The sequence below is a fragment of the Vicia villosa genome, unplaced genomic scaffold (genome assembly GCF_029867415.1).
Source record: "Vicia villosa cultivar HV-30 ecotype Madison, WI unplaced genomic scaffold, Vvil1.0 ctg.002312F_1_1, whole genome shotgun sequence".
NCBI lineage: Eukaryota > Viridiplantae > Streptophyta > Magnoliopsida > Fabales > Fabaceae > Vicia > Vicia villosa.
Genome location: NW_026705891.1, coordinates 219,175 through 291,263, shown reverse-complemented (window position 1 = coordinate 291,263; position 72,089 = coordinate 219,175). Strand labels below are relative to the sequence as shown.

The window sequence follows — 72,089 nt, the reverse complement described above, 5'->3', positions numbered from 1 at the left end:
AACTTATTAAACTAACTAATTAATTAAATAAAAAAGTTTAACTTACAATTTAATTAAAAAAAGAAAAGAAAAATAAATCCTACAAGTATTTTAAAAAAGAAAAGAAAAAGAAATAAACAAACAAAGAAAAATTAAAATTTATTAAAAAACCTGGACGCAGCAATCCTGTGTGTGACGGCTCTTGAGGGAGTATGGTAGGGCAGCGTGTTTTGGAGCGTCTGATTGGCTGGTTGGTGAATCTGGTGGTGGATCGTGAGGGTGTATGGTGAGTCTATGCGAGGAAAGGAGCGTTAGATCTACAGAAAATAAAGAAGCAACAAATAACATAAAAATATGGAGTACACGCTGGGTTCGAACCCATGTCTTTGAAGTCACATGTATCCACCTGTTGCCAATCATGCTGCGCCTTTTTAATCGTTAGCGATTTAAGTGACAAACAATAAATATAAAAATAACTCTTAAATGAAAAGTTCAAAGATCAAGTCAATGTGGGGCCCATGGATCCTGCGCAGGCAAATCGAAAGAGGAGAGAGAGGATTAATTGCTTTGACTGGCCAATAACGTCCCACCAAATAGCCACGTATTAAAGTCAAGGGGTCAAAAAAGCTGTTCATCGTCTTCTTCCCTACACCTGCGGAAATACCTGCGAGCGTAGCTGTGGAATTACCTGCGGATTTTCTGCAGGTTTTCTTTCTAATTTTCTGACCTTCGAAACAACCATGGATGACGTTGCAGGGATCCCAATCTCGCCCAGATCCACTAACCTTGACCTTCTGAATTCAATGAAGGTGGTTTGGAGATCTGGATTGATCTGGAAACATGGATCCGAATGAGTTCTCCTTCAAGCCCTAAACATGGCGTTTTGCGTTCTATGCTCCAAAGCTCCAGTGTATGAGTCCCAAGCTGTCCTAAACATTCACATGAACTCATACAAGGGGTTAGTTTCGATTAAAATACAGTAAAACTTGGTATACGAATAGCACAAGAATGCATAAACAATATTAACGTGATGTGACCATCCCTGGTGTCATGTGTAACAGCCCGTTTTTATGATATTTATTTTTATTATAATATTTTATACTTTAGTGTGTTAATTAATTATTTAACTATTATGAGATTTAATTATTAATTTAATTAATTAAACTTGAGTACAACTGTGTTTAATAGAATTAATTAAGTTATTAGAGAGTTAGATTAATTGGGCCTATTTATTGGAGTGATAAGCAATTAGGGGGTGTTATTAATTTTAAAGCCCAATATAATAAATAAAGATAGTAAGAGAGGAAATAAGGGGTAGAGGCATCATTTTTCATTTTTTGGTTTTCAAGAATAGAAGTGGAGGAGAGGAACAAGAAGAGGAAAGCTAGGGATTTGGAGGAGAAATCAAGAGGTAAGGGGGAGAATCCCTAATCATTGTGGGTTAGTATAATGGGGGTAATTGTTAGACTTACATTTTATAATTGTTCATAGTTAAATCTGGTAAAGTATGTGTTTAATTTCTGTTTGGTATACTGAAATCTGTGGAAAGTTTAGAGTTGAAAACAAGATTAATACTGAAACAAATAATCTGTGTTCATATATATTTTTTTAAAAGAAACGAAAATGGAAATGGAGTAGTGAAAGATGTCACCGAAACATGACTGCAGGGCGGACAATAGTGTATACGATATGAAAGAAGTCCATGTAAAGCCTTCATATTTTCGCTACAGTAATTAGCCTAGTAATTAATAATGTGCCATGTTCCTTCTTTTATTTTCTTATGTATATTAAATGGCTGCTAGTGTATGTTTGGGTAAATTCCAATTGAGTTACTATCATATTTAATGGTTGGACAATGTTGTAGCTCTTTTGACTATCAAAAAAATCTATAAATCCTCTGGTGAATAGAACAGAAACGTGGTTCACTTCTATTCCTCTAGCTAACCGCCACAGTGACCACTCCCCTTGGCCAATAGAAATGTGTCCTAATTCTTTTCATTGTTTTTCTTTTATTTTGCTACTTAGCTAGTAAATGTTAGCCTACTAAAAGACCATATGTAAAATACTTTTTCATACTTCATTGGTAGTAGCAACTAGTAGTAGTACACTTGGTGATTAGAAAGATCATTTATTGCTAGCTTTACTCACATGCCAACTTGAACCAACAATTTATTAAATTTATTAAATGTTTAGGCTGCTATGATGTACCATGGAGCATCCACAAAACATGAATTCACTGCTATTGGACAAACCAAAAACGTGAAAAGCTACTTAAGAATAGAAATGGCCACTGTTCATTGCTTTTGGCCAAATTGAAGAAACCGAAAAATGAACACCACTTGCTTTGATGAACATGCTAATACTACTCACTTGGCTAGTACCTTCCTTAATGTCACGTTTTGGTCTTATTAGAAAACAAGTCCATGATGCTACATACTGTAGCGCCTTACTTTTGTTTAGAAACAAGTGTGTGAGGTACACTGTAGCGATACCATAATAGTTAGATGAAATTGGTTCTATGTTAAAACAGTATATTTATAATAGATATAATATAGGAATGTGCTTATATTTTGGTAAAAAAATAAATCTCATGAATAACTAAATGGCAAAAGAAATCCTAATGATATGTTAGTTTAATAGGAAGTGAGTAAATTACATAAAATTGACACATTGTGAGTTAGCTTATGATAGTGTTAATTACTAGTGTTAATTGGAATGGTGGATTAGAATTGTGTGTTGACTATTATATGTGAATAATGCTTATGTGATGAGAATGTGGTGTACAATATTGTGGATAATTCATAGAGTGGATTATTGTGATATGCTAAATATTAAGATGATAGAGATGATCTTAATTGCATATGTTTGTTAACATTGTACATACATTCATATCGTGGTGTGCCTTGAAACAAAGGTGGTTTGCTTTGAAACAAAAGCGAGGCTTAGATTCTAAAGTGAATCGGAAGCGGTAAACTTTATGTTTACGTTGGGTGGGCTTTGGTCTTGTCCGGATCGGAAGCGTGGCTTGAATTCTAGATATTGAATCGGAGAGCGGTGAAACCTTGGGTTCACAATTCCGTACCACATGCATAGCGTCACATATCTTGCATCGAGTCACATTAATATTATGCGATAATTGAGTATGTGAAATTGATGTAGTTGTGATATGTGTATGAGTTTGAATAATTGAAATGAGTGAAGTTGGACACATACTTGATAAAATGTGTGAATATGTTATAACTATGACTGTGCACTTAATTGAGAATATAATGGTAGAATGGAAATATTATACTAATTCGGCTTGTTGTATACTCGATAACATGTGAAATATGGATGGATTACTATTATCTATATGGTTATACGTAGTATGAATAATTACTTGAAGTGTTAATTTAACCATTGTATTCTGTTATACTTTCTTCATAATGGTTCGTATTCTCTCCCTTCTGCTTTAATGTTGCCCTCGTTTGGCGACATGCAGGTTCTGGAGTTTAGTAGCCACGTGTGACCTAGCTGGAGGTTCTTCCTTGGTTATTGGAGACTAGGTAGTGAGTCGATGCTCTGGTCATATAACACTGGGTAGACTAGGTGTATTGAACTCATGTTATATTTGCGTATGTATTATGCTATGACTTGTGAACTTATTTATTGGTTACATGTCTTTTGAGAGGCTTACAAGCCAAACCCTTTGATTATGTTTTATGTTGAATTGAGACTATTAGTCGATGTATGATCATGGTATGGGACATGAATCATTATAAATCACATGAGTATCATATTTTCCGCTGTGAATGCATATCCAGGTTAAATTGTGATTTTATATTGAGTGTTATTAAAATGACCAGGAGTATTGTGCTGAGTAGATAAATGCTGTCAGTTTTTTTTTTGGTTTTTAGTTCTTCTAAAAGCATCGATGTGACGCCCTTTTGATTTATATGCATGCTATTCTCTGATTATATGTTAAATATTTTGGGGTATAAAAAGGGATGTTACATCATGGAGCCTTATTGATGATTCAGTATTGTCCTATACCACTCTGTGAAGAGATTGAGATAATGGTTTGGACTTGAGAATGTCTGGAAATCGTTGTTGCAAATTGCCCTAGAACTTGAAATATTTGGAAGCTTTGGAACCCTATTTCCTCTCCAATTTTTCGTCCCCTAATGTCTGATAATGTTAGGCTTATATAGAGGAAGGATTGGGGTTAACATATATGGAGAGAATCCAATCAAATATTGTACTTTGATAAATAAGAAAAATTGATTGAAATTTTGCACATAAACCTTCCCTTTTAGTCTCATTCTATTTCCAGCCCCTTTTCCACGTACCATGGTTATTGAATATTGATTTTAGGCTGATCAAATATTTGGAGGATTATTCAAAGAATCGTTTCCCATTTAATTATGATTTTTCTTTTGATTTAATTTGAATTAAAATAATTAAATTCAAAATTAAAAGAATAAAAATCATAAAATAAAAGAAAATTGATTTATGGGCCTTTTATGAGCTAGCATTCATGTGGGAGATCCAAAAATATGGGCCCAATATTTAAAAGTTTGAATTTAGCCAAATAGGATTTCAAGCTTTTCTTGAAAATCGACCAATTTGTGCAAGCCATAACTCATTCAATTTTTGTCATGTGAAGATGTTCTAGGACTTTTTAGAAAGCTTAAAGAGTCCTCTCAAAGCTCCTTTTGGCTTCATCTCAATTGAGTCTACCATGTTCAAGTTATGAGCTTTGATAAAAAAAAGACTTTTTGCGATCCTTTAGAAGGACCTGTGAAGTTTTGGCTTATATCTCCCCAATGGTGCATTTCTGGCCTTGGCTTGTGAGAGAAAAAATTATAGAGAATTAAATTTCCTTCAAAATGAGCTTTGGATGGGAAATTTCTGATTTTTCGTGTGGAAGTTATGGCTGGTCAAAGTTGGGTTGACTTTCTCCTTAAAAACCCTAATTTAGAAACTTAGGTTTTGATGATTTTGGAGCTTTCCTTGATGAATCATGATCAATCATTGATCAAATGATGAATGATACTTCATAATGAGGATGTTGACCAAAAATCAGAAGTTTTGACTGTGGTTTGACCATAGTTTGACCTTTAGGTCAACCAGTCAATTATTGATCGTTCGGGCCATTGGGTGAGCAATCTTTTGAACCAGAGCTTGAAAACTTGAGGTGAGGGTCCTTTGAATCATATGAGAGGTCATGGAGTCCACTTGCGATATCAGAAGTTGATTTCTCTTTGAGAATGTCAAAACCATAGTTCAAAGGCATTCGTTTAGGAGATAGGTAGCTTTGAGTAATTGGAGATCTTTGAGCATTTGAAAGTCAGATGGACTGAAATATGATGGGTAAATTTTGGGGTATGACACTCAAGACAAGGTTAAATGAAACAGATCTAGCATGAAATTCAAATCCCTCTTGTTTGCATATTCCAAATAATTATTTGGTTGGAGAAAGTAGTGATCATACAAAACAATCTTGAAAAAAATTCAAACATTCAACAACAACAAAATTAAGGAGAAAACTTGTGTTTTTCTGTGTGAAATGACGATGATATTAAAGATGAGTATAAAGACTCTCAAAATGCCACAATAAGATTTTTTTTGTTAGAAAAGCCAATACACAAAAAACTTGCTAATGTCTAAATTGGAAAAAAAATGGTCTGATCAAGTCAGTCTCAAAATAACAAAAATGGAATAAGCATCTATCACATCACCAGGGAATTTCCTAGAGACGTCAAAAGTATTCTCAAAGGTAACCCATGGATTTTTCTCAACACATGGCTCGTGGTTAAGCCTTGGACGCAAGACACTCTACTTTAACAACTTGACTTCAACACATTTCATACTTGGATTCAAATTCCTCTGGATCTTACGATGTTAGGATTTCTCTTGGATTTTTTGAGGTAGCTCTTCCCAGGTTCTTATATGCTCTACATTCTCAAATCCCTTGAACTTTGTTGGAGGCGCATGGATGCATTTTTGAAGAAGATCTTGCCTACCTTTGGATCCTCTCTAATACTAGTAAGAATGAGCTACTTTCCTAGAACGTCTACCATGCTCACTATAATATTTTTTTGATGACCTTGGTCACCACCGGCAAAAGGGTGATCTTTGCTCCAGGCATTATCTCTAAGGAGAAGAAAGAATGGAAGAGAAAGGGTGAATCTTCCATCTGTGAGTATACTCCTCTTAGAAAAAAGGCGGCCAAGCTTCAGGGAGAGCTGGATGAGACCAAGAAAATAGCAAAAGATTGGAAAAATGAGGCTGAGAAAATTTATGATCTAAAATGAGGAGGTGGAAGCTTATAGTGCCCCTAAATTTGGCCGCCCGAATCAACAATCTTCAGGGGACCCTCGTTGAAAAGAGAAAGCCTTGGAGGATGAAAAGTCTTCTGAGAGGGTATTATCTTCTCAACATTTGGCGGCTAAAGAGGCCTTTAAGCGGTGAAAGGAATCCCACCAGAAGTAGGTTGAAAAAAATAGGAAGTAAGTAAGACAATGTCGTTAACGAAGGTATAAAAAGTAACATGGATGCCTTCAATGGGATATTGAACATATTAAAGTCATTTGTTCGAGAATCGAGGTTCCATGGGAAAATATGGGTTTCCTAAAGAAATTTGTCGATGGAGAGGTCGTCAATGATGACGAGGAAGCAAGTGAAATCAGTAAGCAGACATGGGAAGACGAGGGGCCTGAACATGAGATGTGATATTTGTAATTTCTTTAAATAATCTTGCAGTCGTTGCGGCCCCTTGCACTTGTGTAATTCAAACAATGTTTTTCCTTAAATTTTATTTCAACGTTTTATTTGCCTGCAATTTTGTTTCATTGCTTTAATCGCCCACGATTTTGTTTCATTGTTTTAGCCGCCTACAATTTTATTTCATTGCTTTAATCGTCTGTGATTTTTTTCATCAATTTAATTGTTCACTTGTGTACAACCAGAAAATATATTATGGGTGATACACTAAGACGCCTCAACTTAAGCTCTCTGCCCCGCCACACCTCACGCTTGGGGGGCTATGTACATTCGGGAAAATAGTTTATGTATGGGTGAGGAAAATGACTTTGCCGCCCCGTACACACTAAAACCAAGGATCTCAGCGTGATTACCTGACCTAGCCACCCAAAAGGATCCCCATGGGATCGCTCATACTTAGGCCGAGTACTAATCCTCCAATAATGTACTGAGTCAGTCGTACTCCAGCCTGACAAAGGATACCGCCCTTTAATAGACATTATGATCACATTGTAGCGATAATTGAATGGGGCGATTGTTCAGGGGAAAAAGGGAAATATAAAAATCGTGGCCATAAAACAGAAGAATAATACCATAATGGGAATGACTTATAAATAGACCCACCTTGTAATACGGTGAACTGACTCTTATCGAAATGTCGCGGTTAAGCATGAGTCGCCACCGACTTTTATTTTATCCAAATTAATTAGAAAGGCTAAAAGAACAGGAAAAACCTTTTAAATAAAATAGGGTTCGGGGGGTAATTTATGCAAAGGGAAGGTGTGTAAATGTCGAATCTGTGATTGATAATGTGATTCGCTTTTGATTGACCGTTGTGCTTCAGTTGCACATTGCTGAAGAAGTTTCTGTTGCAGGTTGAAAGTGTTGAGTGGTTCCGCCGTTGTGATTGGAATCTGAAGGAGTGTTGCTCCTAATCGTGGGCTTGCTCATTCTCCCGTTTCGGACTTCATCCGAATTGAGGGATTGTATAGCTTTTCCTGCCGTTACAAGAAATAAACCCACAAAGTGATATAGCTAAAAATAAATATAATTTACTGATTACGATCAACACTCCACACAAAAATTACTTCTTTCAAATATCTACATTGAAAAAGATGTTATCATGTATGCTAAAGAAGAGGTAATAACAACAAAAAACAAATTAGTTAGATGTACAATGAGGTAAACTCTATATAATACAAAATGAAAATATTCAAACAAAACAATTTTTAAATGTAAAATTGTGTGAGAAGGTTATTGTAGGTTCCAAACTATTGATGATGATGAACATGTGCACGATGCTTTTTTACACTGTGAGCAGGATTGGTCTATGAATGAAAGTTGGCCTCTTTTTATCAACGGAAAAAAAACAAGGTTAGTGTGGAATCTGTATGTACGTGAAAGTGGTCGTTAAAATAGTTTTGTACATAGACTAGCAATAGGGATTTAGGTTAGGATTGATGTCCCCATTGCCCAAATAATTGTTATTGTAGTTATATTTATAGAAAAAAAATTAGGTTAAAATGACAATGGACTTGTATCAACTTGAGCTCACTGGGCCTTTAATGAGTTGAAATAGACCTCATCCTTATTATTTGCACCTATAAAACAAAAGGAAATAATACAAATAACACAATATTATAAATAAATAAATAAAAAAATGATTTACTAATTTTAATTCTAAATTGAATTAAAATTAAAATTGTAAACCAAAAAGGATTAGTAAAATAAAAAATGTTATTAAATCGTAAAACGACCACAATGCGCAAAGATGAACATGTAATGCATGTTTTTTTTTCTTTCTAAATGACTGTTAATGCAAATGGTGCAAATGATTGTGAAGCGATAATTCAGATAAAAAGGAGGGCAAATTTTGGGGTATGACAACTGCCCCTGTTCAATTTTCTTAAACCTGAAGATGTAGAGTAGTTTGTATACCAGTCGATATCTGAAGGTGGAAGAGGATTGAAACTAGAATACCCAGAAATTTGTACCATCGGGGGATGGGCTTAGAGATGCCATCCAGGTGAGCATTAAGATAAGTTTATGTATACGAACTTGAAGCAGTAGTTGTTTGAATGTTGATCGTGTCATTACTGTTCGTGGTAGATGAATTAGATCTTTGAGAATTGGTCGTGTCAGCACCGTTCGTAGCAACTGAATTAGATCTTTGGAAATGATCGTGTCACCACCGTTCGTGGTAAATGAATTAGATCTTCGAGCGTTGACCGTTACGGAACCGTCAGAGGTTACCGCTTTTAGATTTTGAAAGTTGATTGTTATGGAACCGTCCGAGGTGTCCGCTTTATATTTTAAATGCTAATCATTACGGAACCGTCAGAGGTTTCCGCTTTAGATTTTGAAAAGTTGATTGTTTAAGGAACCGTCTGAGGTATCGACTTAAATCTGAAGGTAGATTGTTTAAGGAACCGTCCGAGGTATCGACTTAAATCTGAGGGTAGATTGTTTAAGGAACCGTCTGAGGTATCAACTTAGATCCGAAGGTAGATCATTAAGGAACCGTCCAAGGTATCGACTTAGATCCAAAGGTAGATCATTAAGGAACCGTCCAAGGTATCGACTTAGATCCAAAGGTAGATCATTAAGGAACCGTCCAAGGTATCGACTTAAATCTGAGGTAGATCATTAAGGAACCGTCCAAGGTATCGACTTAAATCTGCGGTAGATCATTAAGGAACCGTCCAAGGTATCGACTTAAATCCGAGGTAGATCATTAAGGAACCGTCCAAGGTATCGACTTAAATCCGAAGGTAGATCATTAAGGAACCGTCCAAGGTATCGACTTAAATCTGCGGTAGATCATTAAGGAACCGTCCAAGGTATCGACTTAAATCTGAGGTAGATCATTAAGGAACCGTCCAAGGTATCGACTTAGATCCAAAGGTTTTGAAGTTGTGTATTTTGACTGCAGCTGTAACCTGAAAAAAAAACAAAGTTAGTTTTTTATGCCATGTCATGATGCATGTAATGCGTTTATGTGACGGGATTCTCAAAATAAATGAGAACCTTGCATGTTATGTACGCATTTGTCGCGATGCATTATGTATTATGTATGAACATGTATGCAATTGTATGAATATGTTTATGATTTATGACGTATGACTATGATTTATGCTATTTGACACATCTTGATTGAGAAGGTGGATCTCCATGTCATTGTAATTTTGATGTTTGATCTTATCTTGAAGATGCTCAGCCGGGGATTTATGATTTCTGCTTGGGGACGATCAGTAACTTGATGTACCCTGATTGGGGATTAGAGATATTAATACACCATGTTGGAGAAGAGCAAAGTGTTGGAGACCCGGTAGTGTTGAAGATGTAAACTCTGCTGGGGAGTCATGTCTTTGTCGGGACGAGTATGTTTGAAGATATCTTCTTGAGAATTGCTCTGTGGGGATATGATCTTGTGAAATCGGAGCTGTGGGAAGGCATGGATGCCCTGAACATTGCCCCCAGTATTATAGTAACTACCATTCCTGGATTTAATTAGGACACACTGCTGAGTATTGATCAAGATGTTAAACTGGACTTGCATGGATTTGCCCCCGCTAGTAGAGACTTTGAAAAGATTCGCCTCGCGAGGACTTTATGAGACGCGCACTATGGGCAACATGCCCCTAGTAATCATAGGCCAAAGACAATATCCCATGTTAGTTGGGAAGTAGCTTCAGATCTATTTGGATGCATGCCCCTGATTGTTTTGGCGCCCTTGAGAGATTCTTCGAATCTTGACTTGATTGCCCCAGATTGATTCGGGCAAAGCGTGCCATGCCCCTTGTATACGTAGGAGACATTGCTTCTCGGAGTAATCTTGTCTGTCGGGATAACTTCCAATCATTAGTTGTACCCTGCGCAAGTTCTTTCTGATGCTAACATTTGAAATTATGTAGCAGAATATGTTTAATAATGAATTCATGAGATGCAATGCATACGTTTGTCTTGAGTTTTTTTGAAAAAACATTAAAGCAAGAGATGTAAAATCATGATATTTGTAAAAACATGCTATTTTTGTAGAAGCGAAATATCGACTCAGCATTTTAGTAAGCCTTAAGGAGTCGGGATACCTTTTTGGTGACAGTATGCTTTCGAACTAACCATGCTTCAGTTAGGACTTTCAAGGGTTGTAACGTGGCTTGGTTCACGGTTTAAGAAACAAAGGATAAAGGCTCAAAGTTTATTTGTACCCACCCCTCTTCGTGATGATCTTCGGTCCTAAGTTCAGTTAATTCAACTTATGCATTCAGGTTCCAAGAAACTTTTGGATTTGCACCTTTGATAATAATGATAGTTCACAAGCAAAGAGAACTTTTGAGATGGCAGTCAATTCTTCCTTTTGGGTAGTCACAACATTGTGTTGTTCAGGAATTTATTGACTTCTCTCTTTTCATCTTTTTGATATCCCTAACTTTTGCCTGAACTGTCTATTTTGGAGCTTACAGTCAGCGGGATGCCTTGATTTTTGCCTAAGTCATCTTTTGATTTTTGACTTAGCAGGCTTTTCTTTGTATATATGTTTTTTCATTTCATTTTTTCTTTAAAAGATATTGACTGCCTTGCTTGATGATTGATGAAACATCGTTGGCTTTTGATTGACATCTTCAACACTTCTTTGATGTGTGCGGATGAATGCTTATGACTGAAACCTTTGTTGAAAGGTGTACAGAATGATTCTCTTAAAACAGAATGCACAGCCAACATAACTGAGAACTACCCTGCCCCAGGTTAAAAATGCGGTTTTTCGTACAGAAAGAAACTCCTACTTTGAAGGCTCAAAAAAGGGTTGTCAAGGGATTAACATCCTTATATCTCCACTGTTTTTAGGAATTGAAACAATGCCTGTACATCGTCAGCATAGTCCGCTCAAAAGCATACTGTATGAGGTTGCGGTATCGTTTTCGTCATCCTCCCTCGAAAGGCATACAACTTTAACAGGAGTTGAATATCACAACACATATGCAAAGTAGAGACATAATTTAAAATGAGTGATAGCGAAATAATTTATTCAAGACAAATATATGAAATGCACTGATGATGATTATTAAAACAGATAATGTCTATCATGAGTCAAATGTTTAAACAAACAGGAAAGAACTTGCAAATGAAAGTAGATCTAATGATCCAAAAGTTCTTTCGTCGAGACGTCAATCAATCTTGTCATGACTAGGCATAGGAGCGGTGATCACCACAGGGGTTTCAGGAGGGTTGGATTTGATTTCTCCGTCATTGATCAGATCTTGAATCTTATTCTTTAATGCCCAGCAATTGTTTGTGTAATGTCCAAGACTGTTGGAATGGTACGCGCACCTCGCATTGGGTTTATAGTCAGGAGTCTAGGAGTTAGAATTCGTTGGCTCGATTGCCCTGAGCGTCTGGATCATATGAGTGAATTGATTGTTGTGACTCAGTTGTCGTGATTCCATTATCGTGACTCAGTTGTCGTGACTTTGTTGTCGTGATTCCATTATCGTGACTCAGTTGTCGTGATTCCATTATCGTGACTCAGTTGTCGTGATTCCATTATCGTGACTCAGTTGTCGTGACTTTGTTGTCGTGACTCAGTTGTCGTGGCTTCATTGTCTTGGTCTTTTCTGATTTGAGTGTCATGATTAAATCTTTAATCGCACGCTTCAACGGTTGTTTACCCAGAAAAATGGTAAATAAGCGCTAGTTTCCTTTTTAAAGGTTACTTTTGCGGAATCAACTAGAATATTCCAGGACTAATTGCTTTATTTTGTTATATTATATGTATCTGGTTTGTATTGAATGCAACAATGACTTTAAAGTAAAAGTAAAACACTGAAATTAAAGGTTTTAAAGTAAATCAAAGCAATAAAAAAGGCAGTAAATGTGCACTGAAAGATGAAAATATAAAGTAAAATGATTGCATAAATCAAACTGGTACGCATACATACATTCCAATGTTGCACTCTTTACTCATTATTGCACAGAGATTTGAGTTTACTTGTGTTTATGTAGAAAATGCGGACCCCCAACTATTCCTATGGAACTTGCTTAAATAGTAAAATAAAATAACTACTAATAACGGTCGACTGATTATCAGTCAACACGTGTCTTTGACATGCAAGATCTTCAACTGTGAGACCTCCACGCGTCTCTTGTAACTGCTGAAAACTGTCTCCTTTTAACTTCTAATACCTCTCGACTTCCACTTCAGTTTTTGCAGCAAAATTCTTAAGTCTTCGCATACTTCTGATCGAACGCTGAAGCCTCTGATAATCTTTCTAGTCGAACAGCTTCGACTACTAAGCATTACTTAGTCGAACCACTTCGACCCAAATGGCAATGTAGATATTTAATTGAGGCCCAATTACCAATTTAGGGCCTTTTTACCAAATTGAGGCCCAATTACCAATTTTAGGCCCCAGTTGCCCATTTATTGGTAAGTCGAAATCCTAGGGTAACAAATTGCCCCCCAAGCGACTTCTTTCGACTGACTTTAGGAAAAAGAAAAGATGGCGTTTCAGTTCTTTCTTGGGTTTCGACTTTTGTTAATTCCCATTACGCCATGATTACATTTCATTTTCCCAGGCACTAATTATTACCTAAACACTAGGTTAGTGGGCTATAACTGCTCCCAGCTTGCTTGTGTCAGTTTCCAAGATATTTAATACGACCTTTGATTTTCTAACTTCCTTTCCCACGTTTGTCTTGCTGAAGTAACTACATATTCTCTCTCTATATATAGCCTCATTGCTTCCATTTCCTTTTGCATTTCCCTACGCACAACATCTTAAACATTTTCATCCTTCAATCTTTGTCTTCACACCATGGCACAACCTTTAACAAATGCCAACATAAGATCCTGCATCAAGAAAGAATTTAAACTTTCTGAAGAAGAGTTTGATGCGAACCACATCAATGTTCGTGCTCTTTATGCTAGTCAGGGACTTGAAAAAGATGTTAACATGTATGCTAAAGAAGAGGTAATAACAACAAAAAACAAATTAGTTAGATGTACAATGAGGTAAACTCTATATAATACATAATGAAAATATTCAAACAAAACAATTTTTAAATGTAAAATTGTGTGAGAAGGTTATTGTAGGTTCCAAACTATTGATGATGATGATGAACATGTGCACGATGCTTTTTTACACTGTGAGCAGGATTGGTCTATGAATGAAAGTTGACCTCTTTTTATCAACGGAAAAAAAACAAGGTTAGTGTGGGATCTGTATGTACGTGAAAGTGGTCGTTAAAATAGTTTTGTACAGAGACTAGCAATAGGGATTTAGGTTAGGATTGATGTCCCCATTGCCCAAATAATTGTTATTGTAGTTATATTTATAGAAGAAAAAAAATTAGGTTAAAATGACAATGGGCTTGTATCAACACTGGAAGCAATGTTTTAAAAACCGGACCAAACCGGCCGGTCGGACCGAAAACTGTAGAGATCACTGGTTTGGTCTGATTGTTGGACCAGATATGAGCAATATCATCTCACTTCCAATCACTGCAGCAATGTCTAACAGTTCCAGTCATAGTTACTGTATCAACGGCCTTTCACCTACTACTACTACTACTACTACTACTACTGCTGCTACTATTACTACTACTACTACTACTGCTACTACTTCTACTACTACTATTGCCGCTACTGCTACTACTACTGCTACTGCTTCTACTACTACTACCGATACTACTGCTACTACTACTACTACTGCTACTACTGCTACTACTATTACTGATACTACTGCTACTGCTACTACTACTAAAAAATGCTGACGTGATTTGATTCTCTTGTTCCATATTGAATCTTCTTGACCTGCGAATATTATTGAGATATATCCGAAAGAGATCTCACAAAATCAAATAAAAAATGTCAAGATTTAAAACAACCTATACTGATATTCTGGTTTAGAATATCATGACATCTGTTTAGAACATCCGTCTTCAATGTAAGCACAAATTCTGCTGTTTCAGTATAATCAATTAGAGACTTTGGAATTTTTAAAGATTTCAAGATTAATTCCCATCCTCCCAAATCCCCTAATATCATCGAAGTAAATTGGAAACCCCCTCCTCATGATTGGATAAAGTGCAATACCGAATGTGCTGCTTTTTGTGCTCCAAACCTTGCTGCATCCGGTGGCATCTTTAGAGGCCCCTCCTATAATCTCATCAGATGGTTTGTTGAAAACATTGGCCCGACCTTTGCGCTACATGCAAATTTTTGTGGAGTCATGAAAGCCATTGAAATCACTTTCGGTAATAACTAGAAACACCTTTAGATTGGGACTGATTCAAAGTTTGTTTCTTTAGCTCCTAGCAATCCCAACATTGTGCCCTGGTAACTCAAGAAGATTTTGTTCAGCGTATTCAAGGAATTCATTAACTCCATTCTCATACACTAGACCTAATCTATCAACTTTCATTCAAATATGATCCATTCTAAAATTTATATCAAAAGCTTTGTAGAATCATTTAACAATACATCAACACAATAAGTTATAAAATAATCTCACATACTAATATGCTGCAAACACATATATACAACCTAAATTCGCACAACATACTTGAGGTTCATACACACACTACATAGGAATATGGTTCAATCACAACAATATAATATTTAACAACACCAAAACCTAAAACTCAACATGAATGGTGATAAAGGTGAAGAAATAGAAAAAAATATCGCAGATTGAAGAAGAGGTTGTGACCAAGAAACGTCGACTGCGTATGCTCGCGCTTACTTTTGTCATAAGAACAAGAAGTTTGGATCAAGAAATGAATGAGAGATAAGAAGATGAAATTTGGAAGTCAATTTCGCTATCGCTTTCGTCTGTTCTTCGCTAGGATGCTTGTGTTTTGAATGAAATTTAAAAGTTTCATAATATTGTTAGACTTTTAAAATTTTCGGAGTTGTTGTATATTTGAGTTACTATTCTATTTCATTAATTATTTAAATTTGTCTTTTTTTAGCCGTATTTAAAATTGTTTTTTTATTGTTTCTTATTTTATGTTACTTTTGCAATGTAAGGGAGTTGAATGGAATTGAACGAAATCGAATAAACTTATATTCTATTGTTTGGATTGATTAAAACGGATGGAATGTAGCGGAACCAGACAAAATGCATTCCATCCCATTCCATCACTTTCCATAATTTTTATACCCTCCGATTTGGGCGGAATCACAAAATCTCTCTAGTCTGTCATGAAATACCCAAACAATGAAATGCAATCTTTATTTCATTCCGCTCTGTTCCACTCCATTCCGCTCCACTCAATTCCGCTCCGTTCATTTCACTCTATCCAAACATAGCCATAATTTTTTCAACATCTATCTTATAAGAAAATTCATTGTTCTGGAAAAGACATTAATGTCCTTATTGCTTCTAAGCTTGACAAGTGGATGTCTTCTCCTTCTAGATTTCAATTGTTTTGCTCTCTACTCATTTTTTATTGTTTTGCTTCTAAACTTTTCTATCAACTCATAAAATAACTTTTTGATTTTGGTCTTGGTAACCACATCCTTTTTTCAACTTCACACTCTTCCTTTCAAATCACCACTTTCTTGATTATAGCTTCTACTTCTTTCTCCCTCTTTCCCTATTATTTTTCTTACAACATTAAATATTTAAATATTATTTTTCATCCATAATATTTTTTATTATGTTTTTTTAATTACAACATTTTAGGATAAGAAAATATTTTATTATGTTTTTTAATTGTGAAATTTGATAAGAGGATGAATAAGGAAGTAAAGGGTGACATGTTAGAAAATAGTGGGTTTCTGTGTGAGAGAAATTTGTTAAATAAACTTTTTTATCATAATGTAAGACAAAACATGTATGATGAATGTAGTAAAAAATAATATTTATATACGACAACAATATGGGCAAAAATACATTATTGTTTCAAATATTTTTATATACGACAACAACTTTACTATTGATTCAAATATTTTTATAAATAATGTTAAAACAAAAATAATATTTATAAACGGGAAAAAAACATATTGTTTATTAAAATATTTTTATATACAAAAAATATTATTTTTATAAACGGTAACAACTTTACTATTAATTCAAATATTGAATAATTTTTCACACTTAAAAACATTTATCTTTGCATATTAACGGAAACCCGAAGTTACTAATCACAATATTACATATTAACGGGAACCTGAAGTTATTAACGAAAACATGAAGTTACTTATCACAATATTGAATATTAACGGGAATCTAAAGTTACTGATCAAAATATTGAATATTAACGGGAACATGAAGTTACTAATCACAATATTGCATATTAACGGGAACCTGAAATTACTGATCACAATATTGTATATTAACGGGAACTTGAAGTTACTGATTCAAATATTGAATATTAACGGGAACATGAAGTTACTGATCACAATATTGAATATTCACATAAACATGAAGTTACTGATCACACAATATTGAATATTAACGAGAACCTGAAATTACTGATTAAAATATTGAATATTAACGGAAATATGAAGTTACTGATCAAAATAGTGAATATTAACGGGAACATGAAGTTACTAATCACAATATTGCATATTAACGGGAACCTGAAATTACTGATCACAATATTGCATATTAACGGGAACTTAAAGTTACTGATTCAAATATTGAATATTAACGGGAACATGAAGTTACTGATCACAATATTGAATATTAACAGAAACATGAAGTTACTGATCCACAATATTGAATATTAACGAGAACCTGAAGTTACTGATTCAAATATTGAATATTAACGGAAACATGAAGTTACTGATCACAATATTGAATATTAACGGGAACCTGAAGTTACTTATTAAAATATTGAATATTAACGGAAATATGAAATTACTTATTAAAATATTGAATATTAGCGAAAATATGAACTTACTGATCAAAATTTTAATTACTTTTAATATATATTTTTTTCTATTAAAAAATATATATCTGAAACAAATGCGCGTCCCGTACCAGAACCCGTGCGAACATGATTGTTAATAGTTTATGTTCAAAAGACAATTTCTCTTATCCTTTAAGTTAAGAATCCTTTACAAAGGTGATGGAATGGGTAAACATGGGTTCGTCCGAAAAGTGGTCGGTGACTTATCTTTTTTGGACTCGTCACCCTTCGGGAAACTATTGGACTCTTGCGTTAAGTCAAAATCTGTTTTTGAGGCGCGTCGCGTTCATGCTCGAATCATTAAGACACAATTTTCCTCAGAAATCTTCATTCAGAACAGGCTCATTGATGTTTATGGGAAATGCGGTTTTTTGGAGGACGCGCGCAAGGTGTTTGATCATATGCTGCACAGAAACACTTTCAGTTGGAATGCGGTTTTAAGTGCTTTGACAAAGTGTGGTGCGCTTGATGAGGCTTTGAACTTGTTTAAGTGTATGCCTGAGCCTGATCAGTGTTCTTGGAATGCTATGGTGTCTGGTTTTGCTCAAAGGGATCGTTTTGAGGAGGCGTTGAGATTCTTTGTTGATATGCATAAGGAGGATTTTGTGGTTAATGAGTATTCGGTTGGAAGTGCTCTTAGTGCTTGTGCAGGGTTGATAGATTTGAATATTGGTGTTCAAATTCATGGTTTGATATCGAAGTCTCGTTACTCGTTGGATGTTTACATGGGTTCTGCTCTTGTTGATATGTACTCCAAGTGTGGGGTGGTGGATTGTGCTCAGAGGGCTTTTGATGACATGGATGTGAGGAATATAGTTTCGTGGAACAGTCTGATTACTTGCTATGAGCAAAATGGTCCTGCTGGTAAAGCTCTAGAGGTTTTTGTAAGAATGATGAGTAATGGGATTGAGCCCGATGAGATTACTTTGGCCAGTGTGGTTAGTGCTTGTGCAAGCTTATCAGCTATTAGGGAAGGTTTGCAAATTCACGGTCGTGTTATGAAACGGGATAAATTTCGGAATGACCTTGTGTTAGGCAATGCTTTGGTTGATATGTATGCAAAGTGCAAGAGAGTTAATGAAGCTCGAATGGTTTTTGATAGGATGCCACTTAGGGATGTGGTATCTGAAACCTCCATGGTTAGTGGATACGCAAAGGCATCAAGTGTGAAAGCGGCGAGATTGATGTTTTCAAACATGATGGAGAGGAATGTGGTGTCGTGGAATGCTCTTATTGCAGGTTATACGCAGAACGGAGATAATGAAGAGGCAGTTAGACTATTCCTCCTCCTAAAAAGGGAATCCACCTGGCCAACTCATTATACCTTTGGCAACTTACTTAATGCGTGTGCAAATCTTGCCGATCTGAAGCTTGGAAGACAGGCACATACTCATATTTTGAAGCATGGTTTTTGGTTTCAGTCAGGGGAAGAATCTGATATTTTTGTAGGGAATTCTCTTATTGACATGTACATGAAATGTGGATTAGTGGAAGATGGGCAATTGGTATTTGAGCGTATGTTAGAAAGGGATAACGTCTCGTGTAATGCCATGATAATCGGATATGCGCAAAATGGTTTTGGTACCGAGGCCCTTGAAATTTTCAGGAAAATGCTGGTATCTGGAGAGAAACCAGATCATGTTACTATGATAGGAGTTCTGTCGGCATGTAGTCATGCAGGACTTGTTGAAGAAGGCCGCCGTTACTTCCGGTCAATGACGACCGATCATGGTTTAGCACCAATAAAGGACCATTATACATGCATGGTTGATTTACTTGGTCGTGCTGGTTGCCTTGACGAAGCAAACAATTTGATACAAACAATGCCAATGGAACCTGATGCTGTTGTTTGGGGATCATTACTTGCTGCTTGTAAGGTTCATGGAAACATTACATTAGGAAAGTATGTGGCAGAAAAGCTCTTGGAGATTGATCCCTTGAACTCTGGACCATATGTTCTTCTTTCAAATATGTATGCTGAGCTTGGTAAATGGAAAGATGTGATGAGAGTCCGGAAACAAATGAGGCAAATGGGAGTAATAAAGCAACCTGGTTGCAGTTGGATTGAAATTCAGAGTCATCTACATGTTTTCATGGTAAAAGATAAAAGACACCCTCACAAGAAAGACATCTATTTAATTCTGAAAATTCTAACAGAACAGATGAAGCGAGTTGGCTATGTGCCGGAAGTCGACGATGATGAGACTTATGAAGAAGAAAGTGACTCTGAACTTATTTTACATAGTGAAATGGAAATGGGAGTAGATGCTGCAGTTGGATAGAATATTTATTTATTTTGGCTCAGCTTAAGCATCCTTCCAAGAGAGTAGAAAGATCTGAAATCAAGCTTTCTTTTCTTAGACATTGAGCAAAGGCTAGATATTCGAGACAGTGGTTCCTTAAAAATAATCAACGTAGTTAAGGTTATTTTGGATAAGTCAGTTAACTACAGAGCTTTGAGCATACTCCTCAGTTTGTTGTTTCTACTAGCTTCAGTGCAAAAGAGTTGACTCTAGAATAGATACTTTCAATCTGCCAATTTTCGTGCAGTTAAACAAAATTAAACACAACATTTGATTGGTTTTGATCATACACTCAAAAAGGTTAACTGCTACTTCTACAGAGCTTTGAGCATACTCCTCGGGGATTTTAAAACTACGATGAAAAGGAATAACAGGATATATGAGCAGCGAATATCTCAGTATGTTTCCTAATTGCTTCACTGACATGCTATCCTTTTGTTAGTTTTATGCTACCATTTTGTATTTCATACCAGGAATATAGATTGTAATCGAAATTAGGCTTTCGAACGACCAAGACTGTGAAAAGCTCTTATTATTGTGTTAAGTTATTTAGCAGCAACAATGTTTAACAAAAAATACAGAATCATATTAAGCCCATTTATGTGATCTAACTAACTAACCATAGAAAACACAAACCAACATAATATAATAATACAATTTGTTTGACTGACAAACAATAGTTTATAGTATATATACTTTTTGCCCGGTATTATTACATATGTTCTGTGGTTGTTATCTGCAGAAAAATCCAAGACATTTGAACCCTATTTAGAGTCACCATGGTTTTCAGAAGATGACACGCTGGGAACATCTGTATCTGAGAATTATATAAGAAATGAATCTATAAGCAAAGATAAAGGACACCATCACCCCAACATTCTTCCATCTACTACTCTCTCCTCCATACCCTTCTTCTTTGAGTATATCCTCTCCCTTCATCACACATGCCCCAAACATGTACTCTAAGCATTTCTTTGAGTTGGTGAACTCATTTATTAGAAACCCTTCAAAGGGATACTTAAATAGAGATAAATAATGCATGAAAATCCAGTACTTTGGAATTTCATGATTGGATATGAAGTAACCAGAAAACAAAAAAGACGAACCAATGACACCGGCAATTACTGAATTTCCAACAATGAAATTAGGCACCAGAGCACTGAAACATACCACAACCGAATTTGCAGTATACAGAATCAGCCAGATTAGCAACAGAAAGTGCAAAAACGCCGTGAAGTTTTGGTTGAGACCGACAATCCAGTACAGCGGCACTGCGAATAAAATGGCTAGTATGAGTAGAAATGGCAAGTAAACTAGGCCATTGGCTAAAGCATAGGATGAAACTCTGTAGCTTCCACTTGATGTCTCCTTCATTAGAATCTCCCTTTCTTGTAGGAAAATTGGTAGAGCATCAATGGTGCTTGATAACAAAAACGTTAATATGAAAGCAAATAAACCAACTCTCTGTTCTGCTCCCACTAAACCATCTTTGAGATTACCAAATATGGAGCCTAAAACCAGACCAGAAATTAGCATCTGAACTGTCTTAAATGCAAAGAGCTCATTCGTACGTAGAATGTTTTTGGAGAATCTATGAGCAAGAATCATTGTTTCTCTCAATCTAGAATTAGCATAATCACAAGTGAAATCCATTCCGACATTGATGGTTTCGATGTCAAATACCTTGGATTGTTGAAATAGCTGTAGTAGAGTTAACTTACCACTTCTGCTTTCACCTTGATCATCTCCTTTCTTTAGTATCATCGACCCGAGTACCCGTTTCGGCGCTCCGGTCTGAACTTGCAGACTTTGTTGATGTTGCTGAATAGTCTCAATGGATTCAATAGCAAACTCAACAACATTAACATGAAGAGGAAGCTCTAAACCCATCAACCTCAGATTCACATCCAACAAATCCACACTCCCATGATGCAACACACTGCCATTGTCTAACAACAGTATTGAATTGAACAACTTCACTATCCTGAACCCGGGTTGATGAATACTAAGTATTATAGTTCTCCCCCTAGATTCAGCCATGACTTTCAGCATATCAATTATTTGCAAAGCTGAGGTACTGTCAAGACCCGAAGTTGCTTCATCAAGAATCAACACTTTCGGATCATGTATGACTTCAACACCAATGGAAACTCGGCGCCTCTCGCCACCGGATATTCCGCGGATTCTATCATCTCCATCTCCTACTCTAGTCCTAGCAACATGGCTAAGACCAAGCTCTTGAATCAGTGACTTAACCTTGGAGCATAGTTTTTCTTGAGGAAGATTCAGCCTTAGTTTTGCACTAAACATCATGGTTTCTTCAACCGTAAGCAAGGGGAAAAGGGTATCCTTTTGTGTAACATACCCTGAAAATTTTCTGAACTGAGATTTATCTACATGCTCCTGGTTCACCAAGATAGAACCTCCATTCTGTGGACTAACTCTACCAGCAAGAATCTCCAGCAGTGATGATTTTCCTGCTCCACTTGGCCCAACAATCGCAAGAATTTCACATGGCTTGGCCATGCAATTAACATCCTTGAGAACATGCTTAACTCCACTACCCGGCATTTCTCTGGCGTTTGCTTCATCGTCTGGTTTTAGAGGTTTGTTGAAGATTTTAAAAGGCTGTTTTATTGTCTTTGTGCTATGGATCTTATAGTTAATGCCTATTGCCTCAATCTCACACCATTGTTTCTTCATTGTGTTAACTCTTTGTTTCTTTTCAATGTTTGTCTCTCTTTTTCTTATACTTGTTTCTCATTTCAAAACCTCTTTCTCTCTATTCTATGTTGCTGTTAATGTTATTATTATTTTAATCCACCGTTTTGGCTTAAGCTAATTACTGAACACTAAAATAATGAGTTGTTCGAAGGGATTTCAATGGTCCTCTAACTTGTATACACAGTTCATTCACGTGCATTTGTTCTAGCTATTTTTCTCTACCAAGTTGACATAAAAAAACTTGAACTCTTCAAATATTATTATATAAAAATAGTTCACGTTAGCTACTGTATTTGTTTGTAGTCAAAAGAAAAGAATATATTAATCCTTCATTCTCAATGCTACCTTGAAGCTTGAAGACTGTGACTAGTTCTAGACTGTTTCAGTAATCCAAAATCCAGCTACGTGATCCAGTAACAAACGCGTCTTTATTAGCACATTGTCACGAGCTAAAACATGGTACTGGCATCTGATGATCTGCATTCATTTTTTTAACCAGTGATTAGCTTTCTTGAACTGTAAACTACTAATGACATAGTAAGTCAGTTCATTCATTCACAGGAAACTAGCATTACAAAACCCAAGGTTTTGCTTGTTTCTTAGTGGTGTACTGCTGGTTTGTTTTCATTAGGAGTAATCCAAATATATCAATGTTTCTGTTTCTTATTGTTTTTTTATTAAATTATTATATGGATATATTAATAATTTTTGAGAAATTAATACAGTAGAAAAATGTTGGGCTGTTTATGGTACAGTTCGTGGGAAAACTGAATCGAACCGAATCAAACTATAGTAAAAATTCACTCGAATTGAACCGAACCGTTTCAATTTACTAAGAACCGAACAGAACCAAAATTATTGATTTGGTATACCGTTTCGAAATTTCAAATTGTTAGAAGACAATTTTTCCCAAACCAAACTGTTTATATAAAAACCGAACTATTAATCTATTTTTCAATTTTTTTATATAAAAAGTTTAACTTGTTTTAAGTATTTTTCATTTTCAATTTTGATTCGATTCGGATTTAGTTTCAATTTGGTTCAGTTTCAGTTTTGGTTCAGTTCTAGAACTGTTAGTGCATTATAGTTTGGTTCACTAACCAAACAAAACGGTTCGGTTATTTTAACTTTAGTTCGGTTCGATTCGACGGTTTTTATTAAGTATTTTTCATTTTCAGTTTTGATTCGATTCGGGTTTAGCTTCAGTTTGGTTCGATTTCAATTTTGGTCTGATTCTAAAACTGTTATGTATTATAGTTTGGTTCACTAACCAAACATAATGATTCATTTATTTTAACTTTAGTTCTGTTCGATTCGATAGTTCATTTTAGTTCTTAAATTTTTTTATAAGTCCTACAAAAATGAACCATCAATAGGCCAACTCACTAGCCACTCCACCTCAATAGGTCTAAAATGGGCTGATGAAGGTGATTGGGGCAAATTAAAGAGTAACATATAAATAAATTTGTTAGGTTTATTAATTATTTTTTAATGTATCTTCGTGATCGATTATATTTATTCAGGTTATCATTGAATATAGGTGAGTTGCAATTAGAAATGTTTGAATTGATAGAACACAACGGAGCGAAATGGAAGATAACGGAATAGAACAGAGCGAATGAAATATAAATGTCACTCTATTGTTTGACTATTTTATTTAAAAAGTCTCATAAAATCCCATACACCCTAAATTGGATGTAACAAAAAATGAGAAATTGGATGAAATAAGATGTAATGCATTCTATCATGTTCCGCTATAATCCATCTTTTTTTTACCAATACAAATAATAGAACATAATATTATTTTATTCTACTCTGCTCCGTCCTGTTCCATCAATCTAAAAACATAATCTAAGTGAATTGTCGGTTCAATTGTCTTTACAGAGTCATTGTTCCATCAATCTAAAAACATAATCCAGGTGAATTGTCGGTTCAATTGTCTTTACCGAGTCATTAAAACCGTCATAGTTTGCTAGACGAAAATAAAACATCGATTTTGGAGACTTGCCCAAAGCTAAATTTTCTTAGAATGAGAACGTGGGTATATTTTCTACTTACAACTCACCTAGATAACTTGAATAAATATAGTTCCATTCTTCATATGCGATTCACCTATGTGGGCATAGTTTCCATTCTTCATCCCGAGACCTTTTTTCTTAGTTTCCATTATAGTTTCCATTAGAATCCAGTGAAGATGATGAAAATCATAAGAAAGTCGGAATCATTAAATCTGACGTGGAGTCATAAAATCCAATGAATAGTCATATGAAAATCATAAGACTTTTTTTTCTTAGTTTCCATTATAGTGATGATGAAAATTCAAGAATAGCACACAAAAAGCACCAACGAATATAAGAATACAAAGAAACAAGAGAGCAAATAGACAAAGAGAATATTTAAGATGGGATGAGAAGAGAAATCACGTCACCTCTTTATAGGCACATTTTAATCAATTAGTTGGATTTTTAATTGATTAAAACATTTATGACAATAAACTATGATTGATTGAGGCGGCGTGTAACTCTAGGGTCTTTTAATCGATTACTCCTTTAGAATTAATCGATTACTTAGTACAAAATTTAAATTTTAAAAAGTCTAATCGACTAATCTTATAGGTTAATCGATTAGATGTTACTTTTTTTAGCTTCTTTGGTCCATTTGGGCCTTTAGAGGATTTGGGTTTTGAATTGATTTCTACACCCCGTTTCTTTTGGTTTACATCTCTTTGCTAAAACCTTTCATTTTCTAAGCAAAACGATTAGGGAAAAATAAATTAAATGGAATAGACAATTAAATAAGCACTTGTTAGAGGATTAACTAGAGTTTTTTAAGTTTATTCTCTATCAGTTTTACCTCAAAACACAAAGAATTTTGAAATTCTTCCCCCAAAGAATAAAATTAAATAAAAAACTTTCGCATCTCTCTGAATCGCTTGACATGAGATTTGATCTAGAACACAATTTCTTCTTGAGAGAGATGTTTCTTAAGGACATTTCATCAAAATACTTCCAAATAGTTCCTTCACCATGAAGACTATTAAGACCACCTTTCTTTGGTGGAATATTCGAGTTCATGCTTTGCACAATTTTTATTTAATTTGCATTTCCCCCTTTAAAACTACAAAACATCTCTGTAAAGTAAATTAAGTTTTCACTGTTGGTACCCAATTTTTTTGGGTCCTTGCATGTTAGTGGTTTTAATATATTTGGAGTCATACCCCTTATACCATCTTAAATAATTTATTTTAACATAACAAAAAGGTTTTAAATGATCATGCTTATGCAATTGCATTTAAATAGAGATCGACAAGTCTTCTTCTTAGCATGAAAAATACTTATGAGTGATTGATTAGGTTGATAACCTAATTTGATTTTACTATAGGAAACCCTTGGATTCAATAAGGTTAAATCTAGATTTTCCTTATCTTTAGTGAATTTACCTAGCGTTTCATGCAAGCTCTTAATTTCATATTTCAAAGAATCACATATTTCACATCTGTTAGATTTTAAAGACTGTCTTCTATACTCATCTAAGTGAAGCCTTTTATTTCTATTTTCAAGAAATTCAAGATTGTCCAGATGACATTCTTTCCTTGTTATCTAATGACTTGTTGGGAGAAGCTGACTCTCGTGTTTCTGTTTTGTAGTGTTTTCTTTTTTTTGGGCTTAGGCCCATTTTGTATTAAAAAAAGAAAAGAAGAAGAAATTTAATATGATTTTTAAATTTATTACTACTTTCAAGAAATTCAATATGATCATTAAAGTCTACTAAGTTTCTTTCTAACTTTTCATTTTTTTTTTAATCTTAACACTTAATTTAAATATTTGCTTACAGGATAAAGTAGTTATCCCATCTCCATCTTCTTCATAAGTAGTTTTAAAGCTTGATGTGTGTGAGCCGTAAATGCACGGTTGTGTCAAATATTAAAAAAAATATCGATCCCTCATAAAGATATGTGATTACCAATTTTTCTTCAATAATGTTTATCTAAAGTGATCGAGAATGGTTTGTGTGACTGCAGATTGAAAATGAAAATTAAGAAATAATAAAAATAGGACAGAGATTATGATTATCCATCAAGACACACCCCTAAAATTATTCATGTTTTCATTGTGAGAAGTTCTAAGCTATTTTATAGAAAATTAGATAAATTTGCGTGACACCCACTTTTGTGGCACGCGCATCTGAACGTGTTTCACGCACAACTATGTATGTCAATCAAGAGTGTATGCCTTGTCACGTGATGCCGCATTCTCAATTGTTTCTCATCTAAGATCAAGTCACCATCTCAGTTGTTCCTCGAACTCAGTTGTTCGGTAATTTTCTGTAGGATGTCAAATCATTATCTTTCGATACATGATCAACACTGTTTTGACTTTGCTTTCGCAACTGACGTAAACGTGGATTGGTACTCAAATTTTAGAATAAAATAACTTTTGCTTATCATAATTAAAAATAAATAATTTAGTAGGGGTTTGTCATGAGAAGGATTCTCATAACCCCATGTCCCTAAGGATCTACTCACTCATGATGAGATGAACAATAATAATGAATAAGCTAAAAAACATTGCAAGAAAGGTAAATAATTGAAGAGTAGTAGAGCAATATCACAAGGAAATAAAGATAAAGACAAGATTATAATATCTAATATTCATAAATTACGAGGAACAATATTTAGAACTTAAGCAAAGAAAGATAACAATTGTTTTGAGAAGAGATAGTGAAAGATGACAGATCCTCCTTAAGTGTCACCCTTAGGTGTTTCCCCCCCTTTTTTGTTTGATGCCTAAGCTTTTTCTTATAGTAATCCAAGCCAAGTGACTCATAATTGGCACTAATTTCGTACTTTACTTCCACTAATAGCTAATAATGAAAGAAATGGGAGTAACAAATGCCAAAAGGTACAAAATCCATCCAAAGATCAAAAGTTTAGTAACTACGTGAGTGCTGACACGGGCTGTGTCAGGCAACACGGGGTGATCGTGTCAGCCTCAAGTTTCTTCTATGTGCGTACTTCAAAGGGGCCAACAGAGCCCGAGTTATGGGACACAACCAAACCGTGTTGATCTCGTGAATTTTGTACTTGAAGCGCTCTGTTTCGTGTGATCTTCAGATTTTTTCGTCCCGATTCGATCTGTTGACCTCTTATTACCTGAAAAACAAAAAAGGAAGTAAAAAATGCCAAAAAGAGAGCTAAAATGATGCAAACACCCATAATAATGGAAATAAAACAAGCAAGAAAAATGATGCATTTACCCCCTATCAAAGCATACACGTTCCTTTCATGATCTTCTCGAAGATGTTTCCTGTGAATTTTCATATGAACTTTTGGATGAAGCATTGAATAAATCTTTACAGGTATCTCTTCACGAATCTGTGGTCGATGAATTTGAGGTTTCTGCAAAAACTCTTCTCGATGATGATTCTCCAAATATTCTGCTAGATGATGATTACTCAGAAGATCCTTCATACACAATGGAAATTCTTTTATATGATATTTTTGGTGTTGATCTTTCAACATTTTCTCCATGTAGCTCTTTTGATGAAGATAAGGATGATGAAGATTCTTCGAATGTACTTGAACTCTTTTCTTCATATTTTAGTAATTGGATTAACTCTTTAAGTTTCAGGATGATTTCCTTATTCTTGGATTTTTCTTGAAATTCATCATAAACCTTTCTACCTTTTGAATCAAGTACTCAATCAATTTTCTAACACCAATTCTTGAATCTAAGATATTTGTTAGAAACAAATTTTTTGAAATAACTTCCAAGGATTTCAATGTTCGAGAACCATCTTTAAAGATGATATTAACTTTCACTCTATGTTTCATCTTCTTGAATAGACATGTTCATTCTCTTTTGATTGATCTCGAGAAAATCGCCATAGATCAATTCAAGAGTGTCCTATACTTTTTTGATAGTATTATAGTTAAACATATAGAAGTACTCTATAGTGTTTAAAGCACTCATTATCAAGAACTTGTATTTAAAATCTAGTTTAACTTTTCTCTTATCTTTCGTGGTCCAAAGATTACTCGATTTATTTAGTACTTCATTATTACCAAAATGAGTAGGAACAACCATTTATAACAAAATCTCATAATTAAAAATCAATAACTTTAATGAAAATTAGCATTCTTGCTTTCCACATGACAAATCTCTCACCATCAAATGATGAAAGTGTGATAATAAAAAGCTTCATGTTAAAAGAAGTATCACTACAAGAAAAAGACTGTTTAGCCAGTGGTTAAACCCCTCACCAAGGCAAAAAATCCTCACAAAACAGATTTTTTCAAGGGGATGATCCCCTAGCTAAACAGGTCATCACAAATTATTTGTGAGGCTTGCCACCTCGCTAATTTGCTAGGGGCTTAACCCCTCACAAAACCTAATCCATAAATTTCTTGTGGCAGACACGCAGGCATATGTGCAGTCTAGGAGGCGTAGTGTGTCAAAAAAGTTCTAGGGGCTTAGGAGAGAGGATAACCTATAAGAGAGAGTAGGCATTCATAAAAAAGGGATAACACTTCCATCGTATCAGTTTCATATCCTCTTATCTCCATCTGGGGGAAACACTCTTGGTCAAAAAATTAACATGGACAAAAGCGGAAGCAATCCCCAATATGTAGGGATCCACCCAATCACCTGAAATATCCTTACAGACCTCTTGGATGAGGTTGACACTATCACCATGATAAAAAATATGTTGTGAAAAGAATTTAATACAGGTGTAACAAAGCAAGCAGGCTCGAACTATCACTATCTTCAAAACCCTAGCAAAGAGGAACAAGAGTGAAAGAACATTGAACTTCGGGACTCAGAGAAAGGAAAACTCAAACATGTAATACCAGCGTCAACAAAAAAATTGTCTGAACTTAATCCAATGTTGAAGCCAAAACGCTCTTAGAGAAGAATGACAAAGGAGGCAGAAATACTTTAATCGCATATCATTGACAAAAAAAAGGTAAAAATGATGTTTCAAAAATCTTTATTCCCAATTCAGGTATTAAGGATTGTATGATCCACTACGCGCCACCAAATGGTTTAGATTTTCCAGAAATTTTTTTTAAAGCGCATGAATACTCTAAAGGAGGAAAATCTCCCTTATTTACTAGCGTAGGGAGACGTGTCCGTCATTCCCCGCACCGCGTCACGTCTTATAAGAAAGCTATTTAATGTGCCTATTCCCAAGAACGACAACATCACTTCTAGGACTTCCACATTCATGGATTTCGTGGCCGAGTAAAGATACGTGTCACAAAGCCTCGCCCTGCAAAGTAGAAACAAGGACTTATGTGGAAACTATTTCAGGTCATCTACAAGGCTCGAAAGACAAAGGTCCAATGATGAAGCAACAAGATATTGAATGCAGAAAATGTAGACCGTTTCTCTCTATTGAAAAGGAAAACCTTCAAGCGAATGTCATGCTAACTACCTAGATCAATCCAACGGTTGACCGCATGCGGTTACCAACCCTTTCTCTTATTTAAAGAGGAAAAAACACCACTTCACAGTTATCTAAAACCTTTCTTAATTAAACACCTTTTTTTGATCTCATTCTAACTTGAGCATTGAAGTGCTAACTTTCCATGCCAATCTCTTCTCCCTCGTATTGGAAGATTTAAACCACAACAAAAAGAATAAATCCATACTTTTCGATCAACTCTAGTTCCAACACAAAACATTGGGGCCATATGTGGGAATCAACTCCTCATTCCTACAATTTTCCAATATCAAATTTTTCTCTATTCAATCGAATATCTTCCGTTAGAAATCTATATCTCCTTTGGTTGAAACACATAACTCTTTCTTGATCATTTATGGGAGATTCAAACTCTCATCCCTCAAATCCTCCATCAAATCTGTCAATGATGGCGCCTTCCAAATCTACTTGCTTAGTCGTCTAACGACAAACCGTTGTTGTTATTAAGGTAGCCAGAAATCCTCCACCTCCTCCTTAAATGAAGAACGGTCAAGTTCTACAGACTATTCCATCTGTTTCTCTACCACAATATCTTGTATGAACTAGGATAAGTCAAGGATCATTTCAACCTCAGTTGTTTCTTAGATCTGCACTCCATTTTCACCAGGGCAAGCAATCAATCAAACCTCCACCAATGCCTACAATGCCCCGACAAGAAATGCTTCCCGAACTTCAACTACTAAAGGCTAAGCTCGAAGTACAGAAAGCCAATGACCTACTGAAAAGTGTATACCAAATGGTGCGACATCAGAACTCTCAAGCCATAGCAGAGAGATTATTCTGAACCAAAGAAAGCTTACACCATGCAAATCTGAAGAATACCATTGTACAAGAGGCGAATTCACATAAGAACCAAACCGCCATCACTGAGCTGAGAAGGGATCCAAAAGAAATCCAGAAGTCGCCAAGACGCTGATAACACATGCACTAGACTCCTTCCCGTGATCGCGAAGGAGGAAAAGGTAGCCATACTCCTCCTGAATTTTTTCATCCTCAAAGGAGAGAAAGATATGAGAAAGACACTCTCATCTAGAAACATACGAAAAAGTCCATATCCGCTTGCATCTTAGATAGAAGAATCCCAAAGTCATTGGAGAAACCGCTGAAGCTCTAGAGTTACAACAAGTCCGAAGATCTAGATGAACATATTGAGCATGTAATGGCCATATGGACTAATATCATTCCGACTGAATCGTGAAGAGTAAACTCTGTGCACTCTTCCTAATAGGATCAACCCTGGCCATGTACAAATCCTTTCTATATTGATGTATATACTCTTGGGCTAACTTATGCGAAGCTTTCACTACCCACTTCACCACCAAGAAGAGGCAACCGACTATCATGGTCGTGCTCAGCAGAATCACATAAAGTAAGAAAGAAACCGTGCGCGGATACATTGATTGCTTCATAAAAGTGGTTGTGGCTGTTGGAGGCTCAGACGAAAGCGCAAAGTGTTGAATCTTTGAAAGGGGCCAGAGATTAGACTGTGTGTTCCTTGAAAAATTAGGACGCAAAGAGGCCCACAAATTAAAGGACTTGTTGAGTAGCGTGTAAACCTTTATCAACTATGAAGAGAAGCTCTTGGCTGTCGAGGTTAGCCGAGTATGAGAAATTGTAAGACTTAGCTGTCCATCAGAGAAGAAAACGAGCACGAACCCGCCCTAGGTTTGATGCTTAGACTCCCTTGAACACTTCAAGAGAGAGAATCGTGAAGGAATGTACAAACACTATTTAAAGAAGCCGAGATAAGGTACCGGTAGCTGGTTAGTGAAACCGTCCATATGAATAAGTCCAAATACCGTCGTTTTCACAACAATTATGATACAAACGATTGCATCCAGCTAAAATGTAATTGAAGGGTTGATGGTGGTGATTGTCTTCTTCATGCTAGTCGAATTGTGTCCACTTTACTCCTCGTCACTTTTCTGTGCTTCGATGTTCTTGTTAAAATTTAATCGTGGAGTTTCTCAATAGATATAGCCTATCCAAATACTTGTCTAAATCAGTTTGTATTCTCCTTGCAGGGGTGGCCCTGAGCACGGGCTCACGGGGCGGGAGCCCAGGGCCCCATAATTTTAAGGGCACCAAATTTTTTTATTGCTATATATATTAAAAGAGAATTTTCTATTACAATAATATTTGATAAAATTTATTTTTTTGAAAAATACTGGCTAACAAATATATAGGGGCACTACAAAGTCAAAATTAATAAAGGAATATAGAGAATCTGGATTTGTGAATGCTAAGGCTAGTGCTGAAAAGATTGGGAATGAAATGGAGATTAAATGTGTGTTTATTCAAAAATGTTAAATTCGTAGAAAACAACACAATGATGAAAATCCATCTTAACCCACACAACTGAATCTTGAGTCTCTTGAAGAGTCTTTTTGAAATCACTATTTCTTATATATTGTAGATTAAACAATTAGCTCACTTGATAGAAGATTTGAGCAGTATATCACATATGAAAATATTTTTGAATTTTTGTTTAGTATTGAAAGGCTTAGATCATTATTTGATAGAGACTTGAAAGCATGTTATAAACATCTTGAAACTTGTTTAAACATGACGATTCTCTTGCTCTTGATGGTAAAATTTTGTTTGAAGATTTAAAAGTTATTTGAGAAGTTTTAACACTTGAATCAAAATTAAGCTATATGATGTTGAGTTCTTTAAAGACTTTTAATTGTTTTCCTAATGCATGCATAGCTTATAGAATAATATTGACTATTCATATCAGTGTTGCATCTGGTGAGAGAAGTTTTTCTAAATTAAAATTATTAAAATCTTATTTGAGATCTACTATGTCACAAGATAGATTAAATAGTCTTGCATTGATTTCAATTGAAAATAATTTTTTGAAGAACCTTGATTATGAACAAAGTATTAATGATTTTGCAACAAAAAATGATAAGAGGATGATATTTAAATAAGAAGAAGTATCTTTATAGTGGTTTATGTTTTGATGTAGCATAAACATTGATTTAAAGATCCATACTTGTATTATTTTTGCACAATGTCAAATGAAAAATGTATTTTTTATCCAATTATTTCTTTTATCCTTATGTGTTTATTGTTTAAAAAATTATAGGGACACCACTCATTTGATTCGCTCAAGGCAACCAAATTCAAAAGACCGGTCCTGTCTCCTTGAGTTTTGTTATTATGTGAGTTTGCTTCTATCTTAAAGAATTTAAAACTCGTGGGTACCAATAATACTGATAATTAAACACATGTACCCTACCATTAATCATCAATATCCATAAGGATAATTCATTTGTTGATATATTATATTAGAGTTTTATTTAGATAAACAATTTAATTTACAAATATTTATAATGATAACACTTTGACAACTACTAACAAATATTAAAGAGTGGCACAATCTCAATATATGAAGATAGTGGAAAGTAAGATATCCAATTCCAAAGCCTAACAACACGTACGTATGTCAAAAAGCTGATGGGAGCTTCAATCTTTATCTGTGAGGGTCACTGATAGAGTTGCAGTAAAAGGTTAATAATACATGTCGATATTTTTGGGCCTCGCATTGAAAAGCTTCTTTCTCTCATCACTATCAAACAAAATACAACGAATAAATCCACTTTGATACTATTGATAAGCATGTCTATGACTATGGCTTAATTTCTTTCCAGGATTGGAAAAATAAGGTTTCAAATGACACACCACAAAATGATAAAAAAGCAAACCAAAATGTTTTATTGTATCACTGCCGGGTCAAAAGTGACCTGCCAACTACTTCATGACGATGGACAACATGAACTTTACTTTTGTTCAAGTTTAATGGTGGCTTATCAGTCATATATTCTGCCAAAACTTGTCGAATCTTTTTTATTTGTTGTTTACGTTGTTTATCGTATTATACGACGAACAATGTTTTTTTAATTAAATAAAAGAATATATTTGTGAATAATGACTGTGAACAATAATATTTACATAATAGTGATTATGAACAATAATTTTTAATTGTAAAATAAAATTGGTTAATAAAATAACGAAGTTAGTCTCAGATATTAAAAATATAATTTAATAGTAAAACAAAGTTGGTTATTGATTAATGAAATGATAAAGTTGAATAATAAACGCTCAGATATTAAAAATAATTTAATAGTAAAACAAAGTTGGTTATTGCTTAATGAAATGATAAAGTTGATTTATAAATGCTCATATATTAAAAATAATTTTAAATAATAAAATAAAGTTGGTTAATAAAAAAATAAAATATTGGTTAATGAATTATGAATTTGTTTAATAAATATCAAAATATTGAAAATAATTTTTAGTAGTAAAATAAAATTGGTTAATGAAATATAAAATGTTAGTTAATGAAATTATGAAGTTGGTTAACTTAATCATACAATTTTATATCGGCACCCCTTAATCTAAAAATAAAAAAAAAAAGTTAAAAAAGTAATTTTTATGTTTATTTTTAAAATTATTTATTATTATAATACTTTAACTGTTCACGATATTGGTGAATAATGTTCCTTATATTTGATTAACAGTTAAAAACAATATAATGTAAAGGAAAAATGCTATTCTTACACCATATTCATACACCACACCGTATTTCACTATTTACCAATATGTGATTAACTAACTTCGTAACTTCATTAACCAATATTTTAAATTTCATTAATCAACTTCATAATTTCATTAACCAATATATCATATTTATTTTAATTAAGTATTTTATGAGACATTATAGACATTATATATATATATATATATATATATATATATATATATATATATATATATATATATATATATATATATATATATATATTACATATTTATTGTGTATATAAGTTTATAAATAATAAAATAATAATATCATATTTTAATCATATAGGCAGCAAAAACTTTATAGAATAAATTTCAATAATCAACTTCAAAATTTCATTAACCAATATATCATATTTATTTTGATTTAGTATTTAATGGGACATTATATATATTACATATTTATTGTGTATATAAGTTTATAAATAATAAAATAATAATATTATATTTTAATCATATATGCAGCAAATACATTGTAGAATAAATATTTACACATCGTTGTTGTATCCAAATTTTTATTACACATCGTTGTTGTATCCAAATTTTTATTATCTTATATCTCTATCTTATCATATACATCTAACAAATTCTTACTTTTTATGTGATAGTTTTTGAAGAGAGTGTGAAAACAGTAGAGTATTAGAAAGAAAAAAAATCTATTTTTAAATAAATCTATTTTTGTAAAAAATAATAAATAAATATTTATTATTAATATATTTTAACTTTTAAATTATTATAACAATAAATATTTAATTTGAATTGTTAAAATCCTTCAAAAAAAATTCTTCCATGCTGATCTAAATGATTATTTCAATTTTTTTTAGTTTGAAATTTTGGTGGTCATGACACTCAATATTATAAATTAGATATTGTTAAAATAATATATTTATTATAAATGAATAATTTTTAAATTCGTTGTGGTTAGTTTTTGAAGCTTTTACTATTAATTTGGTTTAAATTAAAAAATCATGTTTGTAAATCTTGGGGATCCGTGGAGAACCGTGGAGATCCACGGGGATGGGGGACAAAATCCCTCCGTAGCGGGAATGAGAAATAGATTCGAAGGCACGAATTATACTGGAAATGTATCCCGCGCCCTCGCCCCACCGATTATTGACATCCCTTAGTGAGCATCATACATTGTTAGTTTTGCTGTCAACATTTTCAGTTTGTGTTCAAGCAATAATTTGTATTGTCCATTCTTGCATACAGAGATTATGGTCAATACTTATTGATATTTAAAGATAAGTATTATGACTCCAACTTTTTATTTCCTTTCAATCAAACTCATATGATTGAAGTTTTTCCAGTTGGAATCATGTTGTTAGGCCTAATGCATTCCTTTGGTTGGATTATCTTTAACGGCATATATACCGACCTGATCATTTAAATTAATGATATTCCACGTAACACAGTCTTTTCATCCATCCATTCATTCTTTCTTTTTTTCTTTTTTGAATAATAATTACACTCCATCCAAATCTTTCTTTCTCTCTAATGTATATATAGTGACAACAAAATTATAATGATAGTCAAAATATATCATCAAATGGGAGATATTGTCAAGCTTCCTCCTGGCTTTGTTTTCTCTCCAACAGATGAAGAACTTATCATCCACTTTCTATATTCCAAGGCTTCTGATCTTATACCATCCCACTCAAACTTCATCCCTCATCTAGATCTCTCTCTATTTCTTCCTTGGGAATTAAATGGTATATTATTATTATTATTATTATTATTATTATTATTATTATTATTATTATTATTATTATTATTATTCCGGCCGTTTTGATAGTATGCAAGATTGCCTATCACACCTGATCTAAAATTTATCACAGTTAAATTGTGGCTAGATAAAAATTTGAAAAGGTTATGATATTATGTAAATAAATATGTTTATACAGGTAAGGCTATGTGTGGTGGAAATGATGAAGACCAATACTATTTCTTCACAAAACTGAACAAGGAAAACAGATCCACTAAAAATGGTTTTTGGAAGGAAATTGGTGTGTCCGAACCAATATTTTCAGCTACTGATCAAAAAGTGGGAATGAAAAACTACCTAGTATTCAACATTTCACAAGGTGCTGAAACTAGTTGGGTAATGCAAGAATATCACATTTCCTCCAATGTGTTTGATAAAGTTGTAAGTCACTTTATTTATTTTGTAACTATAAGCTATAAATTTTTTTTATTTTTTCTCTAGATAATTAAATGGTGCATGACAGGGTGAAAATTGGAGCGAGTGGGTATTATGCAAAGTGTATGAAGTTGAAAAGAACATGTATCCTGAACAAGGTTACAGCGATGATGACCGTGAGAGTAGTGGAACAGAACTTTCATGGCAAGACCAAGTTTTTCTGTCTTTAGACTTGGACATTGACATGGAAGGAGGAATAACCATGAATCAATATTAGCTAGGGTTGTACTAGTATATTTAATTAGATTCGATGAGCACAACTATGGTAATAAAGAAACAATTGATTTGATGGAGATAATCTTGCCATGATTGTTTTGGCGTACTTGGATCAAACACAATAAACATCATTGGAAGTTGGAATTTAGAGGTTTGGTCTTTGTCTCCATGATGAATCAAGTTTGCTTTTGGAGGATAAATGGGGTTGTTGTTGCTTATATGTTCTTGCAAGGGTGGCTCTTTCTAAGCATTGTTATATCAATAATTCTGTTGTCATTGCTTTTCAAATTTTATCTTTATTGAAATGAGTACATGTTATTTATTTTTTTATGAGTACATGATGTGTGCTTTTAGTAAATTTTATGATTCCAATGAATAAAAGTGATTATCAATTTAGGAATTAAATTAAATTTATTAGAGTTTTCACTTGATAGATTTATTAATACTTGTTATTATTTAGTATATTCAAATAATTTATAATTATTGAAATTTCAATAATAAAAAGTAATAAGAAAATAAATGTGCTACTTGCTAAAAGTACAATGAGTGATAATCCCTAATCGTATAGGATTGTACGAAGGTTTTATGGTTGTTTTTATTTGAGTAAACTCACGTAGAAATGGTGAAAAACTCTGTATCTAGTAGGTTTCTAAATTAATTGATTGCCCCCCTCAATTTCGTGATTGAAGTATTTATAGAGAATTTTTGGATCCATGAGGTGGTTATTCCACCTCCTCATATGAGTGTGAATTTGTTATTCTCCTTATTCTTTAGGAAAACTTGGTTTTCAACTTTAAGTGAGATTTCATACCGTTAGACCTAAGGACATGTCTATCCTCGTGTTCCATTAGGGGACAATACGTAGTTTTACTCAAGTCCAACAGAGGGCAAATAATGTAACCAATGAGTGAGTGTTATGCACTATTGGCGTGTGTTGTGATAAGAGGGCGGCTTTGAGGCTTACTTTCGATAATGTGTGGTATTCATATATCCTAAGTAAACTTTGTATTGCATCATGTGGATCCTTTACAATTATACTAGTACCTTCACATATGGACGAGCCCTCATGCATGGTTTGGGGCAAGTCTCTCAAGCATAGTTTGGGGTGGGTCCCTCAAGCATAGCTTAAGGCCAATCCCTCAAGCGTGACTTGGGGTAAATCTCCAAGTGTTAGTTTAGGTGAATCCCCAAACATCAGTTTAGGCGAATCCTCAATGTTAATTAATGTGAGTGCACGTGCATCATTAAATGGGATTAATGATGAATTTGTTTGGGGGAAGCCAAGCTGATCTTAATCCCTTACATGTGTAAAAGGCGTGGAGAATATTTTGAAACTATTAGGGTACCTAGTGAGAGTTTGTTAATTATCCTTAGGGATAGCATTCAAATGTCTATAGAAGGGGCTCAGCCCCCACTATTTTACCTTTACACATATCTTGTTCTCTCAAGATTTTGTGAAACTCCCTAAGAGTCCCTCAAGCACAGAGCACATTTATTTTCTAGATTTTTAAGGTTCAATCTTTTACCCCTCATTTACAGGTACAAGTCTGTTACTATTTCTTGTTTTTTCTCATTTAATGGCGAGTGTTAGGGATTTGGTGAAACTCCCTAAGAGTCCAGAGTGGTAGGACGATAGAGCCCTAAATCCTTAGAGAATGATCTAAAATGTATTGCGCGAGGAATTCCAAATGGGCCAAAGGTTTCTTTAACTACATGCTTTTACATTTATGTTTATTTAGGAGTTATGAAAGCACTAGTAGTTTTCATGGTGACTATCTTTCTTCATGTTCTTTACTAGGAAACTCCCAGCAACTGATGGTGGCTACGGGCGTTAAATACTTAAACGTTGAAAATTTTGTGACCTTGTATACCAGTGAGGAGAGGGTTGTTGCTTTTCAACGATAACATGAAGATGGTATTTTGAAGGCTTGTTCTAAGGAAGAGAAGGTTAACATGGACGCCCTATATGACTCACTCATCCCCTACATTTACCTGCACCTCCCTATTATCCATAATTTGGGGGTTCTGATCCCCTTCACCCTATCTGAAGTTGACGTTCTAGTGATTGCCAACATTGCTCCCTCCCATATTTTCCCAACTATTGGAGTTTTATTGGGGTATTTGATATCATATGTCGACGGATAGATGGTATCCCTACCATAGGCATGTTCTATTTTTTTACAATACCAAGGCTAGTACCAAAGGTGGAATTAGGTTATTTTGAGTACCTTATACAGAAGAGTAATGTTAAAATCCCACTCTAAGAATTATAAAAATTGGAAAGATAGGTTCGTGAAAATATGGGGGCAAGATGACACCATCATTGTCACAACCGGAGCAAATGGCGCCCCTCGATTCCCTCTGACTTGGATAAAAAATGTTTGGTGATAACATGTTTTAACTTTGACTACCTCACACATGTTTAGAAGGAAGCGATTCATCTCTTGTACGATTTTAATGCCATGAGCTCATGTACCATGATTATATTAGACCGGGGAAAGACACTGAGATAGCCAAATATTTAAGTAAGTTTAAGATCTAAGTGATCCTTATTTTAGGGTTATTTACCGCCAGGATACTTATGTCTTTCTTATACCATTTTGAAGAGAAAATTCCATTTATCCCTCTAGATGAAAGGAAGAAGTGTCTGTCCAAGAAAAAGGTTGAGTGCCAAGAACAAGGGACATGCAGTCCCAAGAGTCACTCGTATAGTATTATTACAAAAGTGAGCAAGAGGCACACTAAAGGTAACTCCCCAAACAATCCTCACGCCATGAAAATCTAGAAACATGGTGGGAGCTCTTCCCCAATCCTAAAGGATAATGCAACCATTATCCTTAGGGAGCACAGAATGGGAAAGCGCTCCGCCTCAATTAGGGATGACCCACCCCATCAGTCCTCTATATGGATTGGTCCAACATTCGATGCCATGAAGTTTACTATCCCCCGCCACTTTTTTCCAAAAGATTTCACTGGTGACTATAAGGCCATTTGTAACACAGCACTTCCCAAGTTGTCTGGCTTGGTGGAAAATCACACGTATAAGGTTCTACAGATGGAGCGAGTTAAACATGAGAAACACCGTCGAGTCATGAACAAGTTGAATTACAAGCTTTCAATTTCCAAAGGAAACCTCGCCAAAGATTAGGATATAGTAAAGACCCTTGTAAAAGATAAAGAGGATATGAAATCCAACCTTAAAATGGTGGTGTTATAGGCGCGAGCTCTCGCCGTCTCAAAGAAGATACTGAAGTAGTCCCTCAAGGTTTCCCTTTGATCTTATAAGAAACTAGAGGAAGAATTATCTACACTTAAGGATGAATTAGTGGATACTTTTTATCAGTATTTCGAGCGGGCAAAGGAGCATGTAGTCTTCCTCTACCAAGAATTTGACTTGAGTCAAATGAATCTCATCAAAGTGGATTGTGACGGTCAGTTAGTGGAAGAAGAAAAGGTGTTTCCCTCTAATGTGTATGGCATATCTCATGTTGAGAATGCTTAGGATGATCTTGAAGGTGATAAGGCGAGGGAGGAGAAAACTCCTAAGGAGGGTTTTATTAACCCAGAGAGCGTTTTCAAAGAAATGTGGGTTATGGAGGAGATAATTGAGCTTCAGACCTTTTTGTTTATGCCCTTTGTGGCTTCTTTTTGTAATCAAGCCCTTAGGGGATTTTGTAATCATGCCCTTAGGGGATTTTTGTGTAATGATCAATGGCTCCCTAATGGGCTTTCACTAGGACCTTTTCCCCACAGGGGTTTGATTAATTAAATGGTCACCTTAGATTAGATGTATTTACTTATTTTTCTAGATTAAGCTACTGTTTTAGAATATCTTGAATAGGTTTCTTGCCATGGTATGGCTGAGTAAGACGACCAAGATTCTTCCACGAGGATCTAGCATGAATAATTTGTCGCATGAGAATATGGAGTAAGAAAACAGTATGAAGGGGGGGGGTGAATAGACCCTTTTAAAAAACTTCGACTTATTTTCCAAAAATAGAATATCATAGGTTTTTCAGAATTGTGCGGGAAAGGTTTAAAATGGAAATATGAAGATTATACTTTTATTGAAATTTTGATCGCGTCGACAAATATACTATTCACAAAACTCACAGATTGTTCAAGAAAGAATAATTGAACGATTGTATATTACACGAGATGTGTCCTATATGGTATTTCAATTATGATTGGATTCTAACAGCACTAGTTTCCTAGAATTTAATCACCACTAAAACTCAATTACACCCCAATTCTAACAAAACATAACCTTACGCAATAAATCACTACCAATTGAATAAATGAAAAACTACACTAAGAATTGAAAACCTAAGCATGCAATATCCTATGAAAATTAAATGCGAGAGAGAGTGAGAGTGAGAGTGAGAGAGAGAGAGAGGGGGATTACATCAGGATATATCGTGTTTCGGCTTTCGTCCTCGCTTTTCCTACTCCAGTCTTCAATGGTTTCCCATTGAAACCTACTGTGTTCCTTTTTATTTTGAAAAATATTGCAAGAGTCCATATAATCACTAATCCACAATAATGTTGAGAAAAATAAATCTCCTATCTGGATCTTGACTTGTATTCAACATAATACCAAACTCTTCTGGGAAATCTTTACTTGTTTCACGCTTCTTGAATCTTCTAGTATCACTAATCTTCTCACAAACTTCGTGTGTGGAGATCACCCCTTGATCCCACCGATTTTTTGAGCGATAAATTGTCTGAAGATTTTAGAAGAAATCCTACTTGTCCATATCCTTCCATACAGACACTACCAAGGTAATCTGGAGAGAAGAACCTCATTCTCTTCACTAGAACTTGTCAGCACAAATGACAACAACCTCAATCTTGCAAGCTACATGAAAATCTCAACCAAATATTCAATAACAATTAGTTTTAAGACAACATCTCCCTCAATCAATTACAAATCTCTCATTATTAAGATCAGAAATTAAACTAGACGTTGAAGAAGAAAGAATTTTGCTTGAAAGAGTTTTTCAACTTTCAAAAAGTGAGAGGGTGATGATTTCACAAAATTACAATGTAGATCATGAAAATATTATTTGAAAAATGATGACAAATTGATTTTATATATGCTTGAGATTAAGCATAAAAATGGATGGAAAAAGTTAGTTAGTTTCGAGTCAAGATCATTTCATGATTTGAGTCAAATGATCAAGTAGAGTGAAACAAGACTTCGTGAGTAAAGATGACCCATTTTCCTGTGCTTTGAGTGAGGTTAAAGTTCTGATTCTAGTCACACAGGTCCATGATTCAAATCATGTATTAAGCCTGATTTTAATCAAACAATTTAGTGGCATCCAGGAAGCCTGTGAATCGAATCATGCACAAACTATGATTCGAGTCCGAGACGTGCATGATTCGAATCATGTGCAAATTGTGATTTAAATTTGAAACACCATAACTTTTCTTTTCACCACTGTTTTTCTCGGTTCCAGTCATGGATTGTGCATGATTCGAATCACACGCAAGAAAGGTTGAGTTGTTGTTATGTGTTTAGCCCGTTTCGAAACGGAGCCAACAGTGATTATTACACTTGTATGTTGTAGTTTCATGTCAAGCATCATGTGCGTCGGTGATATATGTATGGACTTTAGTCAAATGCTGAGTCACTGATTCAGAGGAGGGGATCATTGACGAGTGGGGTTCGAATGGGAACCCAATTCAAAGGGGAACCATTGGTGAGTGGACGAGATTAGTAACATAACTCTGATGTCCGAAATTGGTATCACATGCATTTGAATCGAGGTGTTGTTCGCATTGCATACATATTACCATTGTGAATTGATTAGTGTTGCTGTGAATGAGTTATACTTTTGATAATTGTATTTAATATGCTACCCTTGCTATGTTTTGCACCGCTAACATATTTTGAGCTTATTCTCACCCCTGTTTGTTTTATTTGTGGTGTATGTGCTCTCTTGGAGTACAAATAATCAGGTAGAGGAGTAGTTGATATTTGATCTGGAAGATGACGCCAAAACCTCTTCATTTATTTAAGTATTTATGCGTTATTGAGTTTTTGTCAAAGCTCTTATAAGTAATGCTGGGATGGGTTGTTTATCGTTGTTTGTTGAGTTGATGTTTTGAGAATATTTATTTAACCAAATACTTTATTTTGTTGAAATAAATTAAAGTATGTTTTATTGTTGAATTCTGCTGCAGGTTTCTTATTGAATTGGAAGAGTTGTTTTGTTGAGCATGTGTAACACCTATGTATGGAAGGAGAAATTACTATCTAGAGTTGGGAAATAAGTGTTAATTAAGGAAGTGGCATAAACCATTCCAAGCTACACCGTGAGTTGTTACAGACTCCCAAAGGACTGTTGTAAGGAAATAGAAAACATGCTAGCCAAATTTTTGTGGGGTAAAAAGCAGGGAGATGGGAAGATCCATTGGATGAGCTGGGAGAGGATGGCTATGTCTAAAGGCATATGAAGAATGAGATTTAGAGGTTTGAGTGACTTCAACTAAAATTTATTTGAGAATCATTATTGGATACTACTTACGGAGAGCAAACTCTGTTAGAGAAAGTTTCCAAAAGTATATACTATCCTAGATGTTCTATTTCAGACGCAGAAGTGGGATTATGTACAAGTTACATGTGTTAGAGTATTCTAAGCGCTAGAGAGTTGGTCTCGAAATGGGTTAAATGGAGGATAGGGGATGAGGGAGAAGGTGCATATATGGAAAGATAATTGGATTTCAGAAGAAGCGGGTTTTAAAACTCACAGTCTTGCTTGTGTTTTTGATAATGAGGCTAAGGTCTATGAGCTTATTGACCAAGACCTGGACACCTATAAAAAATAGTTGATCAAGGCTTGTTTTGACCGATTGAAAGAGAGACAAGTTACCAGCATACCTTTGTCTCTTCGAAGGCCTAAAGCTAAAATCATTTGGCACAATGAGAAGAATGGGGATTATTCAATCAAATCGGCATACCACATCCTTAGGACAGACAAGTTGCATAAATGTCCAGGTCCATCATGTACTCCTCATAAAAAGCTGTGGAAGAAGATTTAGAATGCTCTTGTGCAAGGCAGAATTAAAAACTTCATGTGGAGACTCGCAAAGAAAATTCTCCCAACAAAGAACAACCTGCAAAGAAAAGGAGTCAGGTTATATACTTTATGCACCTCTGTATTTCCTTTCCTGAATCAGCCAAACACCTGTTCATGCATTGTGACTTTGTCAAAAAGGTTTGCTTCTCCTTCCCGCTTGGATTTTGTGTTCAACCTGACATTGACTTAAGTGACTGACTTTTGCAAGTTTTAAGTTGGAATGATCCTCCAGGTGTTCAAATGCTTTTCACCACTTTGTGGAAATTTGGAATGCTAGGAAACCATTGTATATTTCAGCAAAAATTGTTTGAGCCGCAAGCAGTGGCAGGCGATGTGCTTGACTATGTTCTAGATTTTAACAAGGCAGCCCCATAGTTGCCTTTTTGCAAGAAACTAGTGCAAGTTTGAGAGTTTGAGGCTCAATTCCATGGGTTTGATGCCATTTAGGTTGATGCATCTTACTTTCAAGAAGGGTTTGTGTCAATCTGTTGCATCATCAAAAACTAGGAGAGAAAGGTCATTCTTGCCTCTTGTAAGAAGGAAGATATCTATGTTGAGTCGTGCATTATTGAAACTCTAGCCATCAGATGCATCCTGCAAATGGTTAGGTAGATGAACTTAGACATGATGGTTGTCCAATCAAATGCTATGAATGTAGTGGATTGTATAAATGATATTAAATATTTAACTGTTTTAGATCTCATTATGGTAGATTGTAGGTTGCTTTTAAAGCCTTAATTATATTCTTAGTAGGAAGTTCAATGTTGATTCTCATAAGATGGTCGGGTTAGAGAAAATGTTAGGTTTGACTGGATTGTTAGAGAAAAATATATAAATTTTAATTTTCTTTTATTTTCTTCATCTACTCTTTTATGGTTTTTTTATTGATTTTTTAATATAGTAGATGAAGAAAATAAAATAAAAATGTAAATTGATATAATTGTTTCCGGTGTCTCTTCGTCTTAATGATTAAGCCTTTTCATCGAAAGAAGAAGAAAAAAAACAAATGAAGTACTATCAAATACTGACACGCGTGTGCTCATCACGGAAACATGTATATCCAAAAAACAGAGTGAGTAGTGTATGACGTGGCAGTGATTATTCTTTCACGTGATAGACTTCCCACGTAACATTTGACGTTCATCTTATTTTCCCTCAATTTGGATTGGATCATCTTTTTGTCCACTACCTAATTTCCTAACTAAAATAACCATATTTACACCCATTTCAATAATTTACTCAATATAATAATTTCAAAATCCATTGCCATTCTCACCGTCTGAATCTCTACTTTCATTTTGTTTCTTCACTTTCTCATATGCACCATGATGAAGAAATCCACCACCATCCTCACCTACTTCAAATATCGAATCACTCCTCTTCTCGCCGATCGTCGGAAACCTAATCTCACCGATCTCCTTCCACGTCGCTTTAACTCCACCACTGCGACTAACCCTTCCATTCACGACCAGGTTTTAGATTTTCCTGGAGGAGATGTCAAATTCATCCCTCAAATGAAGTTTTTATCCGAATCAACACAAGAGAGAATCCCTTGTTACCGTGTTCTTGATGACTATGGGGACCTCATTTCAGGGACTCAGTCTGTACAGGTTTTTTTTCACGTTCATTTTCATTTATTTTGCTTCTACTGTGTGAAAATAAATAAATAAGCATTGGTGTTAGGTTGGTGAGGACGTTGCTGTTAAAATGTATAATAACATGGTTGCACTTCAAACTATGGATAATATCTTCTATGAAGCGCAACGACAAGGAAGAATCTCGTTTTATATAACAACAAGCGGGGAAGAGGCTATCAACATTGCATCTGCTGCAGCTCTTTCCATGGATGATATTATTTTTCCCCAGGTTACTTATCATCTATGAAGCACAGACACCATAAACACGTCACACGTAGACACTGATAATAATTTGAAAAATGAATTAATTAATCCTATTCACAAGTGCCGGTGTTAGTTTCGGACATTGGCACAGACATTTATTTATTTATTTTTACTTTGGTATAATTTTGGTAAAGAGATAACTATCTTGTCAAGACTTGAAATGATCTTACTGTAATTAGGATTGATTGCATGCAGTATAGGGAACCGGGAGTCTTGTTATGGCGTGGTTTCACTCTGCAAGAATTTGCAAATCAATGTTTTTCCAATAAATTTGATAATGGGAAAGGAAGGCAGATGCCGATCCATTATGGGTCTAACAAGCACAACTATATGACTGTAGCATCAACTATTGCGTAAGTAGTGAAAATTTTGATCTATGTATGATAATTACTGCTATTAGTATTGTTGCTGTTTCTTTTTTGTTTCAATGATTATGTAAGTTACAAAATGAAAGATTTACTTTCATCTGTAGTACGCAAATTCCCCATGCTGTTGGAGCTGCGTATTCCTTAAAGATGGACAAAAAGGATGCATGTGCCGTAACTTACTTCGGAGATGGCGGTTCAAGTGAGGTAAATTGTACAATTTCTATGTTAGTAATTAAGACTCATTTCCCTCATTTATCAAAGAAGCCTTCTGTGCAATTTAAACACGGCATGGATTTGTGATAGAATGGTTTTGTTTTCATGAGCGATCATTATCAAGGATCCTCAATATGTTAAAATTTTCTTCTTTTGTTTTTTATATTGTAATAGATTGAGTTATGAGCTATAACAGGGAGATTTCCATGCCGGATTAAATTTTGCTGCGGTAATGGAGGCCCCAGTCATTTTTATATGCCGGAATAATGGATGGGCTATCAGTACCCCTACATCAGATCAGTTTCGAAGTAATTTTCTGTTCCTTCTGTTTCAATTTCTTCTAACTATCTAGCTCTGTAGCATTGTCTTGCAATGTCTAACAGCATGGTGTGCTGGTTTTTGTGTTTATAAATAGGTGATGGTATTGTTGTAAAAGGACAAGCTTATGGAGTTCGTAGTATTCGTGTAGATGGGAATGATGCTCTGGCCATTTACAGTGCTGTTCAAGCTGCTCGTCAAATGGCAGTTAGCGAGAAGAGACCAATTTTAATAGAAGTAAAATGATAATAACATTTGAAGCCAAATCTTTGGGCATGTTTAGAAAAATGCGGTATGTGGTCTCATATTGAAGCATGTTTAACGTAAGACCAATGTTGTATCTGTTTCTTCTGTTTTTCAGGCTCTTACATATAGAGCAGGACACCACTCCACATCAGATGACTCTACCAAGTATCGTCCTGCCAAAGAGATTGATTGGTGGAGATCGGCACGTGATCCTGTGGCGAGATTTAGAAAGTGGATAGAAAGGAATGGCTGGTGGAATGACATTGCTGAGTCTGAGCTTCGAAACAGTTTGAGACAGCAGGTAAACTATAGTCTGGACTCTGGACTTGAATTTGATTTAAATGGATCCCTAAAAACATTGTTGAATAGTTATTCTAACTCTCAAATTTCCTGCTACAGCTTCTACAGACGATTCAAGTTGCCGAGAGTGTAGAAAAACCTCCTCTTGCAGACCTGTTTAATGACGTTTATGACGCTCCTCCGACCAATCTCCGTGAGCAGGAGAAATGGCTGAAGGAGACTGTAAACAAACATCCACATGAGTATCCAACAAATATTCCCATGTAGTTTTAATTTTAACTCTTAACCACAACATCTAGTTTGAAGATGCCATAAAATCATCTTCAAACTTGGATTTTCTGTCTATTATGAATTGGAGAATAATGAGGTTGACATCCTCAAATAAATCTGAGTTATGAATATATTTGGCACCACATTTAAATTATCTTTTATGTTTTAAAAATATACATATTAATATATTCAAAATAAAGTAAATATTACTGAAAAAATACACATGGCATCATTAACTGGTATTCAAAATAAGCTTTTTGCATTTAGGTTTTCAAATTATATAAAGTAACATAAAAAATGAAGTGAAAGAAGTTGATCCAAACAAGATTTAAGAAAACCTCTTAGCAAACAAAAGGAGCTTTTATGTTTGAAAAGAAAAAACAAATAAAAGGAACTTCTACAAAAAGTTTTGAGAGGAACTTCAGATTTTTTTTTTGTTGCAAATACTATACCAAGATATTCAATATAATAATTTATAAATTTTTATTTGTTAAAAAATTATGTATTTTAGTTAACCAGTTAATTTTAAACAATTCAAAATTTGTATATTTAATATGAGATTAAGAAATATATATTGCTGATTTGTGATTGATTTGCAGAAGCTGCAAATGTCATGTTTCTTCATAAGAATCTAAACTGAATCAATTTTGTGAACTGATAGCATTTTGATCAGTTAAGAGATGTGATTAAATTTTGATACACATGTTTATTCTTGATCTAAAAATCACTCACATTATATATATCAAATCATAAGATTTCTTAAAATAGATTCCACAACATTGACCATAGAATTTAACTACAATTTCCACTTGGAGTGGAAAACCACCAAAACAAAACCAACCTTTTCCTTTCTCTCTTCCTTCCTCTAATTTCTGATTTTCATCAAACAAAGCAAAAATAATAATTATCCTTCTTCTTCTTGTTACATTATTTTCCCTCCTTATCATCCATCTGCAAGATTTAAACCATCTTTTCTATTATATGCTGCTAGTGCATTGGTAATGCAAGTTTGACACATGACAAAATCCTCTATTAGGTGAACGTTGTTATATATGAATAGAGGATTAACAAGGAAAAAATGGGAGATAGAGGAAACAGAACAGATGCATATATAGTGTGTTATGCACCAACCATGATTACAACAAATGGAATATGGCAAGGGGATAACCCTTTGGATTATTCTCTCCCACTTTTCATCTTGCAATTAACTTTAGTCGTTGCAGCCACTCGCATGTTCGTCTTTATTCTCAGGCCCTTTCGCCAGCCACGCGTTATAGCCGAAATTCTGGTTAGTTCTTTTCTTTTCAAACACAAAAATGCCCTTTGTGTTGCATTGCATTGCATTGCTGATAGATGTGATGTTTTCATCGGTGCAGGGCGGGGTAGTATTAGGTCCTTCGGTGCTTGGAAAAAGCGAAGTATTTGCCAATGCGATTTTCCCTCTAAGAAGTGTGATGGTGATTGAAACAATGGCGAACGTTGGTTTACTTTATTTCCTCTTCTTGGTTGGTGTGGAGATGGACGTAACTATTTTGCGTAGCGTAGGGAGAAAGGCGGTCTTTGCAGCGATTTCTGGCATGGTTTTGCCTTTCATCATTGGTGCTTCTTTTTCCTTCCTTTCGAATAGGCACACTCTTAACAGTGACATAAACCAAGGAACTTATATTCTGTTCCTCGGCGTCGCTCTATCTGTCACTGCTTTTCCTGTCTTAGCTCGAATCCTAGCCGAGCTAAAACTAATTAACACGGATTTAGGAAGGCTCGCTCTTTCGTCTGCACTCATTAATGACGTGTGCGCTTGGATTCTCTTGGCTTTAGCAATTGCATTGGCTGAAAATGAAACAAGTTCTTTTGCTTCCCTTTGGGTTTTATTGTCGGGCGCAGCGTTTGTCGCCTTTTGTATTTACGCCGTTCGACCAGCAGCCTCATGGGTAGTTAGGAAAACACCTGAAGGTGAATCATTCAGTGAATTCTATATATCTCTTATATTAGCCGGTGTCATGATCTCCGGTTTCATCACCGATGCTATTGGAACACATTCTGTTTTCGGAGCTTTTGTGTTTGGTTTGGCGATTCCGAGTGGACCACTTGGTGTTACACTTGTGGAAAAGCTTGAGGATTTTGTTTCGGGACTTTTGCTCCCTCTATTTTTCGCAATCAGTGGGTTAAAAACCGATATAGGACTCGTTCGAGGGTCTTGGACTTGGAGTATTCTTATTTTTGTCATTTTTCTTGCTTGCATCGGCAAAATTATTGGAACTCTAGCTGTTGCATTCTTTTATCAAATGCCGATCCGCGAAGGCGCTACCCTCGGATTACTCATGAACACAAAAGGCCTTATTGAATTGATTGTTCTCAATGTTGGAAAGGACCAAAAGGTGTTAATACTGTCATAGTACTATTGATTGCTATTTGTATTTTCATTGTTTTGCTTATTCCTCTCAATGAATCACGCATTTTGACTATTTAAAACTTTATGCAGATTTTCGATGAAGCATCATTTGCCGTCATGGTGGTTATAACCGTAATAATGACCGGAGTAGTTGTACCTGTTGTATCGATAATTTATAGACCATCAAGGGGAAACATAAATTACAAAAGAAGATCAATTCAGATATCAAAACCTGATGGAGAATTTAGAATACTAGTTTGTGTCCATAGTCCTCGAAATGTGCCAACAATGATCAACCTCCTTGAAGCCTCGAATCCAACAAAGAATTCGCCTATATGCCTCTACATGCTTCATTTGGTCGAACTCAGTGGCCGCACATCAGCAATGCTTATTGTCCACAACACAACAAAACCAGAACAGGTAGCACTTAACCGAACGGAAGCTCAATCCGATCACATAATCACCGCCTTTAAAAACTACGAACAAAACACTTCATTCGTCTCGGTCCAGCCTTTAACAGCAGTTTCCCCTTACTCAACAATGCATGAAGATATATGCAATTTAGCACAAGAAAAGCGCGTATCGCTAATCATCATTCCCTTTCATAAACAACAAACAGTTGATGGTGGAATGGAACCAACAAACATGTCATTTCGAACAATCAACCAAAACGTACTAGCAAACGCACCGTGCTCGGTCGGAATCCTAGTCGATAGAGGCTTAAACGGTTTAAACCGCCTAGACTCAAACCAAGTATCACATCATGTAGCAATAATGTTTTTCGGTGGACCAGACGACAGAGAAGCGTTATGCTACGGATGGAGAATGTTCGAACATACAGCTATTAGCCTAACCATAATGCGGTTTGTCCCGGGCGAAAAAGCAAGCGAACCAGTTCATCAACACGGAATCAATCCAGACGAACCAAGCGTGCTAACAGTTGAAACAGATAATGATATAGAAAAACGAATCGACGATAAACTAATACACGAGTTTAGAATGAGATACCTGAACGATGATTCGTTTAACTACTTTGAGAAAGTGGTTAACAATGGAGAGGAAACAGTAGCAGCAATAAGAACAATGGATGATATACATGATCTATTTATAGTTGGAAGAGGTCATGGAATGATATCGCCATTGACAGCAGGGTTAACTGATTGGAGTGAGTGTCCTGAGATGGGTGCAATAGGTGATTTGTTAGCTTCATCAGATTTTGCAGCAAGTGCTTCAGTTTTGGTAGTGCAACAATATGTTGGATTAGGATCAAATGGTGATGGATTAGAAACACCAGTTGATAGTGAAGAATTTTATAATAATAGTGTTGACATAACTCATCATTCAGGAGCATCAAGAAGACATACTGTTTTTAATACAGAAAGAATAACTCCCCATAATTTATAGCAATATAGGGAGAGTTTTGTGTATGACTTCTGGGGGTGGTTAATTTTTTTACAAAGTTTGTCTATTGTTGTAAGAAATGTACATAGAGTTTCATACATTTATGTGAGTACAGTTTTTTTTAATTCATGTATGGTTAATTTTTTGTCTATCAACACTTCATATCAAGTCTCTTATGTTACTCCATTCCAACAACATTTTAGTTTGGGCTTAGCATAATTCTGCTAATTCCTAGGGATTTTGTTTAAAAAAAAAACTACTCTGATGTGTGGAACCTGGAGAAGGGAGAGCTTTATAATCAAGAGAGGCTATTACTTCATAAAAAATGTGACACTCAAATTAGTCTTTAAAAGGAAAATTATATGTTGATTTTGAATTTAAATAAAGGCTTGAAAATTGATTTTATACCAACGAAGAAATTACTAGCCGAGTCACGTGCTAGATTGCTCGCTCTCTTTAAGATGTTTTGTAGCTATGTCAAAAATTGTGCCAGCAGACTATCAACCACAAAATTCCTAGGATAAAATTCAAACAATTCTTCAAATAACGTTTTAGCTTATAGCTTATTTTTCAGACGTTATTTCAAATAACGTTTTAGCTTATAGCTTGTAGCTTATCATTTTTTCTTCCATTTTTATCCTTATTATTTTAACTAAAATTCACGTTTACCCTTTATAATTTATTTTAACCTAAAATAAAATAATTACGTATTAAATGTCTTTTATGTCATTTTAATTAATCAGCTATAACTTATTAGTCATCAGTCATCAGTCATAAGCTATCAACTATCAACTAACTTATTAGATAACCGTTATTTTTACCAAACAGAACTATAGTTTCTGCCTTCTTCTAAAGGAAAAGAAGAATGTTAATCTCGTTTTATTTATTTTTTTGGCTTATTAATATCTTTAAAAAAAATTAAATTATGAATACGAAGATAAAGATAAAGATCCTAAAAATTAGAAGAAAATTTATTATTATTATTATCAATTAAAATAAAAGTTAATAAAAAATATTATTTAATTAATTTGATATCACTACTACAAATAACACATTTTTTGACGGAATTTTTCCCTCACTTAAAAAAATAAAGTCTAAACCATAGACGCATCACCTTTTATTTTATTTTTAAACATACCAATATTCCTTAGGTTGAGCTGAAAACTGAGGGTAAAATATTTAGAGGACACGTCTTCGAATTTCAACAACTATATTTTAACACCTTTTTAATTTTTTAAATTTTGTTTATAACTTATTACCTCAGTTTCGCTAAAATCAAGGAGTAAAGTATTTAGATAACATGTCTTCGAATCTCAACAACTATATTTTATCACCTTTTAGTTTTACAAAATATATCGCTATTAAACTGTTACAGATTTTAATAAAAGTATTTATTTATTTCTTAACTCAATAATAATATTCATAATTTTTTTTAAGTATTGTTAAAGAATTTAAAATTATATGATATTTTTTAATTAATCGGTTTAATTTTACTACAAATATGGGTAAACGGATACGGGTATAGGTATTGAGGTACCCATAGGATACGGGTATGAACATTGGTGTTCACGTGTGTATGAACTCGGGTACAAGGATTTTTTTCAAATTACGAGTATATGGACATATACTATAATATCTGCCCAAACTCTGCCAATTGTCATCCCTAGTAGTTGTTGATGATGTTGAGATTTAATGTTTAAAGAATCTATGGATTTTGTTGTTGTTATTGAGATTTAATATTTAAAGAATCTATGGATTTGTTGTCGTTATTTTTGAGATTTAATGTTTAAGAATTCTATTAATTTTATTTTTGTTGTTGTTGATGATGATGGGGAAGATTTAGAATTTGTCAACAAATTTAATATTTTGTAGATTAAAACAAAACAAAAAAATGTCAATTTTTTTTATAAACATGGCTTTATCCCTCGGTTATTGTTAAAAACTGAAATAAAAAATAGCACAATTTTAAAAACCCAAAAAATACAGTGGCTGAGGATCGAACTTATGACCAGTGCCACTTTACCAGGTTTCAATGCCGCCCTTCGTTATTTTACCCGTGTATCTAAAATTGTATCCCTTTCACATCTGAGATAAAATAAAATTATTTATAATAGTGCATGTCACTAGGACCGACCCAAACCCAATACGAGTGGAAAATTTTACTTTGTATCCCTACAATTATATCTATACCCCTACATGAAAATTTTTGGACCAAAATACCCTAATATAAATAGTTTATATTTTAAAAATTTTTACTTTTTCCTCACATTTAAAAAAAGTTTCCGGAACACCAAAAAATATATAAACCGGAACACTTTTTCAAAGTCTTTCGGTTTAAAAAATAACACACCGGAACACTTAGAAAAAGAGTTCCGGTAGTTATAAGTTATTTGAAGTTGCATACCGGAACACTTATTTAAAGTGTTATGGTGGTTTATTTTTTTTAAAAGTTCTAGACTTTACGCAACGCTTTAAAAGAGTTTCCAAAAGTGAATGACAAATAAATAAAAGTGTTACCAAAAGTGAATGACATAAATAAAAGCGTTGCGTAAAATAAGCTTTGCAAAAAGCGTGGGTTAAAGATTAAAAAATCAGCTAAGGCAACGGTTCTTATTTGTTGGCCCTAACCTTTGGCAACGGGTTGTTACCGTTGCCTAAAGACTAGAATTTTTTATAAAATTAAACCACTATTATTATTTGATACAACAAAACAAAAAATTGCTGTATAGTATTTCACTTAAACTTCCGTTCTCTTATTTAGTGGCGTTCATCTATACAACGATTTTTTGTTTTGTTGTATCAAATAATGATGTAAGGATATCAGAGATCAACAAATAAAAGCGAATATATTTTTTTTGCAAAATGGGTTATAATGGGTTACACTGTGGGGTTTGGTGAGACCCTTTTAAAATTTTTAATAAATTGTATCAATATTTAGTAAATATAATAAAATTGTTTAAATAATTAAAAAAATAAAATAGTATGTGAAACCTATTTAAAAAACTCAAGAATATTATTGATTTGGGTGTTCTAAATTGGGTTATGATCCTCTCCATTTTTCTCTCTCTCCATTTATTTCATTATTATATTTTTATGTGTAAACAACACGCATATCGAATACATGTGACATATATTTAATGATTATTTAATTTTATATACCTAAAACTATAGTAATGGAATTTTCCATTTTATTTAAAAAATGGAGAGGATCCATACTAGGGGTGGCAAAACGGGCCCGGCCCGCGGGGAAAGCCCGTTTTACCCGCACTTTTTCGCGGGGCGGAGCAAGGTTTTGGGTCCGTTCTCTTTAATGTGTCCGCCCCGCCCCGTTTTTTTGTGGGCTTTTGTGGACATTTGTTTTTTCATAGAATTTTACTATTTTTAGGCCTAAAAGCCGAATGCCCACGGGCATTCCCCGCCCCGCCCTCACTTTTTTGCAGGGCGGGGCAAGATTTTAGACCCGCATTCTTAAAAAAGTCTGCCCCGTCCCGCTCGGTTTTTTCGCGGGCTTTTGCTGGGCAGACCTAAACGGGGCGGACATGCCCGTTTGCCACCCCTAATCCATACCCTCTAAATTGTATCATTGGAGATGTGTAAGAAATCTGTCACGTCGTCCAATTTGACAACAAGGCATTCTAGAAGATGCAAAAGCCACAAATTCATGAAGTAAGAAAGAGGTTGAGTGAGAATTGAGAATGTGACTGAATAATTTGTGTAGAAATTTCACTTCTTATTTCATACTATTAAAGTTCAAAATTTTATTGCGAAACTGTTTTTGAAAATGACATATAGTTAAGTTTCAATTGTTTAATTTGACTCTTCTCCAAAGTGCTATATGCATGCATGTCCTCTATCCAGTTTCTTTGAATTTCCAATCTTTCTTCTTATTAATTGAAGTTCCGTTTGTAATTAGTATGTCCAATTCCATTAGAAATTACTCCATCTGTTTTTTATTATAAATCGTTTTAAAAAAAAAATTGTATTTATATATAATTAGCTTTATAATTTCAATGAATAATTAATGTTATTTTTCTTATTATATCCTTAAATATTTATTATTCTCTCTCCTTTTAATTATATAAATTTATCTTCCAAATGTCATTAATGAAGGATAATTTTAGAAAATTTCTTTACCCACCTCCCTATGGGGGTCACCCCAGCGAAAAACCCATTTTACCCCGCTTCGGAAATGCATTTCCGAAATATTTTTTTTTCAAAATTTTTCCAGATTTCGGAAGTGCATTTCCGAGAAAATCCCAAAAATTAGGATTTTGACTAAGCATCTCCGAAACAACAAAAAAAATCTTAAAAAATCCCAAAAATTAATTTTAGGATATTAATTAATTCACATATCATAAATTTGATATAATTTATGAGTAATAAATAATAATAATTATATATTTTGATATAATTTATGAGTTATGAATAATAGTTATTATATATTTCTATCCTAATTCAAATTTTAAAATTTAAAATAATTTTAATTAAAATAATTAAAATAATTTCACTTACAAAATAAATTATAATTTTTTATTTATATATTTATAATAATGGTTAATCTTTATAAAAAAATAACATATTCTTATTTTAAAACAAAACTCAAGTTTTTATTTTCTTTAAAAAAATCACATTCAATTAATTAAAGTAAATAATAAAATTGTTTCAATTTTAAATAGAATAAAAAATAATGCTCAAAATGTGCATAAATAATGAATAATAAGCACACAAATATGTAAAAATAAAAAATATATATAATATTTTTTAAAATGTTTAAAAATGATTACAAAATATTATCAATTTCATTGTTCACTTTATATAATATTTTTGGATTAATCATTAATCCTTGTTTGTTTTTATATTTACTGTTTATATAGTTTTTATACTTTAACGCACTATTTAAAAATATAACAATTTTTATAGTATATATAAAGTATATATAATATAAGTTTATTTAAATAAAAATAACAAAATTTGATTGAAGGTCAGATATTTTTTATTTCAATATAACGTTTATTATTTATTAATATTAAAAAATTTATAATTTGAAAATTAAAAATTAAAATAAGTTTGTAGAATATAATTTTTCTTAATTATCAAAATTGTCATTTGTTTAAAATTGAGATAAATCATTATTTAATAAAAAAAACATTTCCTACAAATAAATATTAAAAATCACGTATTTTTAAGAAAAATTAATATAAATTACGTGATTATTATTATTAATTATAATACATCATTTTTATTATTTATTAAGAAAAAATGTGATTTTTTAATTAAAAAAAACGTGTATTCATTATTTGAAACAAATTTCACAATTATTTAAAATACAATTATATTTTTTTTCACAATAAAATTATTATGCTAATTATTATTTAGTTTTTGTATATTTTTTATAGACACTTTGTGAATTTGTATATATTATATTTAAAAATGAAACAACTTTATTATTTATATTAAGTGAATTCAATATGATTAAATTTAAATAAAATTAAAAAAAAAATCAAAAATATTTAGCATTATGATTTTTTTTATATGAAGTATAATTAGATAGTTATACAAAAATGTGAAAAATCTATTTTATGTATGAGAATAGGGAATTATGATTTATTAGAGAGGAAATTATTTATTACTAAAAATAGGAGAAAATTATTTTAATTAAGAATCTTGAGAAAATTATTGATTCACTTTCATTTTATACCTATTAATTGTATTGATTCACCTTGATTTTAATTTTTTAATAATTATTGAATTATTTCGGAAGTGTATATCCGAAACATTCCAAGACCAATTTGGTCTTGGAATATTTCGGATATGCATCTCCGAAAACACCTCCCTCTCCCAAAAAGGGGTGTTTTCGGAAATGCATCTCCGAAAACTCAAAAAGGTGTTTTCGGAAATGCATCTCCGAAAACACCTTTTTTTCGTGTTTTCGTAAGTGCATTTCCGAAAACACCTTTTTTTTTCAATAAAAGTACGTTTTCGGAAATGTATTTCCGAAATAAGGGGGTATTTTGGTAATTTCACCAGAGGTGGGTAAGAAGGTTATGAGGTGGGTAAAGAAATTTCCTAATTTTATAAAAACTTTCATAATTTCTCATTTTCATACAATAATATTTTTTTCTAATCTGTGTGAAAAGTCTAAAACGATTTATAATAAAAAACGAAGAGAGTAGTAAATTGAAAGGGATTTCAATCATCTCACATAAACAAATTCAAATGTTTTGACTAAAGGAAAATATTTATGTAAGAATACGTCAATGCATTAGTGATAAAGTTATGTTAAACTAAAAGTTGGAGACTACAAAAATTATACTATCATTTATAACTAAATGATTTTCTTTTTTTTTTTCATAAGCAAAGATAAACAAATAACAAGAGCACAAAGGTGCTTAACCCACATTACAAGATAGACCAACAAATCAATCACTACGTAACGGAGATGTCTTGGGTACATATGTTGAACAAATAAATAATTAATATTATTATAATAATATGATAAAATTTTATTTGGTCTAAAATTATCAAAGTTACAGATTTTTAAAGTCACCGAAACTTAATCCCTACTTAACAGTGTAGGTTTTTAGCTGGTTCAATAGACTCAACAGTAATGTTCCCAAAATTTTGAGGGTCCATTTTTTATTATTAAATAAAATATGATTAAAAAAAATATAAGACTTAGTTGATGAAATGTAAGACTCAGTAGCAATTACCCTTTTACAAGTTGTTAAGGAAATAGGGAGAATTGAAATGCCGAATGCAACGAAGTATTTGAGTTCTTGAAAAGGATTTTAGCTACCTCGCTGATACTCGCCTGACCATTGTTGGGGAAGGTCATGTATCTCTACCCAGTTGTTGTCGAAGAGGCGGTGAGTGTCGTCCTCATAAGAGAACTAGGTGTCTGGCAAAGTCCGATATACTTATCAAAAGCCCTATATGGAGAAGCAACCCGATATTAAAAAATCGGGCAAAGTCAAGTATATTTATCAAAAGGCCTATCTGGAGAAGAAATCTGATATTAAAAAATTGAGATAGTTGCCTTAGTCGTGGTAGTGGTATCATTAAAATTTAGAAGATATTTCTTGGCGCACTCCATAGTGGTTCGGACAGATTTTCCCTTAAGGCATGTGACTACTGACCAAACAAGGTTGGAGATTGATGAATTGGGCAATTCGAGTTTGAAATTTCTTTTGAAGCGAGAAAAGCACTAAAAGGCCAACTATTTGCCGACTTCCTAGCATAAATGACCGCAGTATCGTTGGCACCAGACCGCACCTAGGCGGTTTTCATTGATGGGTCATCTAATAGCCATGGAAGCAGGGCAGAAATCATCCTAGAAAATAACAGCGGCCTCATGATAGAAGTCATATTGAGATTTGAATTCCCAGCCACCAATAATCAAATAGAATACGAGGCGATAATGGCAGGAATAGTGTTATCCTAGAAAGTCAGTGCAGAATGCCTCAAGTTGCAAACAGATTCCCAGTTAGACGTTTCTCAAATCAAGGGAGATGCTCAAGCTAAGTACCCTTTGTTGCAAAAATACCTTAAGTTATCAAATTTCAAAGAATACGAAATCGCCCACGTTCCCCATGAAGAAAATACTTGCGCCGATGTTCTATCAGGATTAGCCAATACACTATGTCCCAGAATAAATCATTCATTTGTCAATGAGACTAAGAAGATGCCAAGTATTGGACCAGGGGAAAATCTATGATGACAATAGGTTGGCCAACCTCTCCTTCTTGGATCACTCTGATTAAAGAGTATATTAAAAACGAGAATCTTCCCCTAGATCCGTCAGAAACCACGCCCACAAAGAAAAGGGACAGTGGGTATACAGTTGTTGTAACACCTTAATTTTCCCCAAATCTTTACTTAAAAAAATCTTATGATTACTTTAATTCAAAAGGGTATTACACATTCTTATCAATCATTTTTTCTCATCAAAACAATTATTAGGCATCAGAATAAACTTCAAAAAATCTTGAATAAGTCATTTATTTAACTCAACATCAAAACTCAAAGACAATAGCTCAAAACATCTCAGAACATAAAATATAACCAAAAATTAACTCATCTTTAGTGTTACATATCAGAGCAACTCCAAAACTAAATAAACGCGAAAAATGATAAAAAATGTATGAAGAAAAACCTCAATGTTATCTTCCAACTCACAACAGATATTACTCCTTTTGTATATCTGTACCACATCATATAGGACACCACAAAACAAACAAAGGAGAAGTGAGAATTCATTCTTATAAGTTAATGGTGCATAAACATTTTAGATAGTACAATCAATCATGAATATCAACTCATAAATTTCATAGACAATTAAATATCATCACAAATTATAGACATCCATATATGCAAGAATAAATGCAATGCACTCATCATCTCTACTTCAATATTAATGTGGTACCAAAGTTTTTGGAAGTCAAAAACCAAAGTCACTAGACCAAAGTCTTACCTATCTTCACTCTATATGATGTATGAATCCAAAGTCCTACTTATCTCCACTCTATATGATCTATGAATCCAATACAAGACATACAATATACATCTTTACTTTCATCGTCATTCCATGTCATTGGTTCAACCTAATACTCAGCATAATTGTCGCCAATATAAGGCCACAACACATAATTTCACATAATCAAATCAATCTCAGCAATACTTAACACAATCATCATAAACATATAGTTTCTCAGCAAGACTCCTCATTATAACATTCAATCACTATAAACAACCCAACATCACAACTCAACCCTCAATTCATAATTACATACTTATTCCATAACAAAATATACATTATTAACGGTTAAAATATAATTGAAATCATAATTTTTTTCAAAAAGATTTATCTCAAAATAATTTTTATGAAAACTATTCAAAATTATTTGAAATTTAAATGATTTTTTAAAATATGATAATAAAATGTTAAAACACCTAAAATAATATTTTGAAAATAACAGTTTAAATTAACTTTTTATTAAAAAAATTATAAATTATTTTAAACAAAATTATATAACACCGTAAAAAATCGTTTTTTTTTAATAAAAAAAGACAAACAAAGCCCTAAATTCATTTGCCTTTTAAAGAGATGTCTTACAATTAAGACAAATTTTGTTGGTCGCATACACCACAATTTGGCCCCACCAAATAATACATACATTAAGACACAACTCCTAAGGGTTGGCCTAGCGGTGAAGGTTTGGATCTTGAGAGTGTGTTCCTCTCAAGGTCTTGAGTTTGAATCTTGTGCTGCTATCAATCATTGTGTTGGGTTAGTTCATAGAAAACTTTGTTCTGGTTTTAAACGGGCCCCCCGCTAGCGGACGGTAGGATTGGTCCCTCTTGAATTAGTCGGTCGCATGGCCGGATACCAAGATTTCTAAAAAAAACATACATTAAGACACCCAAATTGCATAGTTTTAAGGATGACAATCGAACTCGAACCTAAACTCAAAGGCTATTCGAGTGGTAAAATAACACATACGCCCACACCTGTTGGATTCGAGTTTTTTCACCCGAACTCGAACTTGCAGCAAAACACATAAAATACAACAACATTGAAATTTTTCATCAATCTAAATGTGTGAAAAAATACCGTAGAATTAAAATATATTTAGGGGCATAAAATATAACAGTAACATTAAAATATAACGTAAAATAAGATATATTTAAGGGTACTTATGTAATTTCATATCTAAGCGGATATGGTTTCGGGTGCGGATTTTACACTACTCAAATCCGCATCTGAAATATTGGGTTGTATCCGAATCCAATTAACTCGAATTTTTATCCGTTAACTCGAATTTGGATGCAGATGGACCCCGCGAATTTGGGTCTGCGTTGTGATCCTTACATAGCTTCATGGATGCTCCATTACATATGATTAATAACTATTTACTTTGTTTTAAAATCATGAAGAGGACGTTCATTCAACTATATGATACTTTTCTTTTAATATATACTTGAGTTCATGAGAAATAATAAACATTAATGAAACTAAAATCATGAGTCTTATTAATGTTCCAATAGCCAACAAAATAGGGTTCAAAAAGTTGAATTCTTTTACTAAAAAGTTGTTTTGGTGGCTCTCTTTTTGTTAATTTGTTGTTTGGTCTCTTTCTCTATTCACGTTTCTTGTTGCCAAACTTACCTATTCTTAGGGGTACATTTATTTAAGTTGCTTTAATTGTCTTGCCTACCCCACTTGACAGAGAAATGCTGCAGAGTATAACTTTCTAGTTGCAAACAAAAGTTAAGTATAAAACTACTTAACCAAAACCCTAGCCTCCATATTGAATAGAAAAAGTGTTTGTGGAATTGGCTGCCATATTGAATATAGATGCTGTGAACAAGGCGTAGAATTTTGACAAAATGCCATTGATGAGAAAAGTTTGGATGGAAATGATTGATACTTTTGATTAATTTCGTGAATGTTTAAATATTCCTTCATCATAGTTGCACATGATTGTACTCAAATTCTGATGATATCCTCCACTTACTATCCAATGTTGAAAAATTCAAACTCCACTAAATTTTGATAAACCTTTTTGCAATGCATTGAATAGGAGAGTCAATGTAATGTAATCCTACCGTTTTAGAGCGAGGCTTGATTGAGGTTTTTTTTTGCGTAAACTTCTAAGATTGGCATGGTTGTGATGGGTTGGATATTGATATTTAAATATTTAAAGTTTTTAATTTTTTTAATCCCTTTGATTATAAGAGATTAGTATACATTGATAATTTTATTTTTGGATTAAAAAAAAGAGTAAAATTTGATGGATTTTTTAATGGTAATTGATATATTAAAAAAAAATGAAAATCAGTAAAATCTAAACATAGAGTATTGTAAAGCTAAAGAAATGTCCAATAAACTACCGAGAAAACAAATAAAATACAACAAGAAAAATAACTACCACTGAAACAACTTTACTTAACAAACACATTAGGTTAAAGGAACATGTAGATAAAAGTTCAAGCAACTAAAAACCAACCACTTAGAAAACATGTTGGAGCCATCTCAGATTCACCATCAATAGATTAGAATCCACTAAGAGAGCAATAAAATTATAAATCAATACCTATTTTAGAACCAAGGCAAACATTTGATCTGTTATCGTTGAAGAAAGAAGATACGAATCTGAAGTCAATCAAAGAAAGTGCAAAAATTTGTTCCTAATCTACTTAAAAATCATTTACAAGACAAAAATAAACCTTTCTCCTCCACTTCATTCATAGTTTTTGAAACACCCTTAAAGATGACATTACAAGCTCTCCAAATATATCATACTAGAGTGAGCCAAATCATAAGAAAATCACCCCTATAGTTAATCTTACCTCCTAAAGAGAGGAAAAACTATAATTAAAAAAATAAGTTCTATAAGAACAACTATCTGCCAGCCCAACCATTGGAAGATCTTATACCACACACACATGGCTAACTCACTAGTGAGATGGGAGACCAACTCAACAAAGTCCACACACAAGGGACATGATCTCACTAGGATCAACAATTACCCCGTTTAGGTAAGTTCTCTCTAAAAGAGCGTGTCTTACAAAAAATGGCCAAGAGAAAACCAACATCTCTTATGAGGAGCCTAACTAACTCAGGTAAGATGAAAAGTTAAGTTCTCAACCGAACGAGACGTCGAAGAAGAGATAGAGTTAACCCGCTAGACATGGTAAGTAAAAGCAACCGAAAAATAATTCTCTCTTGAATGCTTCCAAATTCACTTATCACTATTCAACGAAAGAGTATTGTCTCGAAATAGACACAAATAAATATTGAAGAAAAAAGAGGTCTCGCCACCTAAGATTCAAAATCAGGTTCCCATTATTCACCAAGTTGATCTCTCCCACCAACCCATCATACTAAATAGAATTATAGAAGAGACCAAGGAATTTAACTTTTAAGGGAGTGTATCTTAATCAAGGTCCTCCCAAAAGTTGAGATTTCTGACACAATTTTTTTAAGGATACTTCATAGGGATCATTTCCCTTGAACTCAAGAAGAGACACCAATTTTCACCAAAAAGAAGTAAAACGGAAACTAAATGTCATATTCCTCCTCTAAAAAAAGGAAATAACTTAAGCACCATGTCTAACTACAAAAATTCCACTTGAAAAATCACATCTAGTAATCTACCTACATCTCCCTTTCGCCAAAAAGGCTAATTTTACCGGCCAAAAGGGCCACACCGATATCTCAAATAATCAAAGTAATCAAAATCAGACCGGACATCAAATCGGTGTACCTATGGGTTCAGGGTTTTATGGTTTGACCGGGGTTGAATTCGAGTTGAACCGATTATACATAAATAAATATTTTTTGTTATATATAAGAATAATAATATACAAAAATAGTTATATTTTTTTCAATAGTAATAAAATTATTGATAGTTTTTATCTAATTAATACTTAAGAGTTTTTTTAATTTTTTATAGCCTTTTATATTTTTAGTAGGTTAGATAAGTAAGCTCAAAACTTTCATTTTAATACAATTATAATTATAATTATAATTATAATTATAATAATCTAATAATTTTATCAATTATTTATCACGGCATTGCCTGATCAATTCTGATGTGTTGAATTATATTTTATTGTATTTATCTATTATATATTATTATACAAAATCTATTTTCATTCATCAAATAAATAGAGAATAACAAAAGAAATTAAAATAGTTTTTACTTTGATTTTTCTACGATTATGTGTATTAGAGTGATTGGAGAAGAAAAAGGAAAATTAAACTATGAATTATTTTGATTTAAAACAAAAGAATTTATCATATTTTTATAAAATCAAAAGAAAAATTCGGTCCGACCCTAAAAATCGCCTAAATCATCGGTTTTTCAGTTTTTAATCGATTTTTGATCAGGTTTTTAATTTAACTTTCAATTCTTATGCATGTCAATTTTTAGGTCCAAACAGACTGGTTAAGAATCTGGTTCCTAATCCAACCGGTCAGGTTCGATTTTGATAACCATGCAAATAATTAATACCATGTATACTAAGTTAAACCAGACTCTAAAAATAGACCACGAAATTCATTGTCAATTAAAACCTCAACTTTTGTTTTTTTTATCTCTATAATAAAATTCTAATTGATTACTTTGTTTAAAATTAATTATTTTTTTAGAAAATTAACTAAAATTATTTTTTTTAAATATAATATATATCTTTGCCTTTATCTTTGAAATTTATCAAAAGTTTGTTTTTATTTTGCCTTCATCTCACGTTTTTCACTATTATTGATGAACTGTCAACTTTTTAACGATATATAACTTATATATTTTTTTATCTTTAAAATTTTAAAAAAAATCTATATGATAAGTTGTCACATTTTACGAGTGACATATCATTTATTTTGAAAATAAGAAATATCAAAATTATTTAAAGTTAAAATAGAAAGACTAATTATTTAAATGAGATAAAATAAAGAGACACAAATTGTAATTGATTTTATTATTAACTACATTTTTTTAAATTGTGTGAATTTTTTTAACATATAAATTAAGACCAAATCATATATCACGAGTAACACATCATTTAAAAAAATAGAAAAAATTAAAATTATTTAAATTTAAAATTGAGAGACTAATTTCATAAATAATATAAAATAAAGAGACAAAAACTATAATTAATTCTACAATTAACTACATTTTTTTAATTGTGTGAAATTGTTAAACATAAAAATTAAGAGTAAATCATGTATTACCATTATAATTTGATTTATTGTAAGTAAAACATTAACTATTTAATAAAAAATACACTTTTCAATCTCCCAAAAGTGAAAAAGCTAATCATTCTCTTCTAGAAGTCACCTCTTTAACCTTCTTTTCTTTTTGAATTGTGCTAAAAACGAAAATGCAATACAAGTTGAGGTGAATTGAAATGATGTCGAAGGTGTCTATTAGGTTATCATGAGTCTGTAAATAAAATGATACCATGATTCATGGACTCATCAATATTGGCACTTGCTATGAGTACAAAATTGACCGTTGAACGAAATGCTCCTTCATTTTAACAGCACAGTGAAATTATTCATGAAAGTAAGAGATAGAGAGACAGAGACAGAGAGAGAAAAATAAAATCCAACAACAGGATAGAATATTCTTTGTCATTCTTGTATTATTATGTTTCCACTCACGAGCTTTCTTGTGTGATGAGGACCGTTAAATTCACCTCCTTCCTCTATTAAACACACACTGTCAAAATACTACTACCAAACAACAATTAATAAAATTGAATAAAACAAATACCGCAGTTTCCTCACTAAGAACAAGGTGTTCATAAATCTTTTAAATAATAGCTATGATTGATTAAAAAAATTGTCGATAACGATTGCTTATAGATGGTGAATACTACTGGATGGTTGTTAGTTACTCCTAATAAGTTAATTATCAACTAATGTTTCAATTAGTTGATAAATAACTCAATGTTTTATTATATATCTTTTATATTATTAAATTAATTTTTATTCAATAAATTTAATCATATCAATAAACACATGTAGAACATTTTAAAATAAAAAATAAAAATAAAATGTATTCAATGTATATGTATAAATTTTGATGGCAGATAATGAATAAAGGAGTCTGGATAAACAACGATAGTTATAAAAAAATTATAGTAGACTTAACAGAGAAAAAATGGAGAAAGTGTTGCATTAAGATTTTTTTTTCTAAATGCAAAACTTGAATTTTTTTCCTATACTTACACATATTTATTTTATTTTAAATTATAAAAGATAAAAATAAATTTTAGTTAAAATTTAAAAAAAAAATATAAGAAAAAATGACAAATTTACAGTTATAAACTCTAGAATTATTTCAAATAACATTCATAATAAATTTTAGAGTGAAGACCCATTTTGGTCCCTCACAAATATTAGATGAGTCAAATTAGTCCCTCACAAAAAAATTGACCCAACTTAATCCCTAACAAAATTTAACCGGATCATATTAGTCCTTCTACTAATATTTTTCTCAAATCATTTTTTTCCTACTTCTAAACCGGTTCTTTTCATACTTTTAACCCGTGACTGGACTGACACGTTGAATTTTTTTATTTTTTATTTTTTAAATACTAAATTAATTTTTATTTTTAATTTCATTTTTAAACGGTTATCAATGAATAATATCAAAAAAGCCAAAATTGTTTCTTATAAAGTAATTTTTAAACAAGTAATTTCCATGATTTCTACTAATATTAACAAATTCTATACATATATTTTTACTTATGAGGTCTCAAATTCAAGTCCCTTCAAGTTAAATGATTTTCACTTTACAACTAAACAAATTAATTTCCGTCGTTAATAAAGTGACTATCATTTACAACTAAAAAAATCAATTTTTATTGTTAGTAAACTGACTATTATTTACAACAAGATAAACTAATTTTTATTTTTTAATAAAGTGACTATCATTTACGACTAGACAAATCAATTTCTATTGTTAGTAAGGGGACTATCATTTAGATAAATCAATTTCTATTGTTAATAAAATGATTATCATTTACAATTAGACAAATCAATTTCTACAGTTAGGAAAGTGACTATCAATAACCACTAGACAAATCAATTTCGATTAATAGTAAAGTGACTATCATTTATAAATAGACAAATCAATTTCTATTCTATTAAATTGACTGTCATTTAATCTGAAGAGACTTAGGTTCGAGACCATATTGATACAAATTTTATATTTTTTATTTTAAATTTAGAATTGTTTAAGATTAACCACATGGGCCTGAGTTTAACTCCTTATAAGAAACAATTTTGACTTTTTTATATTATTAATTTATAATTGTTTAAAAATAAAATTAAAAATAAAAATCAATTTAATATTTAAAAAATGAAAAATAAATAAAATCCAATGTGGCAGTCCGATCACGGTTTAAAACTAGGAAAAAACCGATTTGAAAAAAATATTAACAAAATGACTAATATGATCCGGTTAAATTTTATAAGGGATTAAATTGGGTCTATTTTATTGTGAAGGACTAATTTGACTCGTGTAATATTTGTGAGGGACCAAAATGGGTCTTCACTCAAAAAGTAATAAAAAAAATTTAAAAATGTTATCAAGCAGGACTAATGTCTAAAATTAGAGAAAGAAAACGTAATTATAATTGTTAGATTTAATTTAAATTAAAACTTCTGTATTTAACTTTCATTTGTATTTGTTTTTTAGTTTAATTATGTTTTACATTTGAGTTTCATTTCATTAGAGTGTTATAAATTCAAAATAAACTTTATAATAAATGTTACAATATGAGTTCGAGATTGAAAAATTAGTTACAATTTTTTTTCTCTTCTTTCATCTTCACTTTTTTCAATTCTTGTGCATCAACAGAGGTATGGGTAGGGATGGCAACAAGTAGGATCGGGTGCGGGTTTCACACTATTCTAACCTGCATCCAAACCCAAACCCAAAGGTTATTCGGGTGGAAAAACATCCACGTCCACCAGGGTCGGCCCAATCAATTCGGAGGCCCTATTTTAATTTTAAAAATGGGCCCAAATTTTAAAAAAATATATATAATTTTAATAGTTAAAAAATACGTGAAAAAAATAAAATTATATATCAATATTAAAAAATTTAAAGTATTGTTTAAAATATCTAACTAAAGTTTTTTTCTCACTAATATTTTTTAAAACAAATTAAATTCATCCGTTATTATATTACATTAAATTATTACCAATTACATTAAATTGAGGTAAAATGACTTCAATTATTACCAATATCATCAATTATTACATTACATTAAATTATTACCAATTACTAATTTTGATGGAACTATAAGCCAGAGAAAGAGAAAGATGTAAGAAGACTTAATGTTTTTATTTGTTTAATAATAATAATAATTAAATTTTATATTGGGGCCTCCAGGATTGTGAGGCCCAGTGTTGTAGCACTGGCTGCACCTGGAATGGGCCGGGCCTGACGCCCACAACCATTGGGTTCGGGTTTTTTACTCGATCTCGAACGTGCAGCAAAACACATAAAATACAACGACAACGTTGAGATTTTCCATCAACTTTCCTTCAACTTTCCACATTACTTGATTATTAGGGTTGGGAAACATGAGTGTTTTGTGAGATTTGAGTGATTTTCACTAGAACGAATCGAAGATGAATGACGGAAACTGTAGCTTGAACACAAAGCTTCCAGTATTTGACGAAAAGAATTGGAATCGATGGTCGATTCACATCTGTATGTCGTTTAAAGCTTAAGATGTTCATGATCTCGTCAATGGCGGCTACATGTTGGTTTGCAGAAGACACAAAAGAAGCGCAAAGAAACGTGCAACGTGATACAAGGAAAAAGGGTCGGAAGGCGTTGTTCTATATTCATTAGTGTATGAATACAAAGGTGTTTGATAAGATTGTTGACGGTAAAAGGTGTGTGGAATACAATTGTGCGGTGTTATTGTGCGGCGTATCAATGAAGAAGGTGAAGTTGTAGCCCAATAGCAAGCAATACGAGAATCTCATCATGAAGAACAATGATAAGGTACCTTATTACATCTCTAGAGTGACTCAGATCACGAATGAGATGAAGGTTTATGGAGAAACTCTCTCTGAACAAGTTATCATTGAGAAGGTACTCATATCCCTTACTCCTTAGTTTGATTACATAGTTGTAGCCATAGAACATTCTAAAGACACTGACACCATGAGAATTGAAGAGCTTCAGAGTAGTTTAGAGGTACAAGAGTTGTGTCTGACGGAAAGAAACTCTGAAAGAGAGTATGAATTGGCTTTGAAGGCTTTTTTGTTAAAAAGAACAAGAAACAAGCATGGCTAGAAAATAAGAAAAAGAATGTTCAAAAGTCAAAACCTTATTTTACTACATTTATAAAAATTTATGATAATAATTTGGTGCATCTAATAGGATAACAATCATAAATATCCTAATCATTTCACTCAATTTTTTGAAAGTCATTCAATTGAAAATATAGTTTCTACTTCATTTTATTTAATTTCAATTATATATATATATATATATATATATATATATATATATATATATATATATATATATATATATATATATATATATATATATATATATATAGTTTTTCTAACCTATGCAACATTGCATAGGATAAATGTTGCATAGGTTAGAAAAACCCATATATATATATATATATATATATATATATATATATATATATATATATATATATATATATATATAAAAACCTTTCTCGGTCGTTATTAATTTCATACTTTATTAACAATTAATATAACAATTCATATATAATAATTCCCTACAAGAGAAATGATAGCAACACTCTCTTTTCAACATTCTCTCTATCAACATTCTCTCTATCACTCGCCTATTTATTTGTTGAATCAAATGTGAGTCCTACTATTTTATGTGGGATCCATTTTTAAAGTGAATGACTCACATATATTTTATCCAATAAAAAAATAAATGTTGGAGAAAGGTTAAAAGAAAATATTTCTAGCACTCATCTTCCCTGCCAGCACGGGTAGCTACATAGTTAAATTTGAAAGAGAAAAAAAAATATTGAGTTTGATAACTAAGATATTATAATTGAATAAAAAAAAGATCCCAATATAAAGAAATCCATTTTTCTTCTATTTATAATTGATAAAGTTGAATTCAAAGTTCAAAGACATAAACAATATTAAATTTTCCTTTTTGGTGGGTCACTTTTGACTGCATTGATGTATATTACTAGTAAGCTAGGGACCATTACCCCAATTATTTAATCCTATTATATTGTGATAAGGCATCATTCTTGCACCTCTTGATGTGTGGTGTTCTTTCATGTTTTTTCCAACTAAATAAAATTGCACTTTTCTTCCTCTCTTTCTTGAAAAAACTTCCCAACTTTTCTATAACCAATTTTGAATTTCACTAAGTTCCCAACTTTATAAATTTTCTTTACCAATCACTTCATTTTTCCACTTACACCCCCACTTTCTACTTTCTCTCCCTCCCCTCATTGCTTCTTCTCAAGTTCTCATAACCAAACAAGGCAAAACCAACAACATTAAAGTTTGCAACTTTCTGACACCATCTTTATAGCATTAATGTCTTGGTGTCTCAAATATGCTTCTCTTGTATTGGTTACACTTAAAGTTTCAAACTTTAAGCTAACCCAAATAAACCCACTTTGAATTCAACTTCCATTAGATTAGTTTCATTTCACCACAAAAACAACAAAAACAACAAACAAAAAACCTTTTTTTTTTGTCTTTGGAATCTTATGATTCTTTCCATGAACGAAGCTCAAACTGAACTCACAATTCCTCACTTGTTTAGATGCCCCATAAGCCTTGATTTGTTGGAAGATCCAGTGACTTTAACCACTGGCCAAACCTATGATAGATCAAGCATAGAGAAATGGATTTCCGCAGGTAATTTCACATGTCCTGTAACAATGCAGAAGCTTCATGATTTATCTTTTGTTCCTAATCACACTCTTCGCCATTTGATCAATCAATGGCTTCAGCTTGGTTCACAGTTTCATCACTCTTGTAACAATAACAATACCATAGATTACCTAGCTACAATCAAACACACCCTTGAATCTCATGATTCATCATCTCTAGAAACCAAGCTCAAAGCACTTGAGAAAATCAGTGTTCTTTCTGATGAGTATTGTTCTTTCAGAAAATCTTGCTTCCAACAGCTTAGTTTCTTAGCTTTACTTTTGGAACTTGTTTTTGGTTTATCAGATTCACATCTCTCAGAAAATTGTTACATGGAGTTTGTTGAGTTAGCACTTTCTTGCATTGTTAAACTGTTGCCTATTGTAAATTTGGAACCCTTAAATATCATCAAAGATGAATCAAAGTTGAAAAAGTTCATATTTTTGTTTGAAAAAGGAACTATTTCAATGAAGACTAGTTTGTGTCTTGTTATAGATTACTCAACAACAGCATCACAAACAGAAGAGGTTTGTGAAATACTAGGAAACTCACAAAAACTAGTCCATGAAATTGTTCAAGTTATTGTTAACAAGAGTTCTGATAATCTTTCTGAGGCTGCAGTTAAGGCCTTATCAGCATTATGTTCATTGGAATCAAACAAAGAGAGTTTAGTGAAAGGAGGGGCAATAGATGGAATCATAAGATACATTTCAAGATGTGATAATACAAGGCAGAAGAATTTGGCTCCACTAGCAATGGCAACAATGATGAAGCTTTTGGTGTTGGAGAGTGGTAAAGAGGCATTGGTGAATCATGTGAATGGGATTGAGACATTGGTGAAGATGGTTTTCAAGGTGTGTAATCAAGAGTGTAGTGAGAGTGCTGTTGGGATACTTTCAATTGTTTGTAGTGATTTTGGGAGTGCTAGAGAGGTGGCTATTGGAGCTGGTGTTTTGAGTCAGTTGTTGTTTCTTCTGCAGAGTCAGTGTGGTACTAAGACTAAAACTAAGGCAA

At 33.2% G+C, this 72,089-nt stretch overlaps 7 protein-coding genes across 7 annotated transcripts in view; 6 read left to right on the top strand and 1 right to left on the bottom strand.

Moving 5' to 3' along the window:
- Positions 1-13,535: 13,535 nt before the first annotated feature.
- LOC131638428 (uncharacterized) lies at positions 13,536-14,493 on the top strand. The gene is made up of 3 exons (XM_058908996.1): positions 13,536-13,732; positions 13,814-13,866; positions 14,192-14,493. The coding sequence occupies exons 1-3, from the start codon at positions 13,536-13,538 to the stop codon at positions 14,491-14,493; spliced, it is 552 nt and encodes a 183-aa protein (XP_058764979.1).
- A 3,258-nt stretch (positions 14,494-17,751) lies between these two features.
- LOC131638414 (pentatricopeptide repeat-containing protein At2g13600-like) lies at positions 17,752-20,341 on the top strand. The gene has a single exon (XM_058908977.1). The coding sequence runs from the start codon at positions 17,805-17,807 to the stop codon at positions 19,920-19,922; it is 2,118 nt and encodes a 705-aa protein (XP_058764960.1). The 5' UTR covers positions 17,752-17,804; the 3' UTR covers positions 19,923-20,341.
- Positions 20,342-20,463: 122 nt separating this feature from the next.
- LOC131638415 (ABC transporter G family member 5-like) lies at positions 20,464-22,859 on the bottom strand. Its single transcript, XM_058908979.1, has one exon. The coding sequence runs from the start codon at positions 22,644-22,646 to the stop codon at positions 20,730-20,732; it is 1,917 nt and encodes a 638-aa protein (XP_058764962.1). The 5' UTR covers positions 22,647-22,859; the 3' UTR covers positions 20,464-20,729.
- Positions 22,860-36,162: 13,303 nt separating this feature from the next.
- On the top strand, positions 36,163-37,565 carry LOC131638416 (NAC domain-containing protein 104-like). The gene is made up of 3 exons (XM_058908980.1): positions 36,163-36,451; positions 36,644-36,885; positions 36,968-37,565. Exons 1-3 carry the CDS (start codon positions 36,265-36,267, stop codon positions 37,154-37,156), a joined length of 618 nt encoding a protein of 205 aa, XP_058764963.1. The 5' UTR covers positions 36,163-36,264; the 3' UTR covers positions 37,157-37,565.
- Positions 37,566-45,420: 7,855 nt separating this feature from the next.
- On the top strand, positions 45,421-48,010 carry LOC131638434 (2-oxoisovalerate dehydrogenase subunit alpha 2, mitochondrial-like). Its single transcript, XM_058909000.1, has 8 exons — positions 45,421-45,850; positions 45,924-46,106; positions 46,337-46,494; positions 46,614-46,713; positions 46,919-47,030; positions 47,138-47,277; positions 47,402-47,587; positions 47,686-48,010. Exons 1-8 carry the CDS (start codon positions 45,566-45,568, stop codon positions 47,851-47,853), a joined length of 1,332 nt encoding a protein of 443 aa, XP_058764983.1. The 5' UTR covers positions 45,421-45,565; the 3' UTR covers positions 47,854-48,010.
- A 577-nt stretch (positions 48,011-48,587) lies between these two features.
- Positions 48,588-51,753, top strand: LOC131638417 (cation/H(+) antiporter 15-like). Its single transcript, XM_058908981.1, has 3 exons — positions 48,588-49,144; positions 49,233-50,234; positions 50,339-51,753. The coding sequence occupies exons 1-3, from the start codon at positions 48,935-48,937 to the stop codon at positions 51,650-51,652; spliced, it is 2,526 nt and encodes an 841-aa protein (XP_058764964.1). The 5' UTR covers positions 48,588-48,934; the 3' UTR covers positions 51,653-51,753.
- Positions 51,754-70,435: 18,682 nt separating this feature from the next.
- LOC131638408 (U-box domain-containing protein 26-like) overlaps positions 70,436-72,089 on the top strand; it is a 1,720-nt gene continuing 66 nt past the window's right edge. Inside the window, exon 1 of the mRNA XM_058908968.1 lies at positions 70,436-72,089. This exon is cut by the window's right edge and continues 66 nt beyond it. Within this exon, the coding sequence (XP_058764951.1) occupies positions 70,910-72,089 (1,180 nt within the window). The 5' untranslated portion in view covers positions 70,436-70,909.

Coding starts and splice junctions, on each gene's coding strand:
- LOC131638417 (XM_058908981.1), top strand. CDS start 48,935: ATGGGAGATAGAGGAAACAGAACAGATGCATATATAGTGTGTTATGCA. Junction 49,145..49,232: donor GCGTTATAGCCGAAATTCTG/GTTAGTTCTTTT, acceptor TCATCGGTGCAG/GGCGGGGTAGTATTAGGTCC. Junction 50,235..50,338: donor ATGTTGGAAAGGACCAAAAG/GTGTTAATACTG, acceptor AACTTTATGCAG/ATTTTCGATGAAGCATCATT.
- LOC131638434 (XM_058909000.1), top strand. CDS start 45,566: ATGATGAAGAAATCCACCACCATCCTCACCTACTTCAAATATCGAATC. Junction 46,107..46,336: donor ATGATATTATTTTTCCCCAG/GTTACTTATCAT, acceptor GATTGCATGCAG/TATAGGGAACCGGGAGTCTT. Junction 46,495..46,613: donor ACTGTAGCATCAACTATTGC/GTAAGTAGTGAA, acceptor TTTCATCTGTAG/TACGCAAATTCCCCATGCTG.
- LOC131638415 (XM_058908979.1), bottom strand. CDS start 22,646: ATGAAGAAACAATGGTGTGAGATTGAGGCAATAGGCATTAACTATAAG.
- LOC131638416 (XM_058908980.1), top strand. CDS start 36,265: ATGATAGTCAAAATATATCATCAAATGGGAGATATTGTCAAGCTTCCT. Junction 36,452..36,643: donor TCTTCCTTGGGAATTAAATG/GTATATTATTAT, acceptor ATGTTTATACAG/GTAAGGCTATGTGTGGTGGA. Junction 36,886..36,967: donor CCAATGTGTTTGATAAAGTT/GTAAGTCACTTT, acceptor GGTGCATGACAG/GGTGAAAATTGGAGCGAGTG.
- LOC131638428 (XM_058908996.1), top strand. CDS start 13,536: ATGGCACAACCTTTAACAAATGCCAACATAAGATCCTGCATCAAGAAA. Junction 13,733..13,813: donor TTAGTTAGATGTACAATGAG/GTAAACTCTATA, acceptor AGGTTATTGTAG/GTTCCAAACTATTGATGATG. Junction 13,867..14,191: donor GCACGATGCTTTTTTACACT/GTGAGCAGGATT, acceptor TTGTTGGACCAG/ATATGAGCAATATCATCTCA.
- LOC131638414 (XM_058908977.1), top strand. CDS start 17,805: ATGGGTAAACATGGGTTCGTCCGAAAAGTGGTCGGTGACTTATCTTTT.